The sequence below is a fragment of the Micropterus salmoides genome, unplaced genomic scaffold (assembly GCF_014851395.1).
Source record: "Micropterus salmoides isolate LMB-PRFRI ecotype aquatic unplaced genomic scaffold, ASM1485139v1 Ms_hic_scaffold_7, whole genome shotgun sequence".
Lineage (NCBI taxonomy): Eukaryota > Metazoa > Chordata > Actinopteri > Centrarchiformes > Centrarchidae > Micropterus > Micropterus salmoides.
In genome coordinates this window covers 1024941-1094596 of record NW_024044459.1, presented here as the reverse complement: position 1 = coordinate 1094596, position 69656 = coordinate 1024941, and the positions used below count along the sequence as shown (strand labels likewise).

General features: G+C 41.3%; 1 protein-coding gene across 3 annotated transcripts; it reads right to left on the bottom strand.

The window, feature by feature from the left end:
• Nucleotides 1-23226: 23226 nt before the first annotated feature.
• Nucleotides 23227-50291, bottom strand: pias2 (protein inhibitor of activated STAT, 2). Of its 3 annotated transcripts, XR_005442444.1 has the most exons (15): nucleotides 50139-50291; nucleotides 47132-47316; nucleotides 45577-45664; nucleotides 45436-45486; nucleotides 41776-41866; nucleotides 41543-41677; nucleotides 41311-41416; nucleotides 40877-40950; nucleotides 39732-39892; nucleotides 34831-34964; nucleotides 34196-34382; nucleotides 33813-33949; nucleotides 33687-33724; nucleotides 25193-26442; nucleotides 23227-24820 (listed from the first exon to the last, which is right to left on the bottom strand). XR_005442444.1 is itself a non-coding variant. In XM_038703197.1 (14 exons), the coding sequence occupies exons 1-14, from the start codon at nucleotides 50270-50272 to the stop codon at nucleotides 26221-26223; spliced, it is 1743 nt and encodes a 580-aa protein (XP_038559125.1). In that variant the 5' UTR covers nucleotides 50273-50291; the 3' UTR covers nucleotides 23227-26220. The 3 variants fall into 3 exon arrangements, 2 of the variants coding, with proteins under 2 accessions (XP_038559125.1, XP_038559126.1); XM_038703197.1 differs by having other exon boundaries at nucleotides 23227-26442; XM_038703198.1 differs by lacking the exon at nucleotides 50139-50291 and adding an exon at nucleotides 50009-50118 and having other exon boundaries at nucleotides 23227-26442.
• Between the last annotated feature and the right edge of the window lie 19365 nt (nucleotides 50292-69656).

Genomic DNA, 69656 nt, shown 5'->3' with positions numbered 1-69656 from the left:
GAGCTCTTCAGCAAGTGTTCCTCCACTGCAACTACACACATTCACGCTACGCCTACACATGCGCACTGACGACCCAGGGTTAGGGTTACAATTTTCAATTTATTTACGCACTTTAAAGAGGTGGTATTATGGTGTTTGGCTTTTCCCCTCTTCTTTATTGAGTTATACATCTTTTTTGTGCATGTAACAGGTTTGCAAAGTGAAAAAGCCCAAAGTCCAGCCCAAAGTCCAGCCCAAAGGGAGTAGAAATGTTGTACCTGTACCTGCTTCCAGGTACTTTTTTTCTTATTACCTCACCTCCGTCAGGTTCCAAGCGAGCTGAGGGATACTAAAATGTAACGTGAAAACACGACAGACTGCTGACTGGTCAGAGAGAATATACATTATTAACTGCATCATCATTGGGTGCACCAGACAGAGGCCAGCAACAGAAGGTTTTATATTTTACAGTTTCGTATGGAATTTCTTATCTGTCTTTACATTCTGAGGAATGTTGAAACATTTTAACTTAAAAAAGAGAAAGCTGTGTGGATCGCTGGTGTGTGTGTCGCATTGAACATTGCATCGCAGCAGTTGTGTGTGGCGTCGCTATGACGACAAGCTACGTACTATCTGCAATGGAAAACGGAGCAGGGCTCAGTAGAGTCGAGTCTAACGATTTGCGCTATGGTAGCATTTTTCGGCAAGTCAGCATAACGTTAGATCGTCAGAACACCAGCAACAGTTCAACGTTTAGTCCTAAAAGACAATGCAACTCACAATCACAATCACAACCTGTAAGTATGCTTTATTGGTTGAGAATTATATTTTAAATAAACACGGCAATGTAACTTCACAGGCTGTTCAAGTGCAGAGTTGTTGTAAACGTTGGCTAACACAGCTAAAGTTATAGCTAGAATGCTAAAGTTACACCCGTTATTTGAAAGCTACTGAGCAAACGTTCAAATTGTTTGGCATATTTTTATGTAAAATTTAGTTGAAATATGGTGATTTTTGTAGTGGTTTCTGGTAAGATATGGAACAATGATGTTGTGTGGTTGTGGACTGATAATAACTTATACCATCTGCTAGGTTACGGTCTCAGTCTGAAACGGCTTTGATTTGGATCACACTACCTTATTTCTTACGACCCCCCTTCTCTGCTTCTGATTGGCTAGTAGTCCTTACCTGGGAGCTGCACATGTGCAACTCCCAACAAAGATTTTGTACAAGTAAGATGCATCACTCTGTAGCTCAAGAGCGGAGCGTACAACACACAGAGTGAAAAGAGGAGCTGCAGCAATGTGCAGTATGAGAAAAATGTGTTGTGTTTTCTGAAAATCAATCCATGTAAACCTGTTCTGGTACAACCCCTAATTAAGACTTTGAAAAAAACAAAAAACATTTATTGGAAGTTTTTTGTTGTTTTTACATGTTTATTTACAGCATTAAACGTAGAAATGTATATTTTAATAGGCTGTATATTAACTTATTGGGAGAAAACTGGTAGTTCTATGTAAAATCAGAAAACACAGAACTCCCCAGAGTTTTTCTTTTCTCTTTCCAGTGCCAAACATAATACAATAATTGTAAAAAAAACAAACAAAGCAATTAAACACAACCCTTTAGATTGAAAGACATTTGCTTTCTTTAACAGTGACAAGTGGAGAACTGGAATCTCCTATTTAGCAAACGCAGACAGTTGAACTAATACAGTTTGCCTGAGTGCAGGATTAAGCAGGTAAAATGGGGTAAAGATTGGTTAATTAAGGCTGATGTAATTAGGAGCTGCAAAGATTAGTGGTCGTCGATGGCGCAACAAGGATTTGCAGGTAAGAGACTTATTATTGGGGCTGGCTGAATGTTACTTTATACTTCTGAATAAACAAAAACAAATTAGGAGCAGTTGTCCAATAATGGGTTATCTTGTCAAGGGCTGAAAAAAATCCATGCCCCTATAACACAGTGTTAATTTTATGCACCACTGACAAGCACAGTGCTAATCAATAACACTACTATAAAATAAGGAGAAGCATCCATCTGCGTGAAGGTGTTGGATGGAGCAGTAAGCAGATAAAGACAAAAAGTGACTGACACAGCAGGCAGGGAGCAGAACTGACTGTTGGCTGCATTGGGAGATCAGAGTGTCACGATCCAGGGGCCTCATGTATAAATGCTGCCTACGCACAAAAAGGTTACATACGCTGGTTTTCACGCAACTGTGGGATGTATACAAATGAACGTGACGTGAGAATGTGCGGGCTGAGGCGCAAACTCTTGAGCTGCCGTGAGAATGTGCGGACCCTCTGCAAACTTCTGTCCGGCTCTGTCAACTCCAAAACTCACCAAATGTTTCAAAATGGCGTTTCCACTTCAGTTACTGTGTATATGTCAATGAAGTAGTCAATCAAAAACCTAATTATGTCTGTTGATACATAATAAAAGTTTGATCATGTATTTAGTGGTTTAATATCAAAATGAAATTGAATGACAGAGGAATAGATGATGCCTCTCACATATTTAATTTCACTTCATATCACACTTTATCATTTAAACATTCAAAGCAGCAGTGTTATTTGTGCTCGCGCTAGTGAGCCATGACTGTTCCGTACTGCACCTTTCAATTGTAAAAGAAATAAAATAAGCCAAGTGGCAACTCAAATTTTAAATCAATGTCTGCTAAATATTTCATCAGCCCCCCCAGAGCGCAGAGGAGAGGGCCAGAGTGTGTGCCACGGACACTTATGGTCAGTTGTGAACGTGCCAGCCTAATGATGCAGGACCGCCTTTCCCCGACATTAGACGTTTATTAACTCGACTAATGTGTTGATTTTATGCGTTCTTATGAGCTGAATTAATATATCAGCCTTATTCTTTCAGCTCAGCTGTGTGTCAGCGTTTCCACATTAAAAGACTCAGGCATTGAATAAGTAGTCCTTTAACACTGAAAAGTGATCCAAACACGGTTCTAAATTAACTTCAAAAAGCAAAGAAAGGAAAAATCCATTCATGCAATAAAATGTGCTCAAATAGTGGTTGAAAGGCTAAATCTCAACATTTAGGCTGCTGAAAACTCACGTCATTACCTGCGCCCACATCGCAAAAGGTGGGGCAGAACATGACCAGTCTCTGTGGTAGCCTATAAGAAAGCTACTAACCTAAAATAAATAGCCTACGTTCATATTAAAATTTATTTTAACATCCCCACCAAACTGCTCATAATATTCAGCCTCACATAAGAAAAAGGAAACCCATTTATTTTAACAGCTGCAAAAGGCTGTGTGAAACGGACTGGGGAGGAAATAAAAAATATGAAACACATTTCAAAGCAGTTAGTAGGCTTACTGTAAAAAACCTGTACAATATAGCTTACAAAGCTTTCAATCAATTTCTGTAGGATGACATTACTATAGCCTACAAGAGTTTCTCCGTATCATCGCAGCAAACATAAAAGCTGCCTGTAAAGCAGTCTGTGGGATCTCTTAAAGATGGTGATGTCATTTTCCAAGAGAGCTGATTGGTCAGTAGGCGGCGTTTTAGAGATTTGATTTCTTATCTAGAACAGAACTTGCTCCCGAACAAGTTAGTTGTTCACCATAAGTTACCATTTTCTCCCCCGGTAAGAAGTGAACCACCATCATGGTTACCTTGATATGCTGAATTCCTGCTTCGTGGTACAGGCTCCTGCTCTGTTTTAGTAATTTTATGTGCATTGTGCAAGACTGAGAGACTGTACTTGTGTCCTGCATTTGGGTCCTAAAATCTATACCTTCCTGAGCACACAGCAATTTGTGACAGTACAGACCAGCCGGGTCCGCCCCCTGGGAGGTCCGTGACTGGACAGCCAGAGGCCCAGGCCCATTGTGGCGAAGTGGTGAACACTTCAAGCAGAAGGAACTGGTTAAAACCCGTGGCAGAGAACTGAAAGGATCTAACTTCCATGTAAACAACGAGTTTGCCCAGGAAATCCTGGACTTACGTCGAGTCCTGTTCTCAATAAGGAAGAGGTTTATTGGAGATGCAGCACGGGTTATTGCGATGGATAAGCTTTACATTGATGGTCGGCTGTACAGTGATTGAGACCACTCCCTGGCTTTACTAGGAACAACCTCTAGCAACAAGTGAACTGCATCACTGTGAATAACACATTTTTCCCATTACTACCCCATTGATGTGATATGAACTATGAGCTCTTACTAGTATGTTTTGTCAGTTGTAGATCTGTATTTGATGCTCTGTTGATGCTTGTATGTTGTTCCTCAAATGTAAGTCGCTTTGGATAAAAGCGTCCAAATGAGTAAATGTACTCTATGATATATGGCACAACGTCTCGACAGTACACTGTGGATATCTGACTAGACTGTCCGATAATGTTTTGTGTTTTGTCATCTGTTTTGGTTTTGCTATCTTTTTTCCATTGTTGTTCTTTTTCCCCTGTTTAAACATTGACCAGCTTCTCTACTTTTATTACTGCTGTCAGTAAGACAAGGAGTCCGGCACGCCAGCACACACAGGCACACACCACGCAGGAGCATCCAACACACATGCACACACACACTTACTCACAGACACCACAAATGCACAAATTGATATCATGTACACATACACACACACACACACACACACACACTAACCTACACTACATCCCTTTGTTGAATGATGGCCACATTTAAGCTCACCTCAACGGAATGTACGCAGAAAAAAACTCCCACCGTAGTTTTCTCTGGACCCCTGCCAAATCTGACCAGTGATGACATGTATAGCCGCATGTCGTCATTCCGCCGCTGGTTGTCGAGGTGGTGTCCAGCAAACGATGTGGGCTTTGTTGATCATTGGCAGACTTTCTGGGGAAGACCTGGTCTGATCCGGAGAGACGGCATCCATCCCACTTGGGAAGGAGCAGCTCTCATTTCTAGAAATCTGGCCAAGTTTATTAGTGGACCAAATCCATGACAACCCAGAGTTGAGACCAGGAGGCAGAGTCGCAGTTTAACACACTTCTCTGCCCTTCTTATTCAGCAGTTACCCACCCAAAACCCTACGCAGAGTCACAGTCTAACACACTTCTCTGCTCCTCCATTTCAGGAGTTACTTAGTGAAAATCCTATAGTGACGGTGTCTGTCCCCCGACCATCGAAATGATTTAAAAAGGTAAAAAGAAGAGGAGGTGTGCATAAAAACCTCATAAAAATTAAAACCACAAGAGCAATAGTGCAAACGAATAGGAGAGTTAAATGTGGACTCTTAAACATCAGATCTCTCTCTTCTAAAGGTGTACTAGTAAATGAACTAATATCAGATTATGATTTTTTTTTTTTTTTTTTTTTTTTTTTTTTTCAGAACATATAGCGCATTCTTTATTGATTTCCAAACTGCACCCACCCTTGTTTGAGACTGTCCCTGATGCTTGCCATTAAAACAAAAGTGGCTGTGCACTGCATTTTTCTGGAGGTGGGAAACTTAACCACACATGCATTTGCAAACAAACCACATAGTCTTTATCCTTGAAGTTGATTCTCTTGTAAAACTGAAACATACTGTCTGAAAACTCTCTCACCTAACTCAGTTGCAGTGGATGTTCTGCCCTCTGGCCACAATGAGCAGTAATAAGCCCATTTTGGATGGGCACACCAGACTGCCACAAAGAAGACATAGGGTACATCCCAAGTCTCTTATCTAATATGTTGTCACTTAGACCAGAAGTCGTTCTGGACCACCATCTTGCAGGCGTCCCAAAGCTTGTATTTGTGCTCAGAGGAGCAAGCAGGGATCTTTGAGGAACCATGAGCGAGGATAACCAAGAGTAGCCTTTATTGAAGTCTTACTAGCTGACATGCCCCCTTATTGGATATCAGTTATTGATTGGATGCTGCAGCTGATCGGACTGTTGTGATACATCCAGTGCTTGAAGTGGCCCGGCACGCATTACCGGCACCTCGACATTTTACTCTTTGGCGTACCAGGACATTTTCTCCCGTACCGGGATTTCTCCCAAACCGGTACTCTTCTCTGCCCTCACCATATCAGGTTCTCTGTGCACTGTGATGCTCACCTGTTCCCGAGGGAGAGCAGCCGTGTGCTGAATATAGCTCATCATTGTCACTTTTTTTTATTTTTTTATTTTCATTTCAGATTATGATATTGATTTATTTTGTCTTACTGAAACCTGGCTGGGTGATGGAGAATATGTTAGCCTAAATGAATCCACCCCTCAGTCATATTAATACTCACATTCCTCGAGGCACAGGCCGAGGAGGTGGAGTTGCAGCTATCTTCGACTCTAGCCTACTAATCAGCTCTAAACCTAAACCAAACTATAACTCATTTGAAAGTCTTGTTCTTAGTCTTTCGCACCCAAGTTGGAAATCACTGCAACCAATTCTCTTCGTTATAGTGTACCGAGCACCTGGCCCGTATTCTGAATTCTTATCTGAATTTGCAGAGTTTTTGTCAACTTTAGTCCTTAAAATGGACAAAGTTATTATTGTAGGGGATTTTAATATTCATGTGGATATTGAGAATGACAGCTTTAGTACTGCGTTTATCTCTTTGTTAGATTCCATCGGCTTCTCTCAGAGTGTTCATGAACCGACTCACTGTTTTAACCATAATCGACCTTGTTTTGGTGTATGGTATTGAAATTGAACATTTAGTGGTGATTCCACAGAATCCCTCTTTATCCGACCACTGTTTGATAACTTTTGAGTTTGTATTGCTGAACTACTCGCCATTGGGCAAAAATTTCTATACAAGATGTCTGTCTGATAGTGCTGTAGCTAAATTTAAGGATGCGATTCCATCAGCTCTAAATTCATTATCAAGTCACAAAGTAACGGAGGACTCCTATGCTAATTTCAGTCCCTCCCAAATCGATCATCTTGTTGATAGTGCTGCAGGCTCGCTGCGAATGACACTCGACTCTGTAGCCCCTCTAAAAAAGAAAATACTAAAACAAAGACGGTTAGCTCCATGGTATAATACTGAAACTCGCAAATTAAAGCAAATATCACGGAAACTTGAGAGGAATTGGCGTTCCACCAAAGTGGAAAATTCGCGTTTAATTTGGCAAGATAGTCTTAAAACTTATAGGAAGGCCCTCCGTAATGCCAGAGCAGCGTACTACTTGTCATTAATAGAGGAAAATAGGAACAACCCCAGGTTTCTTTTCAGCACTGTAGCCAGGCTGACAGAGAGTCACAGCTCTATTGAGCCAAGTATTCCCATAGCTCTCAGTAGTTTCATGAGCTTCTTTAATGATAAAATTCTAGCTATTAGAGACAAAATTCACCAAGACCTGCCCTCAATTGGCACCGACTTATCTCTTAACTCAGGAACCTTAGAAACAGCTGTAGAACTAGATACATGTTTAGACTGTTTTGCTTCCCTCAATCTTTACCAACTAACTTCAATAATTTCTTCATCTAAACCATCAACCTGCTTCTTAGACCCCATCCCGACTAGGCTGCTTAAAGATGTTTTACCATTAGTCAGCACCTCTATACTAGATATGATCAATCTATCTTATCAACAGCTATGTACCACAGTACTTTAAAGTAGCTGTAATTAAACCTCTTCTGAAAAAGCCCAAACTTGATCCGGATGTTTTAGCAAACTATAGACCTATATCTAACCTTCCATTTCTCTCTAAGGTTCTGGAGAAAGCAGTTGCTAAACAGCTGTGTGACTTTCTACAGAGCAATAGTTTATTTGAGGATTTCCAGTCAGGATTTAGAGCTCATCATAGCACAGACACAGCACTGGTGAAAATTACTAACGACCTCCTTATTGCATCAGACAAAGGACTTGTCTCTGTACTGGTTTTATTAGATCTTAGTGCTGCATTTGATACCATTGACCATCAGATCCTATTGCAGAGACTAGAATATTCATTGGCATTAAAGGAACCGCCCTAAGCTGGTTTAAGTCCTATTTATCAGATCGATTTCAGTTTGTACATGTTAACGATGAGTCCTCCATGCACGCCAAAGTTACTCATGGAGTTCCTCAAGGATCTGTCCTTGGACCAATCCTCTTCACTTTATATATGCTTCCTTTAGGCAATATTATCAGGAAACATTCCATAAGCTTTCATTGTTATGCAGATGATACTCATCAGTTAGCTAAACTTCAAATGTGCCTTCAGGATGTTAAAACCTGGATGACCTGTAATTTTCTCATGTTAAACTCAGATAAAACTGAAGTTATTGCTCTGGGGCCTAAGCACCTCCGTGACGCATTATCCAAAGATATAGTTTCCCTGGATGGCATCGCCTTGGCCTCCAGCACCACTGTGAGGAATCTTGGAGTTATCTTTGATCAGGACATGTCGTTTAAGTCTCACATTAAGCAAATTTCAAGGACCGCCTTTTTTCACCTACGTAATATTGCGAAAATCAGGAACATCCTGTCTAAAAATGATGCAGAAAAACTAGCCCATGCATTTGTTACTTCTAGGCTGGATTACTGCAATTCCTTATTATCAGGCTGCTCGAAAAAGTCCATTAAGACTCTTCAGCTGATCCAGAATGCTGCAGCACGTGTTCTGACAGGAACCAGGAAAAGAGATCACATTTCTCCTGTTTTAGCTTCTTTGCATTGGCTTCCAGTAAAATACAGAATATAATTTAAAATCATTCTTCTTACCTACAAAGCTCTTAATGGTCAGGCACCATCTTATCTTAAAGAGCTCATAGTACCTTACTACCCCACCAGAGCACTGCGCTCCCAGAATGCAGGGTTACTTGTGGTTCCTAGAGTCTCCAAAAGTAGACTAGGAGCCAGAACGTTCAGCTATCAAGCTCCTCTCCTGTGGAACCAGGTTCCAGTTTGGGTTCAGGAGGCAGACACCATCTCTTTGATAAAGCTTATAGTTAGGGCTGGCTCAGGTGAGTCCTGAACCATCCCTTAGTTATGCTGCTATAGGCCTAGACTGCTGGGGGATTTCCCATGATTTGCCCTGAGCTCCTCTCTCCTCTACTTTCTCTCCCTCTGTATGCAACCTCATCCCATTATTGCATGTTACTAACACAACTTCTCCCCTTTCTGGTAGTCTTGTGCTTTCTCGTCTCTCTCCTCTCTCCTATCACTTCCTGCAGGTTTTCTGGCTCTGGAGCTGTGGAGTCTGGATCTGTGGCTGCGGGTCACCTGCTGCCCCCGTGTTCCTGCTCGACACCCTCTGCTGCAACGACTATTGTTGCTAGTCTTATTGTTATTATTGTTATTATAATCATTAACATTACAATGGTTACCATTAACACTATTATAAATATCTGTACCATTTTTCATTTAGTCTATAGCAACATTAGCTTCACTGTCTGTACCTCTGTGTGTATATTGTGTAGGCTGCCTCCCTCCCCTCTCTCTCTCCTTACATCCCTCTCTTTTTCTCTCTCTCTCTCTTTTTCTCTCTCTTTCTCTCTCTCTCTCTCTCTCTCTCTCTCTTTCTCTCTCTCTCTCTCTCCTTCACCCCAACCGGTCGAGGCAGATGGCCGCCCACCCTGAGCCATGGTTCTGCTCGAGGTTTCTGCCTCTTAAAAGGAAGTTTTTCCTTGCCTCTGTCTCCTAGTGCTTGCTCTTGGTGGGAATTGTTGGGCTTCTGTAAATATCATCACAGAGTATGGTCTAGACCTGCTCTTTTATGAAAAGCGCTGTGAGATAACTGTTGTTGTGATTTGGCGCTATATAAATAAAACTGAATTGAATTGAAAAAAGAATTGGTTCAAGAGAAAAGAGATTAAGAATTATTAGCCACCTAAAAAATTTACAACAAGCAGACATAGTCTTATGACAGGAGACAGATAAACTCACATCACCCCAGTTTCCTACCTCGTACTCAGCCTGCTATAACTCCAAACAAAGAGGGTCACCATTATGATAAATAGGAAAATACACTTCAATCTTAATACCACTACAAAAGATTCAGAAGGTCGATTTTTTTTATACAGTAGTTAACATTTCTATTTAAAATACTGACTTATGTATCGTTACCAGGGCTTGACATTAACACCCGCCAACCTGGCAAATGCGGGTGGATTTCAGCCGTGGCGGGTAACACAGCCACTCCCACTAGCCACTTTGGCGTGTTGAAAAATTGTATTGTTTTTTTAAAAAGTCATTTGAAATAAACAAATTGCAATTTGATACTACTACACTACAACTCCCATGAGTACTAGCTGCACATAGTGTTTGCTCATTAGTCCAAGCAAGAAGCCGACAATACTGTAAACGCTTCTGGAGATTAAACGCGGACTGGCACCAACAATGACATCCAGACTTTTGTTAAAGAGAATATAAAAGTTGAATCTGTCACAGGGCAGCTACCTTAGACCTGTAGACCGTCAGCCTCCCGCCTGCTTTTAACCTGATGATCTCTGTCATCAGGAGCGACTGGTCGCATGCACACACATTCACACAGCGTTCACTCAGTGCGTGAGTGTGCGTAGGAGAACAAGAGACAGAGAAAAGGCTGAGACAAAAAAAGAGAAAAGCCAGGAGGAAAGTGCCCTTAAATGCTGTAAAATTACAGATATCTTTATGATTAAGGGACATGGTGTTACTACTAGCAAGGCTGTCTTTATGTCACATCATATCGTCTCATCACAACTACCTTTCCAGAGTTATTCTGTATTTTTTATTTTTTATTTTTTTTTAAAGTAATCATGCCATGTAGGAAAGCAGGAGAGGTGTTTGTATGGCAATCATCTGGAAAATAAGTTTCAGGTGAAGCAGTTACTCAGAGCTACCAGAACTTCATGATAAACACAAATCCAGGCAAAGCTCTGAGGAAATGCAGATGCAAAACAAACAATCCCGAGTGCCCAAAACTGATATAGGCCTTCATAAATAACGACTCTACTTACCATATGAATAGCAGCAGCAGCAGCAGCAGCAGCAGCAGCAGCAGCAGCAGCAGCTGACCGAGCTGGCTTCTCAGTCATTGGATGAAACCAATGATCACCAATCATCAATCACATGTGATTGGTTGGTAGATCTTATTGGTCACCCTAGGCCTTTATAAATACAGGCTTGGGTAAACCCCTTCCTAATAATAATAATAAAAAAAAGTATTGGAATTAATAACCCTGTATTAAATAAATACTGCACTTAAGCTACGTTCAGACTGCAGGCCCTAAAGCTAAAATCCATTTTTTTTCCCAGATCCAATTTTTTTGTTTGACAGTTCACAGTATTGCTTAAATGTGGCCCATATCAGACTCCAGTGTGAACTGTCCACGGCCTGAAAGTGACCCGCATGTGCAGAAGAATAACACATCGTCACACGCAGTTGCTGTTGTACAGAAGTAAAAAGAGCCACAGAGTTAGCTCCGGTTAGCTCCAGTTAGCTCCTACTTGCTAACCCTCCCAATTTTCACAGGAGACTCCTGTTTTTCACTGTCCTCTCACAGGTCACATTTCTCCCAAATTATTATTAATAATTCCCACCTGAGTGCCCAGACTGAAGTCGCATTTAAAAAGATCCGATCTGTATCGGATTTGGACCACATATGTAAGTGGCCCAAATCCAAACTGGAAAAGATCAGATTCCATGTGACTTGGCCTGTTCACACTGTTTAAAAAGATCAGATGTGAGTCACATATGAGCAAAAAATCGGATTTGGGTGACTTTGGCCTGCAGTCTGAACGTAGCCTTACTGAAGACTATATTATACATGATATATTACATTTTGTATCCATGCTATTAGCATACATTAATCAAGGACATGAAATCATGAGGCACATGTTGATTAAAAGTTGTTGTTATTTTGTAAAAAGGCAAAAACGAAAAACTATATAAACCATTTATAAAACATATCAAATGCTGCACTGCGGGACAAAGTGTCTGTCCACCTCTGAGTCATGTGGTGGTGGCTGTGGAACATGATCCATTCGACAGACACTTGTGATGCAGTGCTTTGTACTTTGTACTTTGTAGTTTGTACTCTCTCCATGTCTGTCTGCTCCACTGACTCCATCAGTAGTAAGGCCTTTTCACACAGGAAGTGATTTACGCACCTAGTAATTAATTTACAATGGAAGGCGAGTGTGTAGGAAGGAAGGCACGGGCATTCTGACAAGCAGAGCAACAAGCGGGCATGGTCCTGTGAAACATGTCATAGTCGTGCTCGCCAAAAATTAATATATAGACAGACTTACCTGTTACTTAAAGGTCCAGTGTGTAATATTTCTGATGATCTATCGACAGAAATGCAATATAAGATCCATAACTATGTTTTCAGTGGTGTGTAAAAACCTTACATGATGAACCATGTTCATCATGTAAGGTATGTTTTTATTACCTTAGAAGTTCTCTTTTCAACAAACGGATTCTGCAGCGAATGTTTCTCAGATCTCGGCACTGTTTTTGTTTCAGTGTTTGATCCGCATCCATCAACTTAGGGACGCTTTTAGGGACATTTAGGGGAATCCTGACGGCTCTTTCAGAGCTGTGTCTACAGACCCTTTTAATGTCATTCAGAATTTTTCAAAGTAAAAGCTCAGTTGAACTCCAATACTGCATTTCAGTTAACAAGCTTCTCATGCTTTTATTTTGTAGGCAAAACCACTAAAGAGGAAGTGGTTATGTGAGTAAATGTTGCTGACCTGACTGAGATCTATTTCAGCACCGCTATCAAAGTTTTTTTGTTTTTGTTTTTTTTGCCACTATCAAAGCACCATAATCTGACAGCGGGCCAGATTTTGGCGAGGGTCCATAATCACGCATTATGACATTAAATTACATTAAGACACATTTACCTTTCACTCAAGCAAGTACATTTACCCAAAACTTCAAAATGGTTGACATTAACATACACTCAACATCCCTAAAAGCAGTTAAAGCATTGCCCTCAACTAGACATAAGACAAGCAGCAGACAACATATTAAAAACAATGAGTCAATTCTCAGATGTTGCTGGAGACGACACTGATTCATTGCAATCAGTTATTTTAGATGATGGATTGTCAGTGAAGGAGTTTCTAAAAAGTGAGGAAGTTAGAGTGCCACTGTCCAGTACAGCATACTGCATTGAGTCAGATATGCTCAACATTGTGTATGACATTGATGATATTGTGATTGGGCTAGAGCATGTACGTGGGGTAAAGTGCACCTGTGTGCTATGTGTACCTGCCAGATCTCGTACCAGAAGTGACAGTATTATCTGCTGAGAAACAGCACAGTGTGCTGAGCCAGTGGTCTGATAGATGAGTGCCTGGATAAACTTAACTGCAAAGACCCTGAAGTCAGTGTCATGGCGACACTGAGGAAGTTTGGCCAGAAGGACCCGAAGCCTGTTAAAGTTTCAGTATTGGTCAGCAGGAGGCAACGTGTCTTTTGTTGGGAACGTGTCTGTCTATTCAGCCTGTACTCTGGTGCCGTCCGAGAAGGGAAAAGAGCATGGCAGACTGCACGTGCTGTGGAGTTGGGTAGGGTTACAGAACAAGGCTGGCAGTAAGGGTCAGCTGCTTAGCACCCTGGGGATGTTTGAGTGTGCAAACTACCAGAGTAATTTGGATGGTAAGCCACTCACCATTGGCCAAAAACTGAAAGAGTGTAGTGCAGCTTCCCGTGCACCATCTAAACTTACTTTTCTCCAGTTGTACACTCACTCGGCCCACACACATGGCCCAGCAATTCAAGCATGCAGCCAGTGGCGTTATAGCCACATGTGGACTGATGCATCACAACTCGCAGAAGGTCAGCCATGCCAGGACTCTTGCATATATGGATCACATGGAGGCAAGCACAGTCTGAGAAAATAAAGGTACGGTCAAAGAACTATTTACTTTTATACAGTACAATGCATTCCTATTCTGTAAGTCTTACCTTTGCTCAGTATCGTGGCGCTGGCGATTTCCCTCAGAGTTGTGCAGGCGAGGGGCCACTTCCTGTGAATGTAAACAGAGAGAGTGAGAGAGAATAAGCATGTGTATTTTACCTCACACATAATCTGCCATAATTAACTAATTTCAATGTAGCATAGTCACATCTAGTTTATCCCTTTACCAGCAGTCTTCTAACCAAAGCTGCGAGAAACCATTTCTGAACCACCATCTGGCTCTAAAACATGCAGCCTTTTTTTTCTCTCTCTTTATTTAAAAGGGACAGCGCACATTAATGAACATAAGGACAATGCCCAAATGTAAATGAGCCAGATTTAGCCATACAGACTAATTTTCATCTGGAGTTCCTGGCAGGTTGATGTTATAAGAACATTAAAACATGGCCTACAGACAACACTAAAAAAAAACAAAAATAGCCCCCATGCATTTAAAATTATCAGCAGACAACACAGAAGCATGGATAAAACATTAAAACACGAATTACATAATCAGACAAGCAGAAATAATATGACACGTAGAATACCTCGACATGTGAGTACAGGAATATGTAAAAGAATTACAAAAGCATTACTGCACATTATGACTACATATTTGATTGTCCAGTAACCACTGTTGTATAGCTTTTGAATAGGTGGTAAGAGAAGAAATGTTTCTTAATTCTGTCTGTATGGTATTCTACAGTCACCTCTGGAAGTAGCTCTGGTAGATGAGTGGTGTTGTGTAACAAATTCATTGAGTGGAGGGGGGGGCTAAACCATGGAACATTTTAGACACAAGCAAGATATCAGCAAATTTGACCATATTTTCCCAGTTTAAAAAACCATGCTTCTTTAAAATCTTTGATAGGCTTTGATACAGTGAGCTGCTGTTGAATGCATAATTCTACATGGCTGTCTACATCGAGGACCTGCAACTTTGAGATTGCATTAAATTGTAAATACAACGTTTAACATTTGAAAGACGAGCTGGATAACTTGTCTGGTAGGAAGCCGTGTTAGATACTTGTTCAGCTCACATTTATTTACATGTCCAGTCTGGTTTAATCATTTCAGACACGGCGACTGTATCTACAAACAAGCGGCTCACAGATACAGTATCTCACAAAAGTGAGTACAACACTAAATTTAGTAAATATTTGAATACTCATTTTTGTTGCCAGCAGTTTAGACATTAACGGCTGTGTGATGTGTTATTTTGAGAGGACAGCAAATTTACACTGTTATACAAGCTGTACACTCACTACTTTACATTGTAGCAAAGAGTCATTTCTTCAGTGTTGTCACATGAAAAGATATATTCCAATAAATTCAATAAAAATGTGAGGGGTGTACTCACTTTGTGAGATACTGTATATTCTAAGAAACCCTGCAGATGAATTTTGTTTTCAAACAATCTTTCATATCAGCTCTGTATTTGACATTCTTATTTCCTACTTTGCATTACAAATCTTAAGAGGAACTCTCATCACAACACCTGATAGGTGATTATATGAGGAGGGACAGAGCTCCTGAATGAAGAGCTCAGTCCTGTGTGCACCTGCCAGTGTGTCCACTGAACTGGAGGATATGGAACATTTAATATGCAAATATGCTAAAAACACACAAAAAGACAGCGGAGGCCAGATACTGATGACTGTCTCTGCTGACAGCCTAACAAACACAGCTGTGGGTCTGCTTTGCCTGACAAATAAATAGAGACAGAGCCTGTTCACAGTCACTGCAACACAACAGGAAACAAAGAACAATGAGAGTAGACAAAGTAAAAGTCAGTCAGACAACAGGTATCAACAACTGCAGTCATTTGCTTTGTGGGACCAGTGATATAATAATAAAGGACATGGAGAGTAGCTTGAACAGGCACAGTGTGATTGGTGATGAAGCTGAATAGCTGTGTTTCACCTACCTCCTCTGGGTGAAAGTTTCAAGTCTGTTGCAGCAGCAGTGATGCATGGGTGTGGTCAATGTTACTTTTTGCATCTGTAACCACACCCATGTTATGTCATGGTGTACTTACAAACCTTGGAGTACATTTCTATTTCACTGCAGTAAGATGAGCATTTCAACCATGGTATGTAAGGAAAAAATCTCTTTAAAGCTGCTCTAATGAAGCTAATGAATATTATAATGAAGAAATGACAATGACAAATTGGATCTGGTCAGCTGAATCTGCAGCTTCTCAGCTTTATGGAGCTTTATAGTGACTTTCAGCCAATGTTGGGCAGTAACGCGTTACTCAGTAATTAAGTAGATCAGCAGCTCCTTAGGCAGGTTGAGCTTCCTGAGCTGACGCAGGAAGTACATCCTCTGCTGGGCTTCTTGATGATGGTGTCAGTGTTGGACTCCCACTTCAGGTCCTGGGATATAGTGGATCCCAGAAACCTGAAGGATTCCACAGCAGACACAGGGCTGTTGAGTATGGTGATGGGGGGCAGAGTGGGGGGGATCCTCCTGAAGGCCTCAATCATCTCCACAGTTTTGAGCGTGTTAAGCTCCAGGTTGTTCTGACCGCACCAGAGAACCAGCTGGTCAACCTCCCGTCTGTAGGCCGACTCGTCACCGTCCTGGATGAGGCCGATGACCGTTGTGTCGTCAGCAAACTTCAGGAGTTTGACAGATGGGTCTCCTGAGGTGCAGTTGTTGGTGTAAAGGGAGAAGAGCAGTGGGGAGAGCACACACCCCTGGGGGGCGCCAGTGCTGATAGTCCGGGTGCTGGATGTGATGTTCCCCAGCCTCACCTGCTGACTCCTGTCAGTCAGGAAGTCTGTGATCCACTGACAGGTGGAGGCTGGCACAGTGAGCTGGGTGAGTTTGGTGCTGAGGATGATGGTGTAATCTTCATGGTGTAAGATGCAAAGAACATTGTCGTCCATTAAACTTGACCAGCAAAAAGCTTTCAACTGCAAACAATTCTACATTTAATTTATTGAAGCATCTGCTGAAGCAGAACAGCAACAGGACATTTATAAAAAGCAACTCCGGCCGCTGCTGCCAGTGACGCTTGGACTCGTCAGGAGTGAGCGACGTTTTATATTTTGTAAAATACTGAATAGACTACTGCCCTTATAGATACATGTGCAGAAAAACAGTAGTTCAAAAGTCGGGAGAGACTTGCTTTATTTTCTTTTTATCTCAGCCGCTGGTGTTAAGAGACGTTATATGTTTTGTAAAAAACCCACTCCTTGCTGATGTTATGAATATGATATTAGTTAAAAAGTCGGGAGAGACTGCTATGTTGGTGGGGGTGGGGGGAGGGGGGTTGTAGTGAAAGTAATATAGTAACTATACTAACTAACTAACTATAGTAACTAGTTACGTAACTTGTTACTTTTATCACCCAGACATAGGCTACTGTAAGTAAAGTCGTTTTATTACTTTTTATAGGAATAATAAGTAACTAGTAACTTAATACATGTCTGAGTAACTTGCCCAAGACTGCTTTCAGCTCACTGTTTATCTGCAGTTTTCCTGTTCTGGTCCTGGTTTGGGTGGCAATGGTGCAGTGAATAAGACACATCCCTTTGGTGTGGTGATGAGTGGGGTTCAGTTCCCCCGCAACACATCCAGTGTATTGCTGAGCAAGACCCCTAGTTGCTCCAGAACCTCTGACACGTATAGCAATTGTATGTTGCTTCGAATAAAAGCGTCGGCTAAATCAGTAAATGTAAATGTATGGTGCGTTTGCATTTCCAGAGAAGCTCTAAAAAGCTGCCGTAACTGCAGCAGACAGCAGGCAGACACAGCTGGTGTTGGTTTGTGAACTAACGCTCTGTAGCCTCGAGTTTGGCATTTTGGGTGTTGCAACCAGAAGTGACACTATTTGGATGAGGGTGGAGCTAGCTAGCTTGGTTAGTAAGGCTCATAAGAAAATCCTCTTACTGGACAAAATGAACAGCCGACTCCTTAGAGTGTCCTTTATTACAACCAAACACTGTACAAGAAATTTTAAGGTGGCCAAAATGTTAGTTTCATGAAGTGAAAACTCACTGCCAAAGGATCAAGGCTCTGAGACAAAAACACAGACTGCACCAAGTCGCCTCTATCCTGATTGACAGCCATGGATAACTGACTTATCCAAGTACAATGTTGACAATTTGACAAGTCCTTAAGCCCAAACCTGCAGTGCAGTGTCCTGCCAGTTTGCTGGATCATGACCAAGACGTTTTACAGTGAACCACAAACATGAATTCATTTCAAATATAAAAAATCTATTGAAAAATGATCTGTTGGAGTAACTATCACAATTACATTTTCAAAATGATGAGTTCACCATACTTATACATGATAAGATAAAAAATGAAAATAAAATATAAAATAATTAAAATGTTTGTAACCAAAAGAGAACCAAATAAAATTTTGTTTGAGATACTGACATGAACTCAACTCAAAGATTGTGACTGTTTAAAGACCAATAGATCCAGAACCCACTTAGCTGAAACTGTTTGTGCAATTAAAGCTGCATTATAAGATGTTTAAGTAAGATTTCAACGATAACAAGCTTATGATTATTACTTAAAAGTCTCCTACACCTCCACCAACATGCTCATCTTATACAACATCTTATGACCACTTGCGCTGGTAATACCTAATGTGACACAGTCATAAGTGGAGGTAGCGTGGGTGCATGCGGGCCGGCTGGGTCCAAAATATGGTCAAAGGTCAATGGACTAGGTTCTGGAGCTTTCAACCGGGCAAAGCTCACAATCTTCAGCTAATGGAACTGTTTCAGGTATCATCATGTGATTTAAGTGTGGTGTGTCACTCATGAGATGGGTGATCACATGGTCATATATGGGGGGAGAGGGCAACCCCTGTTTCGCTTTTATCCAAAGTGCTTCACAAGGTTTTTGCCTTTTTCACGCACACACCGATGGCAGCGAGCTACTATGCAGCGTGCCGGCCAGACAATGACTGATACATATATTTCATATCACCTTTTTAAATGTAATTTTTCAACACAGTTCATGAGTTAGAGGTCATGCTACATAGACATCTCACTGTGCTGCACTGATTCCAAGCTGGCTGACTGTCACGAAACCCCTTTGAGAGAAGTCATCAGAGTGAACATCATGTCTGCTTTAAGGTCTGTTACTGTAACTGCTTAAAAGAAGGAAGTGAAAAAAATTCTAAAACATTACCGATTCAATCAAAGCTACAAACCCCCTCCTCTTTCTCAGATATATGGTTTCCAGAAATCTGTCCCCCACCAACATCCTGGCTCATCAGCAAGCTCATCAAACCATGGAAGCATGATGCTCTCCAAATCTTGTTTCACTGCAACTTCAAATTACCTGGAAAGTCATTGCATGATCATTTCAAAATGTGTTCTATGTACAAAGGAAACATTGATTTTCTTTATTTGATGTCAGCCTCCTCTTGAGTCACCAAAAAAGGACTGGGCTGACTGTTCACCACCCAAAAGTTGTTTTGAAGAAATATTCAATAACTTGGGACTTTTGAACTTGCACACCTGATTCTCAGCTCTACAGTGTGGCTTTTCTTAAATCTGAGAGAAAATGTAACACTGTAACATCAATGACCCCCTGTCAGCTGTGTGGTAATGCTGGTTTTAATCTTTGTGAAATGGTCAGGAGCCACAGGGCCACATTAATCACTCAACATGTCAGGTCAGATGACAACCAGAGAGCAGCTGCGGGACGGCAGGGGAGGGAATGTGGGGAAAGCAGACGCAAAGTGGGGGAAAGTCAGATTCGACTATGAGCCATGGCTGAAGTTAAGCTAAGGTCAGTGCCATCCTCAGGTGTTTGTTTGCTGCCAAACAGCAGCCACTAGAAAAACAAGACCAAGGTTGCGGGGGGGGGGAAACAGTTTGCCTTTAATACATATATTTCTAACATGTACAGTAGATGAGATTACTGTAATGGCCAGCTTGAACTGATTGGTGTCCCAGGGGCAAAAATGACTTGTGGGCTCCAAATGACCCCCGCTTTGCTTCTGTGCAGTGTGTATGTATCTAATGGACTGCATTTACACAGCGCCTTAATCCAAAGCACTTGTAATATGCCAACCTTTTTTCCTTAACCAATTGTCCATTTTTTGAACATGCACATTAAAATGAGTTCAAAGCTGGGACTGTCTAACGTTTTTCTTACTTTTTGTGTTTATTTGTGTTGGACAACATCATTGCATTACAACATAACTGTATTCTCTCAAAATATAAACACAAGTGGAAAGGAACATGGGCGCACATACATACACACACGCACCATGTGTTTAAATCCCTGTGGACACCTCCACCCTAATCTTAAAACCCTTGTTTTAACCTTAATCCTTTAGCCAAGTCTACATCCTAAAACAGCCTCTTGAAGGAGGAGGATTGCCAAAAATGCTCTTTATTGGAAGAAGAAGAAGAACTGTAATAAGTTCTCAAAAAGACAGAAGTAGAAGTTGTTCCACACATAAACCGGCTGCAACAGTGAGCCTTTATTAAGCACAGCACGGTTCTGACTGGCAGTGGATGGCAGACAGAGGCAAGATCCCAATTATTGGTGGAATGAAGCAGGAGCTGTTGCCCTCTGTGAGGTGGCTGGGAGGCTTGTTAGGTGTTCAGCTGCTTGCGGAGCTCCTCCTCTGGGAGCTTTCCTCTCACATCTGTCTGGGAGCCTTGTTACCCCGTCAGCCTCTGTCCTCAACATAGCCCTGCTAAATGAACAATTATTTATGTTACTCAGGTATGGGTTGACTTGGGTTTTGTACTGTGCTTTAATTGCATCACTTACACAGTTTGCAGGATCGTGTTCATTTCAAGAATCAATTCAGACCAAGATTCTGACTGTGAGAATCCAACAGAGGAAATTGTACCAAACTATTTGATACTGGGGTGTTTGCAGCACACAAACAACCAGTGGAAGCCTTTCGTAGAGGAACTACATAAAGCTAAAACTTCTTTGGTTTTAACACAGTCAAATCAGAAGATCAGTTTAAGCTCAGTGTGTCCAAAGAGGTCTGGCTGTGTTTGACCTAACAGATAGCTCTGTCAAAACTTAAGACATCATTTTGGAGTTCATTCCAATTCCAAGTCCAAGTCCAACGACTAATCCAAATTATTTCACTGTATAAATGTGGAATCTGTAGAATAATACAGTCAGTCTGGTGCCAGGCCTCTGAATGTCTGCTACTGAAATGTTACAATGCATTTGCTCAGAATAAGGACTGTGGAAGTGCTTACTCATGGTGTAAATTGATAGGTCTCTTTTGTTATGAACTGGTGCTATATACAGTAAATACAATTGAATTGGATGATTGGCTGAGTGCTGATTATGTTACTGCAGTACATAAGGGTGTGTTGGGAACCCTCCCAGCATGCACTGGGTTTGTGGTTCACTGTAAAACGTCTTGGTCATGATCGAGCTAACTGGCAGTAAACTGCACTGCAGGTTTGGGCTTAAGGACTTGTTGCTCTGACAACAGTTCCACATGAATTTTAAACTAGCTTCAAAGAACCAAAATATCCAGATTCACCAAATGACAATAAAATATAAATAAAACCAGAAGGTCCCTTTAGTACCTTCATTAGTAACGTGGACATGCAATTACTGTCTCACATGTGTTGGTTATCTGCTGTCTTTCCCTGACTGAGGTTGGACTGCCCTCCTGTGGAAGAGGCGAGGAGCCCTGTCCGCTTCATTAGAGTTAAACTGCCTTCCAGAGTAGGAAAATGTGAAGCAGTCTGGTCATCCCAAAATGCTGTACACAGGCCAAGTGTAAGTTAGCCCCTGATGGTGGCACCATAGCAACATTCTAAAACTAAAAAGATTTTTAAAGTAAAGGGAGCTGTCCCTATAGCTCTGCTTGTACAATACATACTGTATCTTGTGAGATCAGGTTCCAGTGCCACACCAGGAGATCTGAACCCTCTGATCTGACATTTTGACAAAAAAAGACCATCTGATAAAACATTCAACTTTTCTATCAACAAGCTGAACATCTGTCTTGTGGTTCAACAGCACTTGCCAGGGCTTGTGTTTATCAAACTGCTAGAAGTGAATGTGTGGCTTCAATCAAAGAAAAGCAAGAATCTTTCACTTTTTCTCCAACTTAAGAATAAACACTATGACATTTCTTTTAACTTAGAAATACACGAGAGGGCTCAGTGGGTATCTGAAGTTGGTTAAGAGTAGCTTTTGGGGTCTCAGATTGCTGCAGTACAGAAAAAATATTTACGGTACACACACCTTCTAATACTTATTTTGGAAATAATCTACAACAGAATACAAGATGAATATGATACCTGAAGTAACTTCAGAGAACAGTAGTTTAAGTTGACTATTTACAGCTGCTGCTTTTGCACTGTTTACTGTGGCTACTGTGTCAAGTTATTTTTATTCTAATATAGGTTTAATGTATATTTTGCATGCTACTGGATACTTGATTTCCCTTGGGATAAATAAAGGATATATTTCTATCTTTGGTGCAACTTCTCTTAAAACACACATTTGACATGACGCATTTTTATTCTTCTGGTTTGTGGCTTACTTCCCACACATCTTTGTTTTCTGCACTTGCCATTGTGTTACTAAATTCTCCTGATTCTCCTCTCATCTACCAGCAGCAGGATTTCTTTCCTGCTCCATTTTCCTACTCTTTGCATTTCAATTTCAGCTCCATTTTTGGTATTCCAACCATATTTATATATTCATATATCAAATATATGGAACTGTTAATCATATTGTAGGATTTTTTTCACAATGTGACGGCCCCTCTGCAGGGTTCATATTGCTGTTCCATATGCTTTCAGTCTCCAGGGCTGCAGGCCTGATAATCAGCAGGATGAGACACACCTGGGCCCGGTATGCCCCATGCATAAGCCAGAGCAGCAACGAGTCTTGGTTAGACCTCATCTCACAGCTTGCTTTGTTGCGTTTGGTTTCTTTGTCGTCATTTTTACAGCACATCTTCACCCATCCGCACCGTTTTGGTCAATTTTGCTTATTTTCTTATAAATAAATTACTTATTGTTATTTAGTTTACCCGTATCTCTCCCGTTTTTGCTGCTGTCCAAGAGCCGGGCTGACACAAATAAAATTGACTTAAAAGGAACAAACAATTCCAGTCACATTTTTTTTTAAGAATACATTAGAGAAAAAGTAAGAATGTCCTTACAGAACGATGGGACATAAGTTATTAACCATGTGATCACTTGGGGAGTGTTCCTCCAAAGCTTTATTGAAAGAAGGAATGAGCTGCTTGATAATGTGTCTAATTTTTCACTTTTAGTGAAGAACTTTTTTTACTCCTAAGCCTGGCTCTAACCCTGAGACGTTTGTTTGAAGACAGGCCAGACAAAAGTTGTTTGATCGCAGCATCTTCAATCCTCTGGCCCTCTAAAGACAACACCCGGGTCACAGTGGCTTGCCATCACTTCCTGGGAATAATAAATCTTTCTGGACTATTTATGATAAAAAAGAAAATGTTTAATAATAAAAACACCCACACATGGTACCATAATTCAAAATGCTGCAAGTTTACAGATACAGGAAATGACACTTGTGACAAAGCATCCTGTAATTAACCTCGTAAAAGGCGAACAAAAATGTGTACTTTTCTCCGAGTCTGTTAACGTGGTGTCGAGAGAGAAATGTCCAGGTGATCTGGACTACGTTTCAAAGTCTGTAAAATGTGAGTACAAAATAAGAAATAAAAAACATGACATGAAATCCCATGGAGCCACACAAGAAACATCTGCCTGCAGGCGAACAGACGCTGTGAAAAGTCTGATCAGTAAATTCACAAAGTCACAGTGACCCCTACGCAACACTGATGTGAGTCAAAGGGCTGTAATGGTGGGAAATGATGTGACAGTATTGTTGATGTAGCAGATTTTCACTTTTACTTATGCTAACCTTAGCAAGGGTGGGTTCCCTACATCTAACCAACCTGCAGCAGATCATTTAGGTTTCATTTATCCAGGTTTGGAGACATCCGTCTAAGATTCCTGCCTCCAGCCAACACAATGAAGGCAACAACTCTGCTAAAGGTTCTCATAGCGTTCCAGTCATGACTGTCTCTAGTCTGAATTCTCCAGAGTAACAGGGAAACCGTTCTGTTCAATATTTTAAATGTCATTTTTCAATTCACAAATTAAATTCTGTGGAGACTTGAATCTCAGAGAGGTATCTCACAACCTGTTCACATAAATCACTACAGCTAAGGGAGTTTTTAATGTCACTGGGTGAACTGATTCTTATCACAGTCTTTAACATGTAAACTTGAATCTGCCAACAGTCATTGGCATGTTTTAATAAAAGAGACAAAGGCCTAAAACATACATTAGCCAAACTTTCACATCAACACCTGTATTTCAGTTACTGATGCTGACAGTGTTGTTTCTATGTGATGTATTCATTCACTCGGTCCATCAAGCCCAGAAAGTGGAGTGTAGGTCCCTGAGATTGAGCTCCTGATGGCTGCGAGTCCACATACACTGCAAGCAATCCAAAGAAGTAGCTAATCCAGATGATAAGCAAGCCACAGGTAGGAAATACAGTAGCTGCCCTGTTTATTGTTCTTTATGTTACTGCTTTCTGTCAACTGTGAGAAAGTATTATGTGTAGGTGTTAATACTGAGCAAATTTCCATGTCACATCCATCCATCCCAACATGCAGCATCATCAACATACAACAAAATCAAAGATAGGGGTCAGAGTTAAGAATTACAGACTGGACTTTTAAAAAATTAACTGAAGAGGGATCAGTATTCAGATTTCTTCAGATCATCTCAGAATCCACTGAACCGTCTCATGCTATTCAAAGCTGACGCACACATTTGTGACAGCATTTAAAAAAAGACAAAAAAACATTTTGGGAATACACTTGACTTTCTTTCAGAGAGATGAGAAGATCAATCCCACGTCTGTGTTCAGCACATAGCTGGAGCAGGACGTGGTTAGCCTAGCCTAACACAAAGACCGGAAGCCAGGAGAACCCGCTGGCCTGGGGCAGCACACGATGCCTCCTAAAACCACAAACTGTGGTTCTTAGTTTCTCTGTAAGGAACAAACAAAATGAGATACAACATGTTCATTAGTGAGCTTTAGAGGTTTGTCATGGTAATGGATCTCTCCAAAATTAAATACCCCACTTTTAAGTGCATTTCTCTAACCAAATAAAATCTTGGCAATTAACATAAGCCAATAAATTACCAAATTAATTAACACCAATGAAAGGGACTGGATTTGGGAAGCGGAGTGGGAGGAACCAACTGAATATCTGAACTACATTTACACCTTTATTTGACCTAGTTCAATCATTACTGCTCGGACTAAATTACAATGGAACATTTACGATAGTATGACATGAAAGCTGCCCTGTAACTAACCTCAAAGCTGTTAGAAGCAATGAAAACGTGAATTACTGACCTGCCTCGCATGTTTCCATTAGTGTGAATGGTTGACAAAACGCAGCTGTAGAAAGCCAGCAGAGATACAGTAAGAACAGACAAAAAAGCCCATCCACCGTGTGACGAGGACAAACAGGCAATCAACAATGTGTTTCAGTCTTTTTACAGAGGGGCTTCCTACTTCCAACGCTTCATTCACTTGCATGGATGATGTGTAAAAAGTCTTGCTGAAAGCAGTGAGTCCAAGCTCTCCTTCTATTCATCCTGACCCTGTTCCATGCTAGTGAGGCACACAATTCATGTCAACCTGGCCAGAACAGGCTGAAGTCAGCAAACAAATTAATGAAGAGTTCACTGTATTTCCACTGGAGAAACTGGGGGGAAAAGTATTACATGACATGTATCTTTCTGCCAGGAAAACCACTGCAGAGCTAAGGGTGGAAGGGTTATTAAAATATTTATACACTTATATATGGATGGCCAAAAGACTAACTGCTCAGGTCAAAATGATAATGAAAGATCCTATGCTATATTTTGATATGAAGACTGAATAAGTGACTAATGTGAAAGGGTCGACAGTTCCACTGATTCAACTGAGTACATGCTCAGGCACAGAGCTGAGGGGCTGGTGAAGAGTGAAACATCTAGCAAGCCAGATTCTTTTCCTAAAGAGGTGGCGGACTAACGCAAGGCTGAAACACCAGGGAATACTGATGTGTGATTTAGGGTGTAACAGCTAACAATAATATTTCCCAAATGATGAAGTCAAGAGAATAAAAGAACCAATTCACTGATACACGTTGTCCTCGGCCATCAAACGATCCATCATCCAGCCATAGCAGACAGGATGAAAAGCCCATTTGCAAATAAAAACCTAAAGGCAAAAAGAAAACATGCCTGGATAGTTTTTAATATTATAAAAATGTTCCAGCCACAAAGTGCTCATGTTTACCAATTTGGGTGTTTTGTGTAAAACTAAACACGTCATGTAGTCTAGACTAAAAAGGCCACAGAAAACAGGCCTGAACAGGTCCAGTGAGATGTGGCTCAGTCTAGTGAAATGACATCCGATATGCCACCGTCAGTCCCTCCTCCAGCGCCCCCCCCTCCTCCTGTGATGACCCGGGTCTCGTGGATTGAGCCGGCAGCGTGTGTGCTGGTGTCGTAGTGGCTGCTGGAGGAGGAGACCAGGGCTGAGCTGGTGCTGGCTGCCGCTGCACTCTGCATGCTGCTCGTCAGGTTGTCGAGGAACATCTGCGGCCGGTAATGCTGGGCAGGAAACACAAGTTGAGGATAACCATCATTAAAGTCTACTCATCAGTCAGAACTCTGACCCTAGGCACTAATTATATGTAATGCATGGCAATTCTCCTGACACTGCAACAAAGGTCTTCATTTTCAGATATTATCAGTTTGGGGTACACTGTGGTCAAATATTTCACCGTCTCAATCCCACAAGAATAGTCAGCACTGGTGTAGAATGTGTTCAATCTACAAGTGAAATGGGCTATCGTGCTTGGTTTTAATCAGTCCCTGCTTGTTGCTATGCATCAATATCATCATAACATCTATATACATTTTTGCTTTTGAAAGGACTTAGCCTTGTCGTTTGAGGCCTGATTGGTTGGATTTTTTTTTTTCTTAATATACACATATACTACAAATGTGCGAATAGTTGTAAAAATTACTCGCACATCTTAAAAAATGGTCGTAAATGCGCGCATTTGGTCGCTGCCTGGAGGCACTAACAGGACTTTTGAAGGCACGCAGTCAGCCGGGCAACATGGCGGCTCGGAGACGCTTCATATCCTCAAGATACCAAAAGGTGGACACTGAACTTAAACGGGCCCTGTGGAGTTTTCCTATAACTAAACACAAGTTGTGTTTACATTCAGTGTAAATTCACCTAAACACACTGAGCTCCAACAAATGTGCTGAATACATTACCTTCATCATAAAACATTTGCAATGCTGGTTTAAAGTAAATCCAGCACTCTTTACATCCACGTCTGTATAGAGGTGGTAGATAAGCCACAGTACTGGAATGGATCACGCACTCAAATTAGCTAGTTTTAACAAAATAAGCCAGGATTTTCCTTTATCCACCTTTATGCAGGCATGCAAACTGGTCAGGGGTAAAAAAAGGTGACAAGGATATGCAAGCAGATAAACACACAGAGACGGTGTCAGAGGGGTCTGTTTAAGCTTATATTTTTATAGATAACTTGCAATTATGTACTGCAAGAGATAATAGATCATTTATGGTGGAAATGTTTTTATTTATGTAAAAGCGAAACACAAAACTCAGGTGGCAGAACGCAAAACTTGGCCAAAAAGAAACCGTCAACAAGTTGGTAAAGTTACTGACTGGTGTGTGCAAGTTTTGGGTTCGTTTTATAATTAGTAGCTTGATATTTTTTTTTAGCTTAAGTTAAATAAGTGCAAATTCACTTTTCTCAAAGCTGTTTCATCAGTTACATAACATTTGTGGATGCAAGCTATTCAGAACATTTTTAACAAATACTTTCAAAAAGTTTTTCTCCTGTTGACTTTAGCCTACCTTACATGTAGCTACTATGCTGCCTCTGGTCTCCATAAATGAACAATTAGCTTAGCTTATTTTATTGGTTAATAACAGCGGACAAAGTTACTGTATCTGACAGGACAGTTAATATCGTAAGCTAGTTTACTTGTGTCTTATATCAGGCTTGCTTTCCAAAGGACAGGTCATCTGGTAGTTTGGCAGTAACATCCTAACGTGTTCAGCTGTCGCCTCTGATTGGCTGTCAGGTTTAGCTATTAGGAGTGACGATTGGTTAGGCATATGCAGCTGTAAATTTGCAAAGTTCATGCTAGATTGGACTCCGTAGATACAGTGGGTACGGAAAGTATTCAGACCCCTTTAAATTTTTCACTCTTTGTTTCATTGCAGCCATTTTCCAAAAATCAAAAAAGTTCATTTTATTTCTCAGTAATGTACACTCAGCACCCCATCTTGACAGAAAAAAACAGAAATGTAGAAATTTTTGCAAATTTATTAAAAGAGAAAAACTGAAATATCACATGGTCATAAGTATTCAGACCCTTTGCTCAGTATTTAGTAGAAGCACCCTTTTGATCTAATACAGCCATGAGTCGTTTTGGAAAAGATGCAACAAGTTTTTCACATCTGGATTTGGGTATCCTCTGCCATTCCTCCTTGCAGATCCTCTCCAGTTCTGTCAGGTTGGATGGTAAACGTTGGTGGACAGCCATTTTCAGGTCTCTCCAGAGATGCTCAATTGGGTTTAAGTCAGGGCTCTGGCTGGGCCATTCAAGAACAGCCACGGAGTTGTTGTGAAGCCACTCCTTCGTTATTTTAGCGGTGTGCTTAGGGTCATTGTCTTGTTGGAAGGTAAACCTTCGGCCCAGTCTGAGGTCCAGAGCACTCTGGAAAAGGTTTTCGTCCAGGATATCCCTGTACTTGGCCGCATTCATCTTTCCCTCGATTGCAACCGGTCGTCCTGTCCCTGCAGCTGAAAAACGCCCCCACAGCATGATGCTGCCACCACCATGCTTCACTGTTGAGACTGTGTTGGACAGGTGATGAGCAGTGCCTGGTTTTCTCCACACATACCGCTTAGAATTAAGGCCAAAAAGTTCTATCTTGGTCTCATCAGACCAGAGGATCTTATTTATCACCATCTTGGAGTCCTTCAGGTGTTTTTTAGCAAACTCCATGCGGGCTTTCATGTGTCTTGCACTGAGGAGAGGCTTCCGTCGGGCCACTCTGCCATAAAGCCCCGACTGGTGGATTGCTGCAGTGATGGTTGACTTACTACAACTTTCTCCCATCTCCCGACTGCATCTCTGGACCTCAGCCACAGTGACCTTTGGGTTCTTCTTTACCTCTCTCACCAAGGCTCTTCTCCCCCGATAGCTCAGTTTGGCCGGACGGCCAGCTCTAGGAAGGGTTCTGGTCGTCCCAAACGTCTTCCATTTGAGGATTATGGAGGCCACTGTGCTCTTAGGAACCTTAAGTGCAGCAGAAATTCTTTTGTAACCTTGGCCAGATCTGTGCCTTGCCACAATTCTGTCGCTGAGCTCTTCAGGCAGTTCCTTTGACCTCATGATTCTCATTTGCTCTGACATGCACTGTGAGCTGTAAGGTCTTATATAGACAGGTGTGTGGCTTTCCTAATCAAGTCCAATCAGTATAATCAAACACAGCTGGACTCAAATGAAGGTGTAGAACCATCTCAAGGATGATCAGAAGAAATAGACAGCACCTGAGTTAAATATGAGTGTCACGGCAAAGGGTCTGAATACTTATGACCATGTGATATTTCAGTTTTTCTTTTTTAATAAATTTGCAAAAATTTCTACATTTCTGTTTTTTCCTGTCAAGATGGGGTGCTGAGTGTACATTACTGAGAAATAAAATGAACTTTTTTGATTTTTGGAAAATGGCTGCAATGAAACAAAGAGTGAAAAATTTAAAGGGGTCTGAATACTTTCCGTACCCACTGTATAACCGACCGATGACCCCCCCCCCCAAATATTTTCTCATTGGATCTGCACAAATCACATAGGTGACCCATTTTGCCGAAAGGTGAGGAGTTTGCATGCATGTTTATGGAATACACCCTCTATATGGGAGTTCATTTTGTTTCAATATTATTTGTGTGAACAGATGAGTGATCCGTGTGTAAATGTGTAATCTGTAAATATAAAACACTTCCCACAAACACAAAATGAAGATTTGTAAACTCACAAAAATATTTTGCAAATATGAAACAGATCTGCAAATACACAAAAGAAATCCAAATAAAAAATATCTGTGAACATATTTAATAATTTACAACTAACCACATCTGTGAATGTCTACCATTTACAACTTTCAAACTGGCATTTGTGTGTCCAGCTTGTATTTGTCGACCTCAGTTCTTCACACACAGAGTTTTGAAACAAACTTTCCGCCAGTGGACTCGTGTCACTCGGCACTTTTTGGAGACCACTCGATGTTGCCTGCTGACGACTTCCGCATTTCACAGTACAGCAGAGCTGCCTAAAATCGCTAGCTTGATGCTGTTCCTAAGGAAAATTTGCTCCTCTCAACAGAAAAAGATGTTTGCAAAAAAGCATTCTGGTGTACTAGAAAATAAAGGCATTTTCAACTGTTCCTCAGCGTTATCGTGTCTGGTTTTAGCTTCAGAAATGTGATGGCTGCAACACTGCCATAACTTAAATTGCTATTCAGTGTTTCCTCTAGATTAGAGTTGTGGCAGCAGAGGTAAAGCAAACTTTTTTTTTTCTCCGTTTGCAACCAACATATATAATGAAACATATTTGATTGGGGGGTTTGAGAGTCCTCCCCCAAGAACACTGTTTTGTTTTTCAATAAAGAAATATGCATTTCCGCATAATTTTGGAACATTGCTAGTACATCTGTGAATAGTAAGTAGGAAAATGTAGAGCAGACGTTGAACAAACTACACCCCAAAAGCTAAACGTGCTAAAGAAGTCTACTGGGGAGGAATAACCATTAGATCTGGGGGAAGTCATTTGGTTAGTTTTGATGCGATGTGTGTACAGCACAGAGCTGTAAACCTGACAACTTCATGCTAATCTTTTCCTCCACTAACTTTCACCGTCACTTTCTGCATCTCTCTCTCATTCGCTCGCCCACACACTGCATACTATAACACCACCTGTCATGTCCTTTGAAGAATGAGGAGAGGAAGCTAGCCATGCGTTCAGTGTTACTGTGCTGAAAATCATTAATGATCGTGTGAAATTTTAGCAGCAACCGTGTTATATATGGACTAGAAAAAGAAAGAACCACCACATCACATTCTAAAGCGCTGCAGGAGCATTTCAATGAGCATTAGAGGTAGCGTTACATGGCTATAGGCAAATTAAGCACTGTTTACAATTATTTAAGACCTAGAACACAATTCTGTGGCAAATTTAAGACTTTTGAAGGCCTAACTTTAGACTTTAAGACCATGCGGAAACCATGTGATTAACACATTGTCTGGTGACTGTGTCTTTATGTACACATAACATCTAGGGTTGGGGCGATTCGTCGACGTAATCGATTTCGTAAATACATCGACGAGCATTACGTGCGTCGCTGCATCCGGTGTGGGATTATCCCAGATAAGTATCCCGCAGCACTTTGTCTAGACGGCAGCACCGCAAATCCTGTTTACTTTCTGTCGCCACACAAGCACGGCACATTATCAGCAAGAGGACACGTAGTGTTTCTTCATTGCCTTCATGTTAAAAGTAATTTCTGCCCCGCTGCTGTCATGGTAACGTAACGTTACACCGCAAACTATCAGCTGCTTCATATTTTCTGTTTATTTAACGGCCACGTATGAGCGAGTAAACAGCTGAATCTAATTACAGACAATCTGTGACAGTCTGTACAGTCTGTGAGTCCTTTCAGGTGTTCACTGATGCAGAAATACATTTTATTATCATTCTGCATTCTCAATATTGAAATGAATCCATGGCAGGAAAATTTAAAGTTTTAAGTAAAGTAGCCTAATTAATGTCTGTTATTATCACAACATCAGTGACGTGGAAATTTGATTCATTTTAAGATTTGCTGTTATTGTCATTATTCTAATGTGCTTCATCAGGATGATGGAATAAAATATAGATTTACTGATTAGGCATGTTTGATATTTATTTTGGATAAATTGGTTTGTTAATAGAGTAATAGGCAACTTTTCTTTCTTTAGAATAAACAAAAATAATCGTTAGATTAATCGACTTGAAAAATAATCGATATGTACAGCCCTAACACCACCAGTGTTGGGGTAGTTACTCAAAAAAAAAGTAATATCACACATTACTAGTTACTTTTTTTTAAAGTAATGCCTTCCTTTACTAGATTACTCACTGCTGAAAGTAACTATTTACACTATTCGTTACATTACTTTTGGGTTAACTGCGGAACATTACCTGCTATACACAATAACTGCCAAACAACAAGTTACACCTCAGATCAACACAAATCCTTATTATAATGAGAGCATACACATGATCTCTCTTTTTTTAAGTAATGAATTTCATTAAAATATAACATAACTTTAGTTTGTTTTATAGTTTGTCCCTCCAACCAGTGCAAATATTAAATTTGTTGTTCATTTATTTATTTTAAATAAATAACACACTGGCCCTCATCACAATATCAGATGATGAGACTTCAAAGAAAAAACTTCTGTAATGTACTCTGATCTGTGCAGTTAACAGGCCAAACCCACACAACAAACTTACTGTAGCTCACTTGCCGAACTATGGCTTTAAAGTAGATTTTCCCCTCTTACTGGACATGCTTATCAAAGAAGTGGTTATACCTGATAAGCAGGAGTCTCAAATCGTTTGTCAGACAACCTGTTCCTCATCGAAGTCAGCACAAGCCTGCCAAGACTAAAGAGCCTCGCCACAGGCGCACTAGAGGGTATCGCTGTCCTTTCACCAAACTAATACAATACTTCCAGCTCTGGAAAGACGTCTTTATCAGCTCTGCAATTTCTGCGTACTCATGAACCGGTGCTTAAGTCAAAAGTGAGGTCGGAAAAGTGTTACGCAAACACGCACGAAAAGGGACGTTTGATTTATTTCTCTCTCCTCCAGTTATGCGGATAGTTGAAGAACCAGTACGCAAGTAACGCAACCATTTTTGTATTAGTAACTATAATGTGATTACTGAAGTGAAAGAGTAATGCTTTACATTACTGTGTTAGACAAAAGTAATCGGATTACAGTAATGCATTACTTTGTAATGCGTTACCCCCAACACTGCTGAAGACTTACTCCCTACTGTATTCATTTCCATTTGCCCTCCTCGTTGTTCCAGTATCCACACTCACTAGAAAGCAATTTGAACAAATGCGGGGAGCCTGCTATTCTCAGAAGCAGCTCGAGGTTATTTCTCTGCTGCTGCTGCTGCTGCCATCCCTGCTTTAGACTGATAAGGTGATCTACAGATCATGAGTAGTAGTGTTGTAGTACTCGAGACCGGTCTTAAGACCACTTTTTGATGGTCTTGGTCTCATCTCGGACTAGACTGCCTTTGTACTTGGTCATTAAGGACTCTGGATATTATTTCAGGACCAGTCAAGACCATAACTTTGGGAATATCAATAAATTGCTTTTGCATTGTCTGATTTGTTAACATCCTGACTTTGATTGGATGTAAAACATATCGCTTCAAATGCAACCAATAACCCTAATTAACGACTGTCACCCCTCCCTGCGACGCTTACGTTGATTTCAGCTCTTAGTGTTTGTATGTGGGTGTTTTAATGGGAATGTGGATCTTTCAGATCAATTTGAGAAGTACCTATGATCTCGTTCCACATTTTTATTGCTTGCCATGCAATGCAGGGAACTGGTCTTGGTCTCGCCGTCCCTCAGTCTTTGTCTCGACTGCTCTCAGCCCCTAAAAGTCTTGGTCTTGACTACAACACTAATGAGTAGTGCATGTTTTAACAGTAAAAAAAGAAAAAAAAACATACCTGAGGATCTGCTTGAATTAAGGAAAACAAATCCAGACCTATAGGTAAGAAATAGAAAATAGATTATTAACAGTAGCACATAGTGGTAGTGATAGTGCTTACAGCCATCTTATCCAACTGACTCACTCTGCATGTCTGTGGGGATGGTGGCCAGTGTGGATGGGTGGAAGGGGACTGCATAGTCAGCAAGCGTAGCAGTCAGATATGATGGGTCCAGGGCCTGGGCGTTTGGCATGCGCACAGATGGCTGGTAGGTCAACACTCTGAGAGGAAGACAGCCAACTCTCAACATGCTTAATGTCCAAATATTAGCTGCTGCACCATTATAAAAACCTTTTACTGTAACAGATCTCATCATTTCTGAACACAGCAAACATTTATCACTGAAAACAATTCTGGTGTCCAGTGCTCCTGACTGTGACTGACTGAGATTAACAACTGATGGTGAGTTTTTTGTTGGTACATGCAGGTCTGTCTATGGTTCTAGAAAACAACAGAGGCTTGCTCACCCCTTCGCATGCATCTCCTCGTTCTTGGAAATGTAAACGCAGCGTTTCTTCAGTGGAGGGTCTGTGTCGTCCTCATCAGACGAGGAAGAAGAGCTTTCCAGAGTCAGATCAATCACATCAGCCTTCTTTGTGGAGCTGGGCTCAGTGGAATGGGGGACCACTGAAGACTGGCGCAAAGGAGCTAAGGCTAAAACAAACAAAAAAAAGGCACAGTAATTTAAATGACCATCATAACTAAAACAGGAGGAAATGGTGTTGGGACTATTTTCAACAGTGGATGAATCCACTTTGGAATAGCAGGACAGTGTATGTGGGACTGAGTCAGATATAACTGTGTCCATGGTAATAAGTATTTAAATCCAGCATTCTGTACATCCATGTTTACTTGCAAACAGTTGAGGCGTTATTTAATGGTCATTTTACAACACGAGGCTGTATATTGAAATTAGTCTCACACACAATCACCACATTCACTCTGATGGAGTTGGTGGGATTGGGCGAATTTAAACTCTCAGACTGGGGGAAGAAGCTGTCGGTGGGCAGCAGATATTTCTGTATGTCTTACCAGACGGGGACAGAAGAATAATATATATATGGCTTGATACTCACACAGTACTTCATGATGATGTACTTACTCTCAATTTTTGGAATTGAGTGAGAGGGGACCTTGACAGCCTCTTTCTTTGGTCTCATGGGACACCAGGTTCCATCCTCCTGGAACTTGATTTCATCCACATCTGAGCAGTCATTCAGGATCTCCAAGAATAAACTGAACAAAGAATAAAATACTTAAAACACCAATATACATTAATTGTACTCCAACTGGTCACGCAAGCAGATTGACTTTGTTGGTGGGTTTCTCAGCTTCTGATCCATGAACCCGTTTTCATGACCACGAGCCATTAAAGACTTGAAGTTCTCATGTTAATTTTACAAGAGTCTCTAACTGGAGACCTCCACTGTGGAGTCGCTTCCAGTGCAGGCTCTCAGGTTGGTTCCACTGTCAGGACAGGAAATACATGCAAAAAATACAAAATAAAGTTGTGCGATTTGACAGGAAGAACATTCAAAAATTATAAAATTAAATAAAGTAGACACTTATAGGGGATGGGATTTTGTCGTTGATTTGTGTTTAATTAGTCAACAATATAAGTGAAAACTAGCAGGCTAATTCCTTAAATAGGCCTATAACGTATAGGTGTGGGAGAAAGAAATTTATTCTAAGATGAGTCACGATGCGTACGTGGAACATTCTGACTCAATTAAGAAATGTCAAAAAAAAAAAAATTATTTAAATGTTAATTGATAACGTAACGTTCAAAGAACTCAAAAAGACGGAACTCGTGCCTGGACTGTCTTTGGCATGTACATAACAGAGTGTTCCCCCTGTATTCAGGACATCACCACTGCGGAATGAATAACCACCCTACCTAAATGTCACACAATCATTAATATCAATGCACAAGTAATGATTTTAACTCACACACACTGTACAAGCATGGTGACACATAAGGCCTGGCGGGCTCTCTGTGCAGGGGTGGAAATTAACTTTTTGGCTCACCTGCCAATGGGACTGGTAGGTGAAAAAGAAAATCCCCCAGCCAAACATTTTTTTACCGGCAAAAATTATAACTTGCCTTTTTTATGTCACGTAAACATTTGTTTCAGTACTTTTAACGGAGATAATAAGGTATTCTGTCGAATACAAACTTAAAGACGACACCAGATTGAAATTTGAAGCAAAATAAATTGCTATAAAATGTACTTAAGACACACATATATATACACACATATACACACACACACACACACCACACACACATATATATTTTGTTTTATAAACTTACAAGATGCTTATTAATCATTCAACTTAAATCTCCTCATTAATTTATTTTATGCTCTGCTTTAGCCCCCCCCACTATATTCATTAAACTTTCATATAGAGTTTATTGCTACTATAGACCTAATATTAATTGTAATTGTTTTCATTTATTAAATCTTTGTGCAAGAAAAACAGTATATGTTGGACTTTAATTTATTAATGCTAAGTACTAACAAAAACATCACAACCATTCATGCACAAAAAATTACTGTAGGTTGTAGTTTTTAACTCTCACATTGTAAATCATTTTTCTGGTTTGCACGAATCTCTTTTTACGGGCAAATGCAGGTGAAATACTCTGTTTAGCAACGCATCATCTGTCCTGAACCCGTCCCGCTGCTTCTTCTTGTTTTATTTGCAGATGCTGTGAGCTGTTCTACATGCTGCCACTGGTTTTAACGGAGGGGAACGTAGCAAACAGCGGGTATAAATAAACAGGAGATGTATGGGGGGATACCGGGAGAGAACGGTAAAATACGGGAGAAGCCCAGGGGAAGTGGGAGGGTTGACAGGTATGCACGTTATAATGGTAACTAGCTAGCTAAATGCTAAAAAACACTCCAGGTACTCCAAGCACAACTTGATGGCTCCCGACCCCGACTTCAATCCCCTAACGCCCACCCCCTTACATATGTACGCCAATCAGACACAAGTAACCTGAAATGAACATAAACAACAACCAATGAACGCCCCTAATCCGTGTGTTACACGATTTTAGATCCCTTGGTACAGTGGGGACAAATTTAAGTGCGACACACGACAAAGGTACCATCCAAAAGCTATTATATGGCGATATCGTACACCGATGTGGTGGGTAGCCTTCCAACATTTGGCCGCCAAACGCGAAATCTACCCACATTTAATTTCCACCCCGGTCTCTGTGTATCCTTAGTGTGAGGCCGAGCGAATTAGTGAGTGAGTGAGAGGCTGAACACGACTAGCAGGAAGTTTGTCTGGTGGTAAATGTGCAGTGTAGGTCACAGTGTGTCCGCTAATAAGTTTCCCCAACTGCTGGAAAAGAGAAAGCGGCTAACGCTAGCTAACATCTCCCCTGTACAGCACGTTTTTTGGCTGCTATGTAACGTTAGCTTAATGAGTAATATTAATTAGCTCAGCTGCATGTCATTACTAACTTACCTACTTGTCAAGGGTTGAGAACATCAGGTACAAGCTTAGACTGAACTGACTAAACTTACCCATTAATTAATGAGTCCATGGCGGCCCGCCACAGTCCAGTTTGCTCCGTCATAGTTTCAAAATGAACCGAAAATACTTTTACACATCTCATAACATTACAGACCTCTAACGTTGTGTTTTGCGGGCGCTGCTTTACGTTACTGTAAACTCACATGCTCACACACTTTGGCAGCCGACTGGAGACAACCACTTTTCTTTTGAGGTAACTACAATAACGTTAACGGCCTGTTTCTGTCACTCGTTTGTGAGAGGGCGATTAGGCTAGCCGCACCTATATTTGGAGTGCACACGTATTAAAGCCTTTATGGTAAAGCCACTGAAACAGGCGAGTGCGAGCTGACTGGGAGGTTAGCGACTTTATCCTGTCAGTTTGTCTCTTTACAAAGACAAGTATGTATGAGAGTCCTACTTGGAGAGAGGCTGTGAAGTCTTCATGTTACGCCATACCAGAACCACATACAACATTATCAAACTGGGTCGGACTTGATGAGTTTAGCGTGAGGATACACGTGACAACACCCGGTTTTCAAAATAAGGTGGAAGTTAGATTAATTGGATTATATTCAAAGAAAGTATAAAACTTGTTAGGGAAATTCCTTAATCTAATTTGTATTCTTTGATTTAGGGTTGCTGGAAAACCATTAAATAAATTTGTTGACTTTTGTTGCTGTTTTGTCACCATTTATAGCTATACAACATGGTTTAAGGACACAAGCTAGTCCTTTTAAGCTAATTAGGAGAAGTTTCTTTTGGATTTTAATGCGTAAATTTAATGATGTGCAATTATCCACAGATCCTGTAAAGAAAAAAAAAATGCATCAAGATGCATCGATAATTTTATAAAATCGCTTCGCAGCCCTCTGAATCGTAATCGAATTGTGAGGTGCCCAGAGATTCCCACTCCTAAAAGCATATCGATTTGGGCCTATTCTGTCTGCTGAGCACTTAACGTGCTAGTGTAGCAACAAAGCCAACTGTATATCGCTACAGTAATTCAACTGGTAACAGTATCTTTTTTTTCCACAGGCACTATTGATTTATTCTGCATCTTCCAAGACGGCACTGTGTATAGCTGCCTCGGTATTCGGTGCGCTTTGTCTTATTTGTGTGTTAATTCAGTTTTCGGCTGTGATTCCCGGAGCTCTTTCACCAGAGAACTCCAGCGGATTTAGTTCCCACATTTCTCACCTCATCAGTGGAATTATTAGACATTTTGGTGATGGACTCTTTGGCTGTTGTTCGGGCTGTGAAGCGCCACAGGAGAGGAAAAATACGGTAACCCTAACCCTCACCAAATTCTTTACAAAGAACGTTTAATGAAGCCAAACACACAGTAGCTTCCGTTATCCACAGTAAAAAAGCTAATCCTACCATACTACTTCAGGAGCTAACGCTAGCCACCGTTGACGTAACTTTAACGTTAGCCTAAAGTGACCTATGTAGAACAAATAACCTAACGTACACGCGTGTCACATTCTGTAATGCATGTGATTTAGATGTACAATATTAACAGCCGTAGCTATTCTGACGGCGAACATACGCCAAGACCCACGCATTCAGACTTTTCTCAATGTTTTGGATAATGCTAATCAGTCACCTACTGTTGCCACAGTGTATACTGTAGCCAGAACAACAGAGAGGGCATCAAGTTACGTCCTGTGTGGGACGCACAGAAAAAAAACCTCTCTCATTTATGGTTATATTTCATGTCCTGAGAGTGGAGCTGAACTGAGAGTGGAGTCTGCACCGGAAGAGACTCCACAGTGGAGGTCTGCAAGTTAGACCCCTGTCGAATTTTAGTATGCATACATACATTTTAAATATATTGATCCTTCTGTTAAAATTAGGAATGTCCTGATCAAGTTCTTATATATATATATATATATATATATATATATATATATATATATATATATATATATATATATATATATATATATATATATATATATATATATATATATATATATATATATATATATATATATATATATATATATATATATAGTTTTACTGATAAGCACCAATTTATACCAATTCCTTGTATGTGAAAATGTACCTGGCAATAAACCAGATTCTGATTCTTAGTCACAGAATTAACATTAATTATTGACAGTTGATGTGTCCTGATTAGCTGCTGCCTAATTGTCTTGCATTCAGGTATAAGAGTGGAGAGGTAACAGATTAGTTACCATTGGAGCCTTGCTAATTTTGCCAGCTCAGTCCATTAAAATACGCCCAGATTGCCAGGACTTCCAATCGCTACAGTGAGAAACTCTATGCATACTTGACAGACAGGGACGTGTGGATTATTTTGGTGTCATGTTCTCACTACTAGTAACTATAATGAGAGCTTGGCTCCAGACAAACTGGGCAATCTACCAAAATCTGAATGTACAGCTGCCTGAGCAACAGCAGGTCATTTTTGTGTGAAGTGGTTGAATTAGTTTAACTAACCCGTCAATGATGAGACTCTCGTATGCAGCCTTCTTGTCACACACAGGACAAATCCAGGTGGGTTTCTTCTCATTCATCTGCAAGTAGAGGGCAGCGTCAAAGCACTGCAGGTGAGAGCAGGTCACCGCCCGGCATGGTACAGTCAGTCGCATCTTACCCAGCTGGAGGACAAAACACACGTCAGTCAAAACGAATCAACCAAGAAAACACCTGGTACAATTCATACAAAAGGCCCACAAGGTAATGGTGCATTCCATTTACCTCATTTACCCAGTTAACAAGTCGGTATTTACTCATACTAAACACAGTAGTAACATGTCCACAGACAGCAGTTGGACAGCACTTTGTGTACGAAAATGTACATGAGAAACAAGTACACAGAAGTGCTAATAAACAGTATAAATTACAGTTTGATTCTAACTGTTGATTCTCAGAGCAGCCATCTTGCATCACAAAGTCAGGGTAGTGCGGTTCTCCCAACTTTCCATTTCAGAAATCCAACTTTGAAATTTCTGACTTTGAACTCAGAAATTCTGACTTCCCTTGTCAAATGGAACGCACCATAACACCTACTAAGCTCTGGCACTTTTATTTTTGTATTTCATGTAATAAGTGTACACATCAGCGGAAGACAAGTGACACACCGTGCTCATGTGCAATATTCTGGTCATCAGCAGCGACATGCCACAACTAAGTGGCTAACAATCAGCTGTGTGTTCACTAGGGTGGGAATCTCTGGGCACCTCAGATTCGATTACAATTCAGGGGGCTGTGATGCGATTATAAAACGATTATCGTTGCATAATTTTTTCTATACAGGATCTCTGGATAATTACTAAGCATTAAATTTGCACATTAAAATCTAAAAGAAACGTCTCCTAATTAGCTTAAAAGGATTAGTTTGCATCCCTAATTTACTTCATTAACCTCAGCTCCATGGTCCCTCATTTCATTAACAACCAGGTGTCAGACTCCTCAGAAAACACAGGATGTACAGTACAGCTTGTACCTGATGTTCTCAACCCTTGACAAGTAGGTAAGTAAGTTAGTAATGACATACAGCTGAGCTAATTAATATTACTTCGTTACTCATTAAGCTAACGTTACATAGCAGCCAAAAAAACGTGCACAGATGCGTCATTTACCGGGCACATAAGTGAGACTCGAAGGCTTGTCGTAGCAATCTCACTGTCTGGATCTGCAGTCAGCTTCTCTTTAACTGGAACACAGAGGGCAGGTGACAGAAGAAACAAAAAAAAAAAAAAACAAAGTCATCAGAAGCCTGCTCCACACAGGCTTTCAAAAAATTGTTAATTGTTCATCCCTACACCTGGATTCAGGTCTGTTTGAGTTGGCTGAATGTTTGTTTTGTAACAATCCTGGGTCCAGGAGGTCTCAGGTTTTTATTTTTATTTTTAAATGGACAGGTCAATTTCAGGTGCAGGTAGTGCAGTGTAGCAAATACCTGATAACTCTAGCTAATAACTGCTAACTGTGCTCTGTCTGTTCACAGAGAGCCATGCAGCACATGTGACCAGGTTACATGAAGATTTGTCATAGTGGTTTACTGTATAGTTACTCAGTGCTCTGGAGTGGTCTGGGTTTCTGATGCCCTTCATCCTCAGTCTCTGCAAGAGCAGTGGTGATGTCAGCTGCCTCACCAGGTACACAGACATCGAATAGGTCTGAAAAACAATATAATCAAACAACTTCAATAGACGTCACTCTTCCTGTCCCCAAACATGATATCCAACTCAAGCACATGAAAAACTAAAAGCTGAAGAGAGTTCCAATGAGGGTTACGTTCTTACTTTTCCAATTTCAGGCGCCCATGTCACTGAAATCTGATTGGGTACTGCAGAGGAGAGTCGGACGAGGGAGGTAATGTTTAGAGGTCTTCCTGGTCTCTTCTGTTCCACACCGTTTTTTGGTGGCGGTGCATAACCCTACAGGAATAAAAAGCTTTGTTAGCATCTCAATAGTAGAGTAATTAAACTTGATCGGCGTTTTATTGAAACTGTTCTGGAGTGAAACGAGCACTTACTGGCAAAGGAAAAAGTTTCCCATTGACCTTTATACAAAGACTGTTTGGGTAATTATCCTCTTGAGGGCAACTTGTCTCTGACAAGCAAAACCTAGACAACACAAAGAGATATTTCTCAATATTAGGCAGCATCTGTTTTTCATTCCTTCCTGACAATTCACTGGGGTATTTGAGTAAAAAAAAAAAAAAAAAAAAAAACACAAGGTAAAAGCCTAGATGCTGGTGACAAGTATGACACTGTCTAGCCTACAGTGCTGTGAGTCAGAGCTGGAGAGAGGAGTTTGTTGTGTTGGTGTAACATTAGGAAATAAAGTCTTGCTAGCAGCTCCTCTTTGTATACAACAAACTCCTCCCCTCGTTTCCAGCAGCGTCTTCAGTTTTTTTTCAATACAGGTTACAAGGTACTTTGCAGCAATCAATGTTAAACACACTATAACATAGGGATGGAAAATTAATCGAAACCAAAATTCAGAGTGTCTAACCGACATAATTTCCCCATGTCGGTTATTTAATCCTGGTAATGTGTGTGTTCATGTACTTTCCCCTCGAAACACCACGTGTGTAGTCACATGACTCCGCCCTGTCCAGTCCTGCTCAGTTTTCAGACCGGAGTCTGAAGCTCAGGGAGATGTTAGCTAGCGCTAACCGCCTTCACTTTCCAGCTGGATGAAACAACAGACTTAATAACGGACACACTGTGACCTACACTGTACATTTACTGCCAGACTGAAAACTTAATACTCGCCCGCTTTCAGCGTCACTTTCTGCCGCTCTCTCACATTCACTCGTCCAATCACTCGCTACGCAAAACACACTGCACTGCAGTTAAAAGACCTGACTCTGCAGCTCTTATAACAGCGCCGTTCACGTACACGCTCTTTGATGAATGAGGACAGGAAGCTAGCAAAGCGTTATTTACCGTGCTCACGCAGTGTGCAGGGGGAAATCATTTATTCTGCATTGATATCAAATAATTGAGTGAAATTTTAGTAGCAGCGGTCATAATTAAGCAGCAGGGATGCGCCGAATATTAGGGAACCATGTCTCTGTAATATGTACGTCAACATTACCTTATTAATTAACATTTAGTCAGTCTAATGGATTTGTGAAATCTGTGAATAAATAAACCAAAGTTTATTTACAGTACAAACCTTGTCAGTGAAATATCAGGACATAAAAAATAAAAAACAGCATTCAAAAACAAAATAATTGTTCAATAATCGTAATGGAGGTGAAATGTTTAAGTAATTGCGATTTAGATTTTACGTGAAATAGTCCAGCCCTAGTATACAAGGTTTTTCCTGCATAGACAAATTTTTCACACCCCCAAAGAGGTTTTCGTGAGCGCCAAAGGAAAATCCACAGTGCCAAAATGATCAGAGTTGAAAAAAAAAAAAACACCTTTCTAATCCTCTGCAAATGTGTTTTAATAGCCATTTATCAAACAACTGTTGCGCAAGCAGAACATAAACTTCAATACAACATCTCATCTTCCAGCAGTCAGCTCTCCTCTCATCCACAGCCGCTGTATTTTACACATGCAGCAGGCGCTAATAAACCAGCTGCTGCGCTTAACTGCGCCTAAACTCACGCTAATGACTTGCTGTTATTTCTTACAATATTAAAGCAGTTTATGCTTGAATGTGCTGGTATTCACCGGTACGGTCACTTCTACATTTTAGTCTCTGGCGTACCGGCACCGGTTCTCTCCTCTGCCCACTAAGTGACGCTCACCTGTTCCCCTTCTTGCCTGCCAATCTCCGCAGGGAGATCGGGAGCCTTCATGCAGCCATGTGTATAGTGGCTCATCAAAGTCACTTTTTGTTAACCAACCAATCACAGCCTGGAGGAGGCCGAACATAAAAAAAAAAGGTTGAGGCAAACTTTAGAAATGTTTAGCTTGTCATTCTGTATGCACCGTTTTTATTTTTGACAAGATTAACTTGCATAAACAATTCAGAGACTGACCAACTTGTAGAGCATTTTTCTTGCACAATAATTTAATGACACAAAATGAAACTGCTGTTTTGTCCAACTGGAATTAATATTAGGCTACTAATGGTAAGCTATAATAGCCTGTACTATTATCTGAAATTATAATGAATACACAAACATTAGCACTAATCAATGCTTCCCCACAGTGGTGCAGGCTAATATCAGAGAAAGGTTTTATTTGTGACACAGCTGAATCTCCACTAATAAAATATCTGTAGGCAAATTATCCAAATAAAGTGTAACATGTAATTATACTGACATTATACTCAGATATTTTTTGTTTATCAAATGGTCAGAAATAACCAGAAAATGCATAGATTTCGAACATTCCACAGTCCAGAGCGTAAAGCTGAACACTGACTTAAACAGGAATGTTACCTGTACTGAATCATGAACGAATTAGCACTTCATTTTTCTATTAAAGAGGTCATATTATGCTCATTTTCAGGTTCATAATCTTATTTAGGGGTTGTACCAGAACAGGTTTACATGGTTTCATTTTCAAAAAAAACACCATATTTTTGTCATACTGCACATTGCTGCAGCTCCTCTTTTCACCCTGTGTTGAAGGCTTCGTTTTAGCTATGGAGTGATACATCTTGTCTCTAAATGATCTTTGTTGGGAGTTGCACATGCTCAGTTCCTAGTTAAGGACTAGCCAATCAGAAGCAGAGAACGGCAGGTCAGCGAAAGGCTGGTAATAGCCAATCAGAAGCAGAGAAGGGCGGGTCAGTGAGAAGCCGGTAAACAGCTTGGGTTCAGCTGTACATGTTGCCGACCAGCTTGGCAACATGGACTGGAGCGAGAGTTTCAGAGTGGTGAGTTATTAATCTGTAACAAAAGTCTCTTTCATCCATAAAGTTTTAACTGAGCTCTGTCTCTACATCACAGGAACAACTTCCTGTGCACTGACTGCCTGGAGGGTAGCTAGTGTTTGGAAGGGAGAGGAGAGCTGTGTGCTGCAGCTCACTGTTTTTCCACCGCTGTTTTTGAGGGCGTGTCGGACTAGCCGCTTGGTAAGCGTTATGACACGTATTTTCATTGTGACGTCACAAGAAAGGGAAGTAAAGGCTGGACTACAAATGAGCTGTTTTCAGTTCAGAGCAGAGTTTTCTGTGGGAGATGGGAACTCCCTTTGGCATTTTTCACTTTGCAAACCTGTTACATGCACAAAAAAAATATATATAACTCAATAAAGGAGAGGGAAAAGCCAAAAAGCATAATACCACCTCTTTAAGATATTTATTTTGTTGAGGAAAAGAGACAAAAGTTTACTTATTTTTACTCAAGCATATAAAGAAAATAATTTCTCTCAATTGTTTCGAATGTTCTTCCTCAGATTTGTTAAGTGATCCAGTAGTTTTGTCATGTTCTGATCATAAGGAACAGTTTAAAACCAGTTAGCCATCTGGTTTCTACAAAAAGCAAAAATCAGCCTCTTAACTTGAATTAATGATTTGACATTTATCGTGATAATTATCAAAATCGAATGCTATGAAATTTTTTGATAAAATCTAGCCCTAGTTTGGAGTCATCAAAAAAACATCAAGTTTTTTTAATATGATTTTAAAAAGAGCTTGCTTTGAATCATTTTGATCACTTAGTACAAGGAGTGACGGAATGTTTCTTAGTTCAAACTGGTCAGAAAACTCTGCGTATTCTCACCTCAGTTGGATTTGAACCATGTAGTCCCTTCTGCCACCCGGTAGAAAGTCCCTGTAAACAAACAAGGTTTCACATACTTTATTTTACAGTACAGACATGGGCCTTCTATGGAATACCAGAGAGATTAACAAACAGTCCTACCTGGATATGCATACTTCTCGGACTTGCTGTGGTGTCAAGGCAAAGATAAAATATTTTTCTTGGTGGTACCTCTGTGAAGAACTTGCTCCTGAAAACACAAATGTTACATTAATTCCAAAGTGCTGCTCTTCAGATAACTACAATACCGTGGCTTACATTCCCCGTATACAAATATTATAATTTATGCATCAAATAATGAGCACATAGTTCACATTTAGGTATATTTTCAGATTGTAAATCTGCATGCATTTCTGTCTCCACAGATTCCACTGCTGTAATCTAAACAATCATCATCATCATCATCATCCATACATTCCCCGCACCATTAACTCACAAATTCTGCTGAGAATGGACCAAGTAAAGTATGTCAAAAACACTATATTTTAAGTTAAGTTAGTGCAAGCTGTAGGCCTGTATTTTGTAAATATTAAACCTCCGACCAATTTTATTGTCCTCCAAATGTGTGTGTCACGTGACTATTGTGGTCCAGTCATGACTGTGATGTGAGTGATCATGCCTACAACTTCAACTACTTTAATTAACCCAAGATGGAATCTAACAACAACAACGCCGCCTCCCCCACTCCAAAAAAAAAAAACGGGGGAAAAACCCAAGATATGAACCGGACCGTGGATTTGGTGAATCGATACACCCCTAACATCTACTACAATAAGCTGGCACCGAATGCCTGATCAGGTATTCACATCATGCGTAGCATAAATGGGAAAAATGTCTATGTTCACAATTTGCAAGTGTTCACATCAAAATGGTGTGAGTGGTGATGGAGTAGTGGATAAGATACATGCCTTTGGTGTGAGAGACCCTGATTCGATTCCCACTGTGACATATCCACTAATTGCCAAGTGTTCAGTGTCACTGAGCAAGACACTTAACTGTAGTTGCTCCAGAGGCGTGCAACCTCTGACATATGTATGCATTTGTAGGGTCACTTTGGATGAAGCTGGCGTGAAGCGGAATGATAACAGAGTTGGTGTTGTGAAGATTATATCACTCTGCAGTGACAATATAACTCCATTTCCATTCAATTACAGGTTTGGCGGTTGGCAAAGCGAGGTGCCCATATTTGTCTAGTTATACCGAGTTCGGTTTATAGGGGACCTTTCAAAAAGTCAGTTCCCCAGTTGCAATTACAAATTGGAAGTTGACATGAAACTTCAAAAAAGAAAAAATTTGTAATTACAGTAACTGCAACATGACATGAAATCATCCTGTCTTCTGCCATTTCCTGGCTGGCTGTATTAACTCATGTAAGAGGTTCGGCTTTTATTGTTTAATGAATGATGTTGTGTTGTAAAACAAGATGTTTTATCATATTAAACCTCAGATTTCATTTTTGAAGCAGTATTTTAAAACATTCCACTTGTAATTCCAAAAGCACACTGAGGGAAACTGCAGGAGTTATAAACAAAAGCAATAAAGATTACCGTCTGATATAAGAATAGGTTTAAAATATGTTCATGAATTGGTAGCCTAGTTGCATGGCTCAGACTAAGTGTTTTCCTTTAAACCAAAAGAGAAAAAAAACTCCACAGACCTAGACTTGAAGGCTTGATTAGGACGTCCAGCACATCGTAGAAGGGCAGGGGCTTCATCTGCACATCCGGGTGGACGGGGGGGATGAGAGGGGCTGGCTGCTGGAGATTCATGCTGGGTTTGGTGTCGTGCCACACAGCTGCTTCACCAGTCAACAGACTGAAGTCTGTGTTACAGGACTGACTCCTGTAATAGAGATATTTGTGTTCAATACAGCGTCTTTATGGCAGCCAAATCAGGCTACAATCCTGGAGTCACGCTTGTTATTCAGCTCCTTCAGGAGAAGCTCAGATGAATGAGCAGCTCTCCAACTTGATACCATATACAATGGAAGAATAAGGTACACCATGACGTGAAGCTGAGCACCACTGACTTAAGATAACGCCATGGCCAGGGTCCAAAATAATCACCCGCCAAGTCCCAAATCCAGGGAGATTTTGTATTTGGCCAAATATAGATTGGACCACCAGGTGATTAAACAGTTTGTAATCTCAGTGTAGAGCCAGGTTTACATGGTTGTTTTTACCAGCACCCTCACTAGGGGTGTGGAAATAATTGATTCTTACACGCATCGCAATACGGATTTTGACGATTCTGAATCGATTCACAAATGTCAATAATCCATTATCTAGAGGTTAAATGATAACGTAATGTTGACAGAACAAAAAATGCAGAATTCGGAAATGCGGAAGTGCAGCACTGGACCGTCTGTGGTGTCCACACAACATGTGACAGGCGGCAGTAGGTGACGGTGAAAACGTGCGGGGCACAGGAAAATATGAGCGCTAGGTTTCAGTCTGGCTGTAAAGTGTAGTTCACAGTCCGTCTTTAAAGTCCGTCTGTTGTTTTCCAACTGCTGGAAAAGTGAAGGCGGTTAGCACAAGCTAAAATCTCACAGGCCTTTTAGAGAGTTTGTCATTTCCTGGAAAACGATTTTAAAACATTGATGACTCTTCCTGCACTTGGGGGCGTGTATTAATTCAGGGTCCAATGAAAATCTTTCTCATTTTTATGACGCCATTGGAGTGTAGTGTTTCTGGAGGCTGACCAGGCCTCACTGATTACTGTATAAAAATAAGGGCGCACCGATCGATCGGTCACAATCGCCCGATAATGGCTTTAACTAGTTTGATCGGTGGTCGCTAAAAAGCGAAGGAGTCACATTACGCTGAGTTGCGATAGCCTATCAGTGTTGAGATTGTCCGTACGTCACCGAGGCTTCAGAGCGATGTGTGCAGAGGGCCAGGCAGAGCGGGCGATTGAAAATCTGCTGGCCGGCTGAGAGCTGCTAAACTTTGGGGAGGGGAGCAGGGAGCAGCGCTGAAACCACTGGACAAATAAACCCCCGTAGTCGGTCAGATTATGCTCTGAGAACTTCGCCCTTTACTCGCGGGAGGAGCTCGGAGTTAACTGCTTTTATTAAATTAGCTTTTTACTTAAGTTTTTGGGATTTCAACGTTGCTTTATCTTCACTGGAGCTTCTCAGCAGCTTCCGTGCACATCCGGTTCCAGGGTTGTTGTTAGCTCTGTCGGACTACAACTTCATATTTATATAAAGACCGGACAAAACTGGACATTACTTGGAGAAAAGAAACTTTATTCCAGCTATCATTGTACTTTACTGTGACTAACTTAGCATAGCATAGCCCTGATCGATCCAAACTCCATTCAGAAAACAAACATTTTAGAAGTTGTTGTCCTGCTGTCTTGCTGACAGATCTGACAAAGCATGAATTCATATGTTTAACAAATCTGCATCATGTTGTAGTTATTCAGCATCAGTTTAATCTGTTTATTGCTATTTAATCACAGCAAAATGTTTTCTTTGGGTTCATACAGTTGTAGTAATGGCGAGTTGTGTTTATTCACATTAAAATCGCCTTCTCGCATTGTGTGTGAACACTTGCAGCGAATGAACTCACGTGATGCCACAATGACTACTTCAAACCAAAGCTACGAGAAAGCATTTCCTAACCACTGGCTCTAAAACATGCCGTCTATGATGCTGACCCAGAGAAAATGCTGCTGTTGAATGCATCTAATACTACATGACAGTCTACGACCAGGACCTGCAACTTTGAGATTTCATACTAACACATTAGTGTTAGTGTGCACATTTGAAAGAGGAGCCGTGTTAGATTCAAATTAGTAATTTGCTTCATGAAAAAGTTTCACTCAGAAAACTAAACCATATTCCTGGGGTTTTCTGCACATAGCTAAACAGATACTTTTACAGCTGTACGTGCTTGGGGAACACTTTCACAAAGAAAAAAAAGATGATTTTAATGGCAAACAATATGGCTTAAATAATGTTTTGGTCGAATGATAATGACTACAACAACTCACGGAATGTGATTTTTTAATGCTTAACTAATAACCGATGACGACGAAGCGTTCACATCTAATGTTAAGCGGCCAGTGCAAAGACTGACACCCTTAGCTTAGAAAATGAACAGAAAATCCCAGAACATGTTGCTGTTGTGTAGAAAAACTGAAGGATAAAACCATGTACTAAAATTCACTGAATCCCAGCTGCTGGAGAAACCGGGATCAGCAGGGGAACGGGGACTGTAGCTCCTAGCGTGCCCAGCAGCTGTTAATCAATTCGTTCACTTCTGGCTAACTGGAAGGATCCTCGTGATAGATTAGCCGTTAACTTTGCTTACAGGATACTTAAGAGCCGTACGCGCCAATACTACTTACTCACACAATGACAGCGTAACTAGACGTAGTTACAACACAAATAAAATGAAGTATGGTTTTAGCGAACGTTAGTTGCAGCAAGCTAACAAGTAACCTAGCGAATGCTAGTCATACACTGTTAGCATTAAAGCTAACTGCTAAAACGCAAACGGTCTGATCTGATGCACATTCCTACCGAGCTACGTCCTGTCCTCTGAGCCCGCCACATAGGGTCGTAATATATCGACCAGCTTATTCCTCACAATTTATCGTAGCATTTTTCAATGTCGACGGAAGTAAGTCACATAAGGTTTTTTTTCGCCTACCCGAAACTCCTCATTTTCCGCCATCTTGTTGTTCCGGTCATCCCGCCCGGCGTGACTACTTCCAGGTGACGCCACAGCCAGGCGGTGGAGATGGGGCCGTTAAATAAGAGGCTGTGTCCGAAATCCTCTCTCATTCACTACTCCCTACCCTCTATGTACGGAGTTGTATGTAGAGCACTATATAGTGAGCTCACTCGCATTATTAAAACAACACTTTCAGACACTACTCAGAGCTAAATCGTGGCCACACAGATAGACCATGTCAATTAAATGACACTTAATATTTGTAGACATTACTCATAGCTGGAATAAATTGGGTCTATAGTTAACCTAGACGGTGAAATGATGGTTATCGCTTGCTGGGTATGTTTGTGAGCGTGGCCGATCTGGGGACGTAGAAGGCCAGTGCTGTACACCATAGAGGCGCACGCATACAACAACCAGCTGAAGACATGGGAGTATGGCCATAGTATGGCATAATGGGAGGGGCTGAGGAGGCATTAACCGGCTCTCCACTGAAAGACCATGCGCTGATGACATGTATAGCCGCATGTCGTCATTCCGCCGCTGGTTGTCGAGGTGGTGTCCAGCAAACGATGTGGGCTTTGTTGATCATTGGCAGACTTTCTGGGGAAGACCTGGTCTGATCCGGAGAGACGGCATCCATCCCACTTGGGAAGGAGCAGCTCTCATTTCTAGAAATCTGGCCAAGTTTATTAGTGGACCAAATCCATGACAACCCAGAGTTGAGACCAGGAGGCAGAGTCGCAGTTTAACACACTTCTCTGCCCTTCTTTTTCAGCAGTTACCCACCCAAAACCCTACGCAGAGTCGCAGTCTAACACACTTCTCTGCTCCTCCATTTCAGGAGTTACTTAGTGAAAATCCTATAGTGACGGTGTCTGTCCCCCGACCATCGAAATTATTTAAAAAGGTAAACAGAAGAGGAGCTGTGCATAAAAACCTTATAAAAATTAAAACCACAAGAGCAATAGTGCAAACAAATAGGAGAGTTAAATGTGGACTCTTAAACATCAGATCTCTCTCTTCTAAAGGTGTACTAGTAAATGAACTAATATCAGATTATGATATTGATTTATTTGGTCTTACTGAAACCTGGCTGGGTGATGGAGAATATGTTAGCCTAAATGAATCCACCCCTCCCAGTCATATTAATACTCACATTCCTCGAGGCACAGGCCGAGGAGGTGGAGTTGCAGCTATCTTCGACTCTAGCCTATTAATCAGCTCTAAACCTAAACTAAACTATAACTCATTTGAAAGTCTTGTTCTTAGTCTTTCGCACCCAAGTTGGAAATCACTGCAACCAATTCTTTTTGTTATAGTGTACCGAACACCTGGCCCGTATTCTGAATTCTTATCTGAATTTGCAGAGTTTTTGTCAACTTTAGTCCTTAAAACGGACAAAGTTATTATTGTAGGGGATTTTAATATTCATGTAGATGTTGAGAATGACAGCTTCAGTACTGCGTTTATCTCTCTGTTAGATTCCATCGGCTTCTCTCAGAGTGTTCATGAACCGACTCACTGTTTTAACCACACCCTCGACCTTGTTTTGGTGTATGGTATTGAAATTGAACATTTAGTGGTGTTCCCACAGAATCCCTCTTTATCCGACCACTGTTTGATAACTTTTGAGTTTGTATTGCTGAACTACTCGCCATTGGGCAAAAATTTCTATACAAGATGTCTGTCTGATAGTGCTATAGCTAAATTTAAGGATGCGATTCCATCAGCTCTAAATACATTATCTAGTCACAAAGTAACGGAGGACTCCTATGCTAATTTCAGTCCCTCCCAAATCGATCATCTTGTTGATAGTGCTGCTGGCTCGCTGCGAATGACACTCGACTCTGTAGCCCCTCTAAAAAAGAAAATACTAAAACAAAGACGGTTAGCTCCATGGTATAATACTGAAACTCGCAAATTAAAGCAAATATCACGGAAACTTGAGAGGAATTGGCGTTCCACCAAAGTGGAAAATTCTCGTTTAATTTGGCAAGATAGTCTTAAAACTTATAGGAAGGCCCTCCGTAATGCCAGAGCAGCGTACTACTAGTCATTAATAGAGGAAAATAGGAACAACCCCAGGTTTCTTTTCAGCACTGTAGCCAGGCTGACAGAGAGTCACAGCTCTATTGAGCCAAGTATTCCCATAGCTCTCAGTAGTTACGACTTCATGAGCTTCTTTAATGATAAAATTCTAGCTATTAGAGACAAAATTCACCAAGACCTGCCCTCAACTGGCACCAACTTATCTCTAAACTCAGGAACCTTAGAAACAGCTGTAGAACCAGATACATGTTTAGACTGTTTTGCTTCCCTCAATCTTTACCAACTAACTTCAATAATTTCTTCATCTAAACCATCAACCTGCCTCTTAGACCCCATCCCGACTAGGCTGCTTAAAGATGTTTTACCCTTAGTTAGCACCTCTATACTAGATATGATCAATCTATCTTTATCAACAGGCTATGTACCACAGTACTTTAAAGTAGCTGTAATTAAACCTCTTCTGAAAAAGCCCAAACTTGATCCGGATGTTTTATCAAACTATAGACCTATATCTAACCTTCCATTTCTCTCTAAGGTTCTGGAGAAAGCAGTTGCTAAACAGCTGTGTGACTTTCTACAGAGCAATAGTTTATTTGAGGATTTTCAGTCAGGATTTAGAGCTCATCATAGCACAGAGACAGCACTGGTGAAAATTACTAATGACCTCCTTATTGCATCAGACAAAGGACTTGTCTCTGTACTGGTTTTATTAGATCTTAGTGCTGCATTTGATACCATTGACCATCAGATCCTATTGCAGAGACTGGAATATTTCATTGGCATTAAAGGAACCGCTCTAAGCTGGTTTAAGTCCTATTTATCAGATCGATTTCAGTTTGTACATGTTAACGATGAGTCCTCCATGCACGCCAAAGTTACTCATGGAGTTCCTCAAGGATCTGTCCTTGGACCAATCCTCTTCACTTTATATATGCTTCCTTTAGGCAATATTATCAGGAAACATTCCATAAGCTTTCATTGTTATGCAGATGATACTCAGTTATATCTATCGATCAAGCCAGATGAAACTCATCAGTTAGCTAAACTTCAAATGTGCCTTCAGGATGTTAAAACCTGGATGAGCTGTAATTTTCTTATGTTAAACTCAGATAAAACTGAAGTTATTGTTCTGGGGCCTAAGCACCTCCGTGACGCATTATCTAAAGATATAGTTTCCCTGGATGGCATCGCCTTGGCCTCCAGCACCACTGTGAGGAATCTTGGAGTTATCTTTGATCAGGACATGTCGTTTAAGTCCCACATTAAGCAAATTTCAAGGACCGCCTTTTTTCACCTACGTAATATTGCGAAAATCAGGAACATCCTGTCTAAAAATGATGCAGAAAAACTAGTCCATGCATTTGTTACTTCTAGGCTGGATTACTGCAATTCCTTATTATCAGGCTGCTCGAAAAAGTCCATTAAGACTCTTCAGCTGATCCAGAATGCTGCAGCACGTGTTCTGACAGGAACCAGGAAAAGAGATCACATTTCTCCTGTTTTAGCTTCTTTGCATTGGCTTCCAGTAAAATCCAGAATAGAATTTAAAATCATTCTTCTTACCTACAAAGCTCTTAATGGTCAGGCACCATCTTATCTTAAAGAGCTCATAGTACCTTACTACCCCACCAGAGCACTGCGCTCCCAGAATGCAGGGTTACTTGTGGTTCCTAGAGTCTCCAAAAGTAGACTAGGAGCCAGAGCGTTCAGCTATCAAGCTCCTCTCCTGTGGAACCAGGTTCCAGTTTGGGTTCAGGAGGCAGACACCATCTCCACATTTAAGAGTAGGCTTAAGACTTTCCTCTTTGATAAAGCTTATAGTTAGGGCTGGCTCAGGTGAGTCCTGAACCATCCCTTAGTTATGCTGCTATAGGCCTAGACTGCCGGGGGATTTCCCATGATGCACTGAGCTCCTCTCTCCTCTACTTTCTCTCCCTCTGTATGCAACCTTATCCCATTATTGCATGTTACTAACACAACTTCTCCCCTTTCTGGTAGTCTTGTGCTTTCTCGTCCCTCTCCTCTCTCCTCCTATCACTTCCTGCAGGTTTTCTGGCTCTGGAGCTGTGGAGTCTGGATCTGTGGCTGCGGGTCGCCTGCTGCCCCCGTGTTCCTGCTCGACACCCTCTACTGCAACGACTATTGTTGCTAGTCTTATTGTTATTATAATCATTAACATTACGATGGTTACCATTAACACTATTATAAATATCTGTACCATTTTTCATTTAGTTATAGCAACATTACCTTCGCTGTCTGTACCTCTGTGTGTATATTGTGTAGGCTGCCTCCCTCCCCTCTCTCTCCTTTCATCTCTCTCTCTCTCTCTCTCTTTCTCTCTCTCTCTCTCTTCACTCTCTTCTCTCTCTCTTCTCTCTCTCTCTCTCACCCCAACCGGTCGAGGCAGATGGCCGCCCACCCTGAGCCATGGTTCTGCTCGAGGTTTCTGCCTCTTAAAAGGAAGTTTTTCCTTGCCTCTGTCGCCTAGTGCTTGCTCTTGGTGGGAACTGTTGGGCTTCTGTAAATATCATCACAGAGTACGGTCTAGACCTGCTCTTTTATGAAAAGCGCTGTGAGATAACTGTTGTTGTGATTTGGCGCTATATAAATAAAATTGAATTGAAAATTGAATTGAATTGATGATATCTCTGATAAAAGAATACTAACTTATTCTTCCATCGTTTCCACTGACAATATGCCTTCGATCCTTAAATTAACAAGTGATCCATCAACAGCCAGAAACTGCATGCCAACAGTTATGGCAAGCTCCTTTCATTTGCCATTTTCACCATAGGCTAGGCTACTATGGCATATGGCAAGCCGTTTTAATATTTATTCCTTAAAACTTACTAGTCACTATTTAAAAGCTGCTAGTACTTATTAGTTACTAGTAACTAAAAAATAACTAGAAACTAAAAAATAAGCACTATTTCCATTTTACTAGTATGTATTATTTAGTTATAGTAACCCCTCCTTTAGTTACTAATAAATAATACAATTAAAAATAATACAACGATTTGCAGAGAAAGAAAAACGTCGCAGATATTTACATGTGCATTATTCTGGGTTTGTGAGTATTGTGAATATAAAAATATAGAACAACAAAGATTAACAATTAACAACAAATACGTGCAATGTGCCAGGTTTGTGCATGATATGAAATGAAATGAAATAAAATTTTTGTGGCGATTGGCTGCAGCTTCCTGCCAAAGGGGAGAGTCTGAAACAGTTTGTGTCTGGGGTGGGAGGGGTCAGCTGCAATCTTTCCTGCTCGCCTCAGAGTCCTTGATGAATACAGGTCCAGAAGAGAAGGAAGATTGCAGCCAATCACCTTCTCTGCAGAGCGAATGATGCACTGCAGCCTGCCCTTGTCCCTGGCAGTGGCAGCAGCGTACCAGATGGTGATGGAGGAGGTGAGCTGCCGCAGGAAGTACATCCTCTGCTGGGCCTTTTTGGTGAGGGAGGTGATGTTCAGCTCCCACTTGAGGTCCTGGGAGATGATGTAAATGTAAATGCTCCGTATTTGTATAGCGCCTTTCTAGTCAAAAAGTCCACTCAAAGCGCTTTTACACTACATCTGTATTCACACACATTCATTCATTAATATCAATATATCAAACAGAAACTAACATTCACACTCATTCATACACTGGTGGAACAGCCACCAGGGGCAATTTCGGGGGTTCGGGGTTCAGTTCCCAAGGACACTTTGACACACAGCCTGGAGAAGTCAGGGATTGAACCGCCAACCTTCTGATTAACAGGCAACCCGCACTACCACAGACGCCCAGGTGCCCAGGAAATGGAAGGAGTCCACTGGGGAGTCACGCAGGATGATGGAGGAGGGTGGGGCTGGGCTCTTTCCACTGTCTTCAAAGCTCTGAGCTCCAATCTGTTCTGGCTGCAACAGGTCACCAGATGGTCGATCTCCCACCTGTAGGTGGACTCATCCCCACCTGAGATGAGCCCAATGAGGGTGGTGTCGTCCGCAAACTTCAGGAGCTTGACAGACTGGTGTCTGAAGGTGCAGCTATTGGTGTACAGGGAGAAGAGAAGGGGGGAAGAACGAAGCCTTGATGGGAACTGGTGCTGATGGTCATGGAGAGATGTTCAGTGATCCACCTGCAGGTTGAGTCAGGCACGTTCAGCTGGGAGAGCTTGTCCTGCAGCAGGGCCGGGATGATGGTGTTGAAAGCAGAGCTGAAATCCACAAACAGGGTCCTGGTTTAGGTTCCTGGGGAGTCCAGGTGCTGGAGGATGTAGTGAAGGGCCATGTTTACTGCATCATCTACAGACTTGTTGGCTCTGTAGGCGAACTGCAGGGGGTCCAGGAGTGGGTCTGTGATGGATTTAAGGTGGGACAACACAAGGCATTTAAAGGACTTCATTACCACAGAGGTCGGGGCCTGTGGTCGTTTAGTCCTGTGGTCCTTGTTTTCTTGGGGACAGGGGATGATGGTGGAGGCACATGGCATGTCTCCGGTGATGAGTTAAAAATGTCTGTGAACACTGGAGACAGCTGATCAGCACAGTGCTTCAGGGTGGATGGGGAGACAGAGTCTGGCCCAGTTGCTTTGCGGGGTTTCTGCCTCCTGAATAATCTGTTGACTTCCCTCTCTGTGATGGAGAGAGGAGGGGAGGGGGTGGAGCTGTTCACCTCTGAGGGGGGGGTGGACTGGGGCTGAAGCTGAGCGGAGGGATCATGGGGGATGGTGTCCGATTGACTCTCAAAGCAGCAGTAGAACTGGTTCAGCTCATTTGCCAGGTGAGAGTCGTTGATGGAGTGGGGGGCTTTGGGTTTATACTTTGTGATCTGTCTGAAACCCCTTCAGACAGAAGTGCCGTCATTTGCAGAGAACTGGTCCTTTAGCCTCTCTGAGTACAGTTGTTTAGCTTCTCTTGGCTTATTGTAACAGCCCTGTCCCCCCCTCCTAAACGCCTCTGTTTTCCAACCTCAGCTGTCTGAGTTTGGCTGTGAACCAGGGTTTGTCATTGTTATAACTCACCCTGCTGCGTGTTGGAATGCAGCTGTCCTCACAGAAACTGATGTAGGACGTCACAGCATCAGTAAACTCCAGATTGTTGGTAGCAGTCCTGAAAACATCCCAGTCAGTGCAGTCCAATCACGCCTTAAGGTCCTCTACAGCTTCACTGGTCCACTTCTTTGATGTCCTCACTACAGGTTTACAGAGCTTTAATTTCTGTCTGTAAGCAGGAATCAGATGGACCATCACGTGATCAGAGTGTCCCAGTGGAGCGCGTGTGACGGCGTGATAGGCACTGCTAACTGTGGTGTAGCAGTGATCCAAAGTGTTCCCCTCTCTCGATGGACACTTTATAAACCGTCTGTATTTGGGGAGTTCTTGGCTGACGTTTCCTTTGTTAAAGTCACGAGAACAATGACAAGGGAGTCCGGGTTTGTCTGCTCCACACACAGTATCCGGTCGGGCAGCGTACGCTGTGCGTCCTGCACGTTGGCCTGCAGCGGATTGTAAACACTGACCAGAATGAATGAAGCAAACTCACGGGGGAGTAAAACGGTTTACAGTTAATGATAAAATATTCCAGATTAGGAGAACAGTGCTGCTGAATCGCTGTCACGTCTGAGTCCGAGTTGGACGGCAGCCAGCTGCAGCGCGGAGTCCGGTATCAGTTCACACAGTCAAGTCTCCGTGAAGCACAGAATAGAAGATGAATAAAAGTCTCTGTATTTCTCCACCAGAAGCTGAAGTTCATCCAGTTTGTTGCACAGTGACCGCACGTTGGAGAGAAATATTGCCAGCACCGCTGGTGAAGACGCACGAGTGACCCGTCTTTTTCCTCTCCTGCGGCGCTTCACAGCCCGAACAACAGCCAAAGAGTCCATCACCAAAATGTCTAATAATTCCACTGATGAGGCGAGAAATGTGGGAACTAAATCCGCTGGAGTTGTTCCCCTTATGTTCATAAACTCTTCTCTGGTGAAAGAGCTCCGGGAATCGCAGCCGAAAACTGAATTAACACACAAATAAGACAAAGCGCAGCTATACACAGTGCCGTCTTGGTTTAGTAACTAGTGCTTATTTTTTCGTTACTAGTAACTACCATTAGTTTCTAGTAACGGTAAAGTTAGCAACAATAAATATGCAACATCCGGTTAGACTTTCAAAATAAAACCAACCACCCCACCCCTCCCCAACCACCTCCTCACTCAGTCTTTTCTGTTAAAGAGGTGGTATTCTGCTCATTTTCAGGTTCTTATTTAGGGGTTGTACCAGAACAGGTTTACGTGGTTTCATTTTCCAAAAACACCATATTTTTGTCATACTGCAAATTGCTGCAGCTCCTCTTTTCACCCTGTGTTGAAGGCTTCGTTTTAGCTATGAAGTGATACATCTTGTCTCTAAATGATCTTTGTTGGGAGTTGCACATGCACAGCTCCTAGTTAAGGACTACTAGCCAGTCAGAAGCAGAGAACGGCAGGTCAGCGAAAAGACAGTAAACGGCTTGGGTTCAGCTGTACATGTTGCCGACCAGCTTAGCAATATGGACTGTAGCAAGAGTTTCAGAGCGGTGAGTTATTAATCTGTAACAAAAGTATTTTTCATCCATAAAGTTTTAACTGAGCTCTGTCTCTACATCACAGGAACAACTTTATGTCCACTGACTGCCTGGAGGGTAGCTAGTGTTTGGAAGGGAGAGGAGAGGTGTGTGCTGCAGCTCGCTGTTTTTGAGGGCGTGTCAGAGTAGCCGCTTGGCGAGCATTATATGAGGCGCGTTTAGCTTTCGAAAGGGAAGCGGCTGGACTACAAACGAGCTGTTTTCAGGCAGTTCAGAGCAGAGCTTTCTGTGGGAGATGGGAACTCCCTTTGAGCTGGACTTTGGGCTTTTTCACTTTGCAAACCTGTTACATGCACAAAAAAGATATAACTCAATAAAGGAGAGGGGAAAAGCCAAAAACCACAATACCACCTCTTTAAATGTCATATAGTGTTTACAGTAGTTTTAAGGCGAGTTTAAAACAAAGATTTACAACAATACGAGTTTAAACTTTCAACTACTTGCAAAAAACTGTGGTCTGCTGTTGTAACATGAATGTTATGTGTTATTTGCAGTCAGGCAGTTACAGTACCACTAAGGGGCGACCTAGGTGGGGGCCTTCAGGTGTGTTAAGTGAGCCTGGTAGCCGAGATGTAACAGAGTGATAACTGCGTGTTGGAAGCTGCAATAAATCACCCTTTAACTGTTATGACTGCATCAGTGTTTTCCATGAGCTTGACACTTTATTACATTGGCACAAATACATTGGCACAAAAGACGGATTATGATGCGTTCCAGCTGAAGTGGGAAGTCGGAATTCAAAGGTCAAAATTTTAAAGGGAATGCCCCCTTAAGTCGGAATCCCGACTTGGATAGGAGAACCGCACTACCCTGACTTTGTGATCCAAGATGGCTGTCGGGGCATCAACAGTTAGTGAAAGCTGTAGTTTATACTGTTTATTAGCACTTCTGTGTACTTGTGACTCATTTAAATGTTCATACACAAAGTGCTGTCCAACAGCTGTCTGTGGACGTGTTGCTACAGTGCTACAATCAACCGGCGTATCAATAGCTAACCTGGCTAGTTGTAAACAAACAACAGGCCGAGTGAGGTTTTCCGACTTGTTAACTGGAACGCTGTCAACTCGGTTGTGACATCATTCCCAGCTCCAACTTCCGAGGTAAATGGAACGCAGCACTAGTGTGATTCCGGCTTAAGGGGGCGTTCCCTTTTTGACCTTTGAACTCGTAAATTCCGACTTCCCATGTCAACTGGAACGCACCAAGACTTTCTGACTATTTACAGGAAGTTCGGCGGTTGACGTGTAAACCGGAAACAAACAAATACACGGAGAAATGCACTGAAGTAAAGACACAGTTATAAATCTGCTGTGACAGCTCATCTTTTCAAACAGACGGCCGCTATAGAAGCACACTGCCATATACTTTGGTTTCTCCTGAAACGGAGGTGCAGAAGGATCGCTTTCTGTATTCTCCTCCTTTCCTGTCAGCGTTGTTACAATGTTCACACAACAAGGACGTTTAATTGCGAATTTGAACTAGCCTTCAGTATAGTATAACCTATAACCTTTCAGTCAATAAGTAGATGCTGCAATCACTCTCTGGAAGTGGAATATGCATTTGAATTGGCCATTTAAAGGTACTTCAACAGGTAAAAAGGACTGGATTGGTCAGTATACAGCAAGTTAAATAATGTAGAGTCATAAGGATAATTGCAAAAGAGATCATGGTTTTATTTTATATATAACTCAGTAGTAAGTCATGTTAATTATAGGCTACAGTCTTTTCCATATATAAACAAGGATATTAGACATACACCTATCAAACACATAATCCGTTGGCAACAACCGCCTTTATTGCCTGTAATCATGTGAATGTCACGCCTAGTTACATTATAAACTGCAAAAACTTATTTGGCCACAATTCTGATTTTTCCGTTAAAAGAAACATTAAAGTATCACAAAGATGTACTTTTGCTATTACCTGGGGACATAAAGTGATGTTTATTTGCACGTTACGTCTGTTTGACCCAGCTGTAACTTAGTCGTAAAGAGACTGGGTGATACAGCTTTAACATGCTGCACGGAAGTCAGATTTCGGTGGACGATCAATTTTCGGCAAGACACCTGTGTGCTCTGCTGTCCTGTCTTTCCGGCCACGTAAAATCTGATTTCAGGTCTGTTAACTAGTGATGTGCGATACCACTTAATTCCTATCTGATCCAATACCAAGTAATACCATAGTAATAGGCTGGCATTGCCGATACCAATACCAATACTTTTTACATATTTTCATCATCATACAGAGCAACATTATTACCTTCTCAGCTAAAATACTACGGAAGCGCATTGCATTCACCAAATAAAAAGAAATTGGAAGCCTGATCTCATAATTACCAGATCAGGATCTCATAATTATGAGAAAGATCTTGTAATTACGATACAATGACGAAACTTTGTTTTGTATGCATTCTTGATGGTTGCCGTGCAACTAGTGGTCATATTGGCTGACAGGTGTTATGCCGAGTTTTGCCTGCCTGCTGAAGGATGAGAGAAGATTTGGAGCTGCAACAAAAAGGGCTTTACCAAACATGACATTTTTAAAGGGCCTGTAGGCTCTACAACTTCTGGCACAATTATAGCCTTCTGTTTATCTTTTTGCCAGATAATGTCATAATAATTTGGTTAGAAAATATCAAATGTATTTGGAATTTAAGTTCATGTGTAATGCATCCTCACATCTTATCTTGGCTAAATATTTCTTGTGGGATGGACCACAAAGCGGCATGATGTGAACATAAAATAAGATATTCATTCATTCATTCATATTCATTTACTGGTTTGCAAAGAAAACTAGAAAAGTTTTGATTACAAAATTGCATATAACAGTATACATACTCTGGTAAAACAGTTTGGCAGGTCATTTAGCTCTGCTAATTTTTTATGTTTCTTCCTAGATCGACACATCACTTATCGGAAAAATAGAGGGAAGGGATGTGTACAGGGACAGGATTGCCACGAGACGATACTATCTGGACAAGCAAAAACAAAAAGAAGACAAAAGCTCAAGGATGTCCCTTCTTGAAAAACTTCTAAAGAAAATGAGGACAGCAACAGCAAGCCATGGTGAGGAATCTGAACAGGAACCGTGGCCTGCAAGAAAAGCAAGGTTTGATCGATCTAAAAACGCTATAAAGGCTGAACGAAAAATTGAGTTGGGGTGGATACATAAGGGAAAACAAGTCAGAAAGCGTTCTGGTGGGGGCACCAGGGTACTTAATGTATCCATGTCATCCACCAAAAAAGACCTTATGTCTCATGCAAAAGAACTGTTTTTTCCACACGGTGAGTCAACAAAAAGAAAATGGGAGGACTTTATTCACAATGTTTATGACTTTAAGGAATCAGAACTTGATACTGTTGGTTACTTGTACACACTGTCAAATTTCGGGATATTACAGTTTTACCTCAACACAACGAGTCGGGTAGACCTGACTGACACAGAAGTGGACAGCAAGATGGACAGACATGGTGCCACTATAGGAGAACAGCAAAATCAGACAGATTATTTTGATCAGCACCAGGAAAAGCCAGTTTGTGTGAATAAATCACACAAGCCGAACTATCTACAACAGCTGAATACAATCATGGGAGCTCCAGTGCCCATTCAACTGTTGTTGACACAGTTGATCTTACCTCCCAGTCTTACGATTCAGAGGTGTTCATAGGTGTTCATTCCAGTTTTCCTTTCCACAGAGGACATCATCAGTGTTGCCCTTTCCACATCCACTCCTGTTTTAGGAGATTGTGTTGACCACACTGTCCTTTTAAGTGGTAATGCACACTATGGCCCACTCTCAGAGATCCAGCTGGATGACACTGTTCCAGTTTTCCTTCCAGCAGAGGAAACTATCAGCTTTGCCCCCTCCACATCCACTCCTGTCTCAGAGAACTATGTTCAACATACTGAGCCTTCAGGTTTTGATGCAGGCTATCAGCTACTTACAGTGGGTATCAAACTACATAGAGTAAATCTGTTAGAGGAAATGATTTGTCAGTTCAAAGATGAGATGATTCTCAACTACCCCTTAAAGTACAGCTTTATTAATGCAAAGGGCACAGATGCAGATGGTGTGGCCAGAGATGTCTATGCTGCTTTTTGGACAATGTGGTGTATAACATATGTGCATTTGACCATTACAGTTTAAAATAATACTCTGCAGCTGGAGAGAGGGACAGTGAACTCTTAAGCGGAAGTAATGATTGATGGGTGTGCAAAGAGTGAACCCTCCTATGGAATTTGACCTCTGACCCAGTGGTAGGGGGAGTAGAGATTAGTGTGTATGAAGGGACTGTGCCCTTATATGGTATTTAGCAGAGACCTAAACATGTCCTATATAAGCTGTGTTCGATGTACAGAGAGACAGAGTGGTTATCGGGCTGGGTCACTCTCCAAGCTGCTGCAGAGCTTGTAATTGATGCTGAATTCCTTGATGTAATAAACTTTTATAATCAAGAACAGTGTCAAGCGGATTTCTTCTCAACACATCATCGCAGCATTATCGTTCGGACACCACAACAGAATTTCTGGATTGTGCAGCAGAGGGGGCAGAAATGAGAGTGCCAACCCTGTCACCAAAATGGCAGGAGGAAGAATGGAAGGCTGTGGGAAGAATATTGGCCAAAGGATTTCTGGACCAAGGATACTTTCCATTGCGCCTTGCCCCAGCATTTACCACAGCACTGATATTTGGAGAACATGCTGTGTCTAATGATATACTGTTTGACTCTATGCTCTTGTATCTTAGTAAGTGTGAGAGAGATTTCATAACGACTGCTTTACAGGAAGACATTGACAGTGATAGCCAGGAAGAGTTAATAGATCTACTGGATCGACTGGGAGGGAAAATGGTTCCATCACAAGAGAACCTTAAAGCAGTCCTCCTTCAAGTAGCACACAAACAAATAATTCAAGAACCTAAATACGCTCTTGATAACATGTCAACAGTTGCCGGACAACCCCTGAGGACCGCCATAAGCACAACAACAAAAATACAGGTCATGTATGAAGACAAAAAAACAACTTGCAGGAAGGTCCTGAAGCTGATTGAAGCAAGTCCAGTGACTCCAGCTGAGAAACAAGCCCTCAGATTTCTGCAGCAGTACATACGAGGATTAGATGAGGTGGGCCTCAGAAGGTTGCTGAGATTCGTGACAGGCTCAGATGTCATCTGTGTCACAAAAGTTGAAGTGATATTTACAGCTTTGGAAGGACTGGCACGTCGGCCAATTGCACACACCTGTGGATCAGTTTTGGAGTTACCCTGTACATACAACCGCCGCTGGTTGTCGAGGTGGTGTCCAGCAAACGATGTGGGCTTTGTTGATCATTGGCAGACTTTCTGGGGAAGACCTGGTCTGATCCGGAGAGACGGCATCCATCCCACTTGGGAAGGAGCAGCTCTCATTTCTAGAAATCTGGCCAAGTTTATTAGTGGACCAAATCCATGACAACCCAGAGTTGAGACCAGGAGGCAGAGTCGCAGTTTAACACACTTCTCTGCCCTTCTTTTTCAGCAGTTACCCACCCAAAACCCTACGCAGAGTCGCAGTCTAACACACTTCTCTGCTCCTCCATTTCAGGAGTTACTTAGTGAAAATCCTATAGTGACGGTGTCTGCCCCCCGACCATCGAAATTATTTAAAAAGGTAAACAGAAGAGGAGCTGTGCATAAAACCTTATAAAAATTAAAACCACAAGAGCAATAGTGCAAACAAATAGGAGAGTTAAATGTGGACTTTTAAACATCAGATCTCTCTCTTCTAAAGGTGTACTAGTAAATGAACTAATATCAGATTATGATATTGATTTATTTGGTCTTACTGAAACCTGGCTGGGTGATGGAGAATATGTTAGCCTAAATGAATCCACCCCTCCCAGTCATATTAATACTCACATTCCTCGAGGCACAGGCCGAGGAGGTGGAGTTGCAGCTATCTTCGACTCTAGCCTACTAATCAGCTCTAAACCTAAACTAAACTATAACTCATTTGAAAGTCTTGTTCTTAGTCTTTCGCACCCAAGTTGGAAATCACTGCAACCAATTCTTTTTGTTATAGTGTACCGAGCACCTGGCCCGTATTCTGAATTCTTATCTGAATTTGCAGAGTTTTTGTCAACTTTAGTCCTTAAAACGGACAAAGTTATTATTGTAGGGGATTTTAATATTCATGTAGATGTTGAGAATGACAGCTTCAGTACTGCGTTTATCTCTTTGTTAGATTCCATCGGCTTCTCTCAGAGTGTTCATGAACCGACTCACTGTTTTAACCACACCCTTGACCTTGTTTTGGTGTATGGTATTGAAATTGAACATTTAGTGGTGTTCCCACAGAATCCCTCTTTATCCGACCACTGTTTGATAATTTTGAGTTTGTATTGCTGAACTACATGCCATTGGGCAAAAATTTCTATACAAGATGTCTGTCTGATAGTGCTATAGCTAAATTTAAGGATGCGATTCCATCAGCTCTAAATACATTATCTAGTCACAAAGTAACTGAGGACTCCTATGCTAATTTCAGTCCCTCCCAAATCGATCATCTTGTTGATAGTGCTGCAGGCTCGCTGCGAATGACACTCGACTCTGTAGCCCCTCTAAAAAAGAAAATACTAAAACAAAGACGGTTAGCTCCATGGTATAATACTGAAACTCGCAAATTAAAGCAAATATCACGGAAACTTGAGAGGAATGGCGTTCCACCAAAGTGGAAAATTCTCGTTTAATTTGGCAAGATAGTCTTAAAACTTATAGGAAGGCCCTCCGTAATGCCAGAGCAGCGTACTACTCGTCATTAATAGAGGAAAATAGGAACAACCCCAGGTTTCTTTTCAGCACTGTAGCCAGGCTGACAGAGAGTCACAGCTCTATTGAGCCAAGTATTCCCATAGCTCTCAGTAGTTACGATTTCATGAGCTTCTTTAATGATAAAATTCTAGCTATTAGAGACAAAATTCACCAAGACCTGCCCTCAATTGGCACCGACTTATCTCTTAACTCAGGAACCTTAGAAACAGCTGTAGAACCAGATATATGTTTAGACTGTTTTGCTTCCCTCAATCTTTACCAACTAACTTCAATAATTTCTTCATCTAAACCATCAACCTGCCTCTTAGACCCCATCCCGACTAGGCTGCTTAAAGATGTTTTACCCTTAGTCAGCACCTCTATACTAGATATGATCAATCTATCTTTATCAACAGGCTATGTACCACAGTACTTTAAAGTAGCTGTAATTAAACCTCTTCTGAAAAAGCCCAAACTTGATCCGGATGTTTTAGCCAACTATAGACCTATATCTAACCTTCCATTTCTCTCTAAGGTTCTGGAGAAAGCAGTTGCTAAACAGCTGTGTGACTTTCTACAGAGCAATAGTTTATTTGAGGATTTTCAGTCAGGATTTAGAGCTCATCATTGCATCAGACAAAGGACTTGTCTCTGTACTGGTTTTATTAGATCTTAGTGCTGCATTTGATACCATTGACCATCAGATCCTATTGCAGAGACTGGAATATTTCATTGGCATTAAAGGAACCGCTCTAAGCTGGTTTAAGTCCTATTTATCAGATCGATTTCAGTTTGTACATGTTAACGATGAGTCCTCCATGCACGCCAAAGTTACTCATGGAGTTCCTCAAGGATCTGTCCTTGGACCAATCCTCTTCACTTTATATATGCTTCCTTTAGGCAATATTATCAGGAAACATTCCATAAGCTTTCATTGTTATGCAGATGATACTCAGTTATATCTATCGATCAAGCCAGATGAAACTCATCAGTTAGCTAAACTTCAAATGTGCCTTCAGGATGTTAAAACCTGGATGAGCTGTAATTTTCTTATGTTAAACTCAGATAAAACTGAAGTTATTGCTCTGGGGCCTAAGCACCTCCGTGACGCATTATCTAAAGATATAGTTTCCCTGGATGGCATCGCCTTGGCCTCCAGCACCACTGTGAGGAATCTTGGAGTTATCTTTGATCAGGACATGTCGTTTAAGTCCCACATTAAGCAAATTTCAAGGACCGCCTTTTTTCACCTACGTAATATTGCGAAAATCAGGAACATCCTGTCTAAAAATGATGCAGAAAAACTAGTCCATGCATTTGTTACTTCTAGGCTGGATTACTGCAATTCCTTATTATCAGGCTGCTCGAAAAAGTCCATTAAGACTCTTCAGCTGATCCAGAATGCTGCAGCACGTGTTCTGACAGGAACCAGGAAAAGAGATCGCATTTCTCCTGTTTTAGCTTCTTTGCATTGGCTTCCAGTAAAATCCAGAATAGAATTTAAAATCATTCTTCTTACCTACAAAGCTCTTAATGGTCAGGCACCATCTTATCTTAAAGAGCTCATAGTACCTTACTACCCCACCAGAGCACTGCGCTCCCAGAATGCAGGGTTACTTGTGGTTCCTAGAGTCTCCAAAAGTAGACTAGGAGCCAGAGCATTCAGCTATCAAGCTCCTCTCCTGTGGAACCAGGTTCCAGTTTGGGTTCAGGAGGCAGACACCATCTCCACATTTAAGAGTAGGCTTAAGACTTTCCTCTTTGATAAAGCTTATAGTTAGGGCTGGCTCAGGTAGTCCTGAACCATCCCTTAGTTATGCTGCTATAGGCCTAGACTGCCGGGGGATTTCCCATGATGCACTGAGCTCCTCTCTCCTCTACTTTCTCTCCCTCTGTATGCAACCTTATCCCATTATTGCATGTTACTAACACAACTTCTCCCCTTTCTGGTAGTCTTGTGCTTTCTCGTCCCTCTCCTCTCTCCTCCTATCACTTCCTGCAGGTTTTCTGGCGCTGGAGCTGTGGAGTCTGGAGCTGTGGCTGTGGGTCGCCTGCTGCCCCCGTGTTCCTGCTCGACACCCTCTACTGCAACGACTATTGTTGCTAGTCTTATTGTTATTATTGTTATTATAATCATTAACATTACGATGGTTACCATTAACACTATTATAAACATCTGTACCATTTTTCATTTAGTTTATAGCAACATTACCTTCGCTGTCTGTACCTCTGTGTGTATATTGTGTAGGCTGCCTCCCTCCCCTCTCTCTCTCCTTACATCCCTCTCTCTCTCTCTCTCTCTCTCTCTCTCTCTCTCTCTCTCTCTCTCTCTTTCACTCTCTTTCTCTCTCTCTCTTTCACTCTCTCTCTCTCTCTCTCTCTCTCTCTCTCACCCCAACCGGTCGAGGCAGATGGCCGCCCACCCTGAGCCATGGTTCTGCTCGAGGTTTCTGCCTCTTAAAAGGAAGTTTTTCCTTGCCTCTGTCGCCTAGTGCTTGCTCTTGGTGGGAACTGTTGGGCTTCTGTAAATATCATCACAGAGTACGGTCTAGACCTGCTCTTTTATGAAAAGCGCTGTGAGATAACTGTTGTTGTGATTTAGCGCTATATAAATAAAATTGAATTGAATTGAATTGAATACAGCTCGTACCCAGAGGGTGGAGATGGAGAATGTCCTGACTAGTAACTACTACACTATGGATATTGCGTAGTAAGAGAATATTGTACACACCAGGCAGGGTCCATGTTGCCATTGATAATGTATTAAACTCGTTAATATTTTAAACCTCAGGAAGAAGTAAATTTGAAGAAATGTTCTGTGTCAGAAAGAAACAACCAATATGCTGAGCCAAACTTGCCCTTGTTGCTTTATACCAGTAACTTCTGGAAGTTATAGATTTGATAGCCATTTAACAGTGTAACAAGTCATGCAACAACCTCCAGAGAATCTATTGTTCTGCAGTCTTCCATGCAGTATTTTTTGCTGAAATTGTTAACATTTTTTATGGGAAACTACTGCAGTAAATGTCGTGCATGATAATGAAATAACTGCCATAAATGCCTTGTGGTTTTCATATTTCAGCAAGCTAATATCCGAGCAATGTAACAGACTTTGAGGCTCAAAGGTTGTTAAGTTTGCCAACTTGTAATGTTTTCTCAAATACAGAGAGCTTTTGTCAGTAATGGGTGTGAATGTCATTCAGTAGGCCTATGACAGAAAAGAACAACCTGTGTTGTAAAAAAAAAAGTGATTTCGCAGGTTGTTGTTCTTTCCATCAGAAAAGAGCATTATGTATAATGCCTGTCATGTTAATTCATAACTGTCTACTTGTGTACTTATCAGAATGTGTTTGATCTACCACAGCCGCTGAAACATTGATGTGTTAAAGTTTATTTTCTTGGAAAGTAAATTTTCTTGTTTTGGTGATTTCAAGAGTATTGGCCTAGTCTTATCACTTGAGAGCTGACTAAGTAACAGCACTGGATTCTGTGGTTAACTTTTAACTCAGAATGATTGTTGCAAAAATGTCTGAGTTTTACACAATGACCCCATTTACCTCCAGTTTTATTCCAGTTTATGAGCAAAAGAAATGTTACATACCAATGTTTTAAAATGCTCTTGTGGATGGGGCCAATACTGTTTTGGTGGCGTGTCCCATAAATTTTTTTTTTATTTTGACTGTGCAAATATGTCACAGATTTAACGTATTCAATTTTTGAAATAATACGTATAGTAGTCATAGTAATGGTGATTAATGGTGATGGTTATTACAAGATTAATTCAAATGTAATGCCCTGACTTTTTGTACTTTAATGTTGGCTGACTGTACTACCGTTTATTAAATGTGTTCGTTATTGCAGCTTGCGTGTGAATTCACTTTAGGGTTAGGTGGCAGTATTTATATTCAACATAGATTCAATTAATGATACCCAAACTTCAAAAGAGTTTTTATTTTCTAGCTAAAACACAGTGTTTAGTGATGATTTATATTAATCTTCACTCATCATTTGCAGTTTAGTGCAATTGCTAAACATATTTTATGTGACATGTAATC

Excerpts from the sequence above, each read along its gene's own strand:
- pias2 (XM_038703197.1), bottom strand. The coding sequence starts at position 50,272 with ATGAGAGAGGATTTCGGACACAGCCTCTTATTTAACGGCCCCATCTCC. Across the intron at positions 34,383-34,830 it reads CTCAATTCCAAAAATTGAGA|CCTTAGCTCCTTTGCGCCAG; the intron begins GTAAGTACATCA and ends TGTTTGTTTTAG. Across the intron at positions 26,443-33,686 it reads TAATTCAAGCAGATCCTCAG|CATTACCGGCCGCAGATGTT; the intron begins GTATGTTTTTTT and ends TTTCCTGCCCAG.